The 72,089-nt window shown below is 40.5% G+C and overlaps 3 protein-coding genes across 6 annotated transcripts; 1 reads left to right on the top strand and 2 right to left on the bottom strand.

Moving 5' to 3' along the window:
* Positions 1-10,921: 10,921 nt before the first annotated feature.
* kcna10a (potassium voltage-gated channel, shaker-related subfamily, member 10a) lies at positions 10,922-13,865 on the bottom strand. Its single transcript, XM_053644317.1, has one exon. The coding sequence runs from the start codon at positions 13,835-13,837 to the stop codon at positions 12,125-12,127; it is 1,713 nt and encodes a 570-aa protein (XP_053500292.1). The 5' UTR covers positions 13,838-13,865; the 3' UTR covers positions 10,922-12,124.
* Positions 13,866-30,829: 16,964 nt separating this feature from the next.
* On the top strand, positions 30,830-39,552 carry kcna2b (potassium voltage-gated channel, shaker-related subfamily, member 2b). Of its 4 annotated transcripts, XM_053643975.1 has the most exons (4): positions 30,830-32,154; positions 32,426-32,580; positions 32,982-33,188; positions 37,589-39,552. In XM_053643975.1, exon 4 carries the CDS (start codon positions 37,678-37,680, stop codon positions 39,160-39,162), a length of 1,485 nt encoding a protein of 494 aa, XP_053499950.1. In that variant the 5' UTR covers positions 30,830-32,154; positions 32,426-32,580; positions 32,982-33,188; positions 37,589-37,677; the 3' UTR covers positions 39,163-39,552. The 4 variants fall into 4 exon arrangements, 3 of the variants coding, with proteins under 3 accessions (XP_053499950.1, XP_053499951.1, XP_053499949.1); XM_053643976.1 differs by lacking the exon at positions 32,426-32,580; XR_008387970.1 differs by lacking the exons at positions 32,982-33,188; positions 37,589-39,552 and adding an exon at positions 32,770-32,887 and having other exon boundaries at positions 30,830-32,580.
* A 24,908-nt stretch (positions 39,553-64,460) lies between these two features.
* On the bottom strand, positions 64,461-66,447 carry LOC128619722 (potassium voltage-gated channel subfamily A member 3). Its single transcript, XM_053644088.1, has one exon. The coding sequence runs from the start codon at positions 66,345-66,347 to the stop codon at positions 64,791-64,793; it is 1,557 nt and encodes a 518-aa protein (XP_053500063.1). The 5' UTR covers positions 66,348-66,447; the 3' UTR covers positions 64,461-64,790.
* Positions 66,448-72,089: the final 5,642 nt, after the last annotated feature.

The raw sequence follows: 72,089 nt of genomic DNA, 5'->3' as shown, positions 1-72,089 counted from the left end.
CCTGGGAGCCAATTTTTTCCAATTAATCCAGTTGGAGAACATCCTGGTTGCATTCTCAAGAAAAATGGAAATATACCAACCCAAATGAATGGATTTGAAGTCTAGCAAGAAGGCACAAGAACATCAAGTTATGTATATGTGTGTATATTTAGAAGTACTTAAGACCATGCGTTTGCGGGAACCCTAGTGGTAGAAAAGTGTAATTGCGCATTAAAGGATTATGAGGCGCTCCCATTCCACTTATTGTCCATCATGTCTGCATAACTGACAGTAATAACTGACTGTGCTGCTCACAGCATGGTGTAGACAGGTGACACAGATAAAATGTAGAGTAAAATCTTATAAAAGACACATCTACATATGGACTGGGATGATGCCTTGCTCAAAGAATCAGCATTCGATGAGTTTTAAAGTCCAACCGGGGAAACCCCTCAATTCTTATTAAGGGTTGTAACCGAATATGAATACACCATACCTGTTTAAACAGACAATGTGTTCTGAACAGATTTTTTAGTGGAGTGCTTCAGTAACCTTGCCTAAACACAGCCTTACTGGCCTGCAAAATAAAATCATATCCGTACCATATTTCTATACAAAGTAGCCTGAAACTCACAAAGGAAATAGGCTTCTATTTATAGAGTCACTGCTCTATATAGTCCAAGCTGGTCATGTGATCATATCTCTACTATGTTCATTGTGCATTTTTACAACCTTTAAAAAATGTAACTTCCACTTCAAATCTCAATCCAGATACAGATAGATAGATTTCGAGCACTAAACAGATACAGATAGAGATACTGATACATGTAATGTGGTGTGTTACACCACTGACTATGATCAACCCACCAACATGTCTTCCTGGAGATTGATAAATATTACCGGAGTGTTTACTGAAACCTGTTCAACCTGTTTGGCACCAAACTGTGCCAAAATGTAGGATTTCCACTGTAACCTATGGCTCTGGATTATGTCATGACGCTAATACCATCCAAATGCCTTAGGAGCCTTACGAAGGATGTTTTTCATTATTACCACTGACCAATGCCCTGACATCTTGGAGATTAATCTGATTATTTTGTCTAGAAGGCTACAAGTGGGTTGTGATCAAACCTGAGAAGTTGAATTTCTTTCCTAGTAATAATGGACATTTTGTTTTCATTTCAGAAATTAGATATTAGTATTATTTGTATGTAAATCGGACGTTGATCCGAAAGATCGCTTTGATTTCATGCTCATTCAGCCTTTCTTCTTTCGTCATTTTTCCTTCCGTTTGGTAGATTTCTGAAAACCCCGGACGAGATTATTCAGAGCAGGTCTGATCGTTCGGACCCCCCCGAGTCTCCTGATAGCCCCGCCTCTCCTGCTTACAAAGAGGGAACGCTGGAAGTGTCGCCCTCCTCAACCCCAGACCCTTCCAGTCCTGAATCTCTCCACATACTCAGTGTGACCCCACTGCCATGATCACTGAAATACCCCAATCTTTATCACAAAATATCTCCATCTCCAACAAAATATCTCCATCTATACGTTCAATTCCCAAACCACACCTGAAGTTTGACGTGTGAAATGAAATGAACTGTGAAACTATACCCTTTGTTCTCTTGGAAATATGCAATTCATACATTATCATCTTTTGGTTCAGGTTACATTTTAATTCTGTTTTCTTTATTAATGTAATTACTGTAATTATGAACACTTCTTACATGGAATAATTATTAATAATAAAGGTGCGGAAATATTCGAAATAATTTATATTTGATTGTACAGTAAAAAAAAAAAGACTTGCAGAAATAAAAAATTTCTAAAATACATGGATTAGTATCCGATTTTGAGATAAAAAAAAAAAACAACAACAACCAACACTTGCTGTATTTGCATACAGCACTATATATTTTATTAGATTATAGCAGCCAGGGTAAGACACATTTTCAAATCAAGGCACTTGTTTGTGACCACTGGAACGAGCGGATCAGTAATGTGATGGAGTCTCAGACTACTGAGAAACAAACTAAATAACACCTGTGGTATAAACTCGGAAAGGCTATGAACATGAACTCTTGTATTCACTGTTAAGCGTGGGGAAATAAAAATGAACTAGTGTATATTGTAAAGGGGTGGAGAGTAAAAGAGAGTGGGAGGAGAGTAGTCTGAATTGGGTTCTGGAAATCAGCTCCAGCTCACACATTGAACTCTGTTGCCAGCCATGAGCATTTCCAAGCCAGTGATGTCATATCCATCAGGAGAACTACTTTACAGAACTGACTGACTTCTTTTATGAAGACACACCACTCAAGCCCAATGTTTCTGTGTACTCACTCACCTGGATCAGGTGATGCCCTGCAAGGACAGTGATTGGCTCCTGTCTCAGACCTTCCCCAAGGTTCTAGAGAGAGTGAATAACACTCAGTTTGTGACCTCTGCAGTGAGCTTCCTCCTACCCATGTTGAGAAGTCTCAACAGGAGCTTAAATCCCAGCACAGAAGATCTAGCACACTCAGTCATGGTTAGTTTCACCTTTACCAAATAAACACTGACAGAACATCAATGACAAATTTGACAATTTCAATAATTCCGCAGCTTTGTGAAGGCCATATGATGGTCACATATTTGTTAGTAGTTTGGCAAATCCAATAAAATCTTTCAAATCTGCAGTTGTGGGTGTGGTTTATGATAATGAGTTGGCTGCATGTGTATTTTCCTCCTGTGTCTGACCTGGGAGCCAATTTTTTCCAATTAATCCAGTTGGAGAACATCCTGGTTGCATTCTCAAGAAAAATGGAAATATACCAACCCAAATGAATGGATTTGAAGTCTAGCAAGAAGGCACAAGAACATCAAGTTATGTATATGTGTGTATATTTAGAAGTACTTAAGACCATGCGTTTGCGGGAACCCTAGTGGTAGAAAAGTGTAATTGCGCATTAAAGGATTATGAGGCGCTCCCATTCCACTTATTGTCCATCATGTCTGCATAACTGACAGTAATAACTGACTGTGCTGCTCACAGCATGGTGTAGACAGGTGACACAGATAAAATGTAGAGTAAAATCTTATAAAAGACACATCTACATATGGACTGGGATGATGCCTTGCTCAAAGAATCAGCATTCGATGAGTTTTAAAGTCCAACCGGGGAAACCCCTCAATTCTTATTAAGGGTTGTAACCGAATATGAATACACCATACCTGTTTAAACAGACAATGTGTTCTGAACAGATTTTTTAGTGGAGTGCTTCAGTAACCTTGCCTAAACACTGCCTTACTGGCCTCCAAAATAAAATCATATCCGTACCATATTTCTATACAAAGTAGCCTGAAACTCACAAAGGAAATAGGCTTCTATTTATAGAGTCACTGCTCTATATAGTCCAAGCTGGTCATGTGATCATATCTCTACTATGTTCATTGTGCATTTTTACAACCTTTAAAAAATGTAACTTCCACTTCAAATCTCAATCCAGATACAGATAGATAGATTTCGAGCACTAAACAGATACAGATAGAGATACTGATACATGTAATGTGGTGTGTTACACCACTGACTATGATCAACCCACCAATATGTCTTCCTGGAGATTGTTAAACATTACTGGAGCGTTTACTGAAACCTGTTCAACCTGTTTGGCACCAAACTGTGCCAAAATGTAGGATTTCCACTGTAACCTATGGCTCTGGATTATGTCATGACGCTAATACCATCCAAATGCCTTAGGAGCCTTACGAAGGATGTTTTTCATTATTACCACTGACCAATGCCCTGACATCTTGGAGATTAATCTGATTATTTTGTCTAGAAGTCTACAAGTGGGTTGTGATCAAATCTTTAAGCCGGACAACGCTAATAAACAGAGAAACAATTAAAAATAAACTTGCAGTATAAACTGAGTTGCTACAGTCATGTCCAAGAACCAAGAATTCAGTGGTATTCAGTGTTGTTCTTGTGGAAATAAAAATGAACTAGTGTATATTGTAAAGGGGTGGAGGGTAAAAGAGAGTGGGAGGAGAGTAGTCTGAATTGGGTTCTGGAAATCAGCTCCAGCTCACACATTGAACTCTGTTGCCAGCCATGAGCATTTCCAAGCCAGTGATGTCATATCCATCAGGAGAACTACTTTACAGAACTGACTGACTTCTTTTATGAAGACACACCACTCCAGCCCAATGTTTCTGTGTGCTCATTCACCTGGATCAGGTGATGTCCTGCAAGGACAGTAATTGGCTCCTGTCTCAGACCTTCCCCAAGGTTCTAGAGAGAGTGAATAACACTCAGTTTGTGACCTCTGCAGTGAGCTTCCTCCTACCCATGCTGAGAAGTCTCAACAGGAGCTTAAATCCCAGCACAGAAGATCTATCACACTCAGTCATGGTTAGTTTCACCTTTACCAAATAAACATGAATCACAAATTTGACAATTTCAATATGTCATAAAGAGTTCTATGAAGCCCATATGATGGTCACATTTATTATTAGTTTAGAAAATTCAGATAATCTTTATAAATCTGCTTTAGTGGGTGTGGCTTATGACAATGAATTGGCTGTGTGTGTATTTTTCCCCTGTCTCTGACCAGAGAGCCAAACTCTCTCCAGAACAATATAAAGACACCAAACCTAAATGATATGATTTGAAGTTTTGCCAGAATAACTTCTCTACTCATATCAACCCACAAATGTATATTGGTATGTATTTAGTATGGTTATTATTTAAGTCTGATTTCGAACTTGAGCAAATTCATCCAAAACACGCTCTGTAAAAAATCACTACACAACTTTATCCCAATGTTCATATTGTGCAATGTCTTAAGAGCAGACAACAGTGCTTTTAAACATTTATGCTGCATGTCAGGAGCTACTTGACTGCTTGTGACTTACCCTTGCCGCAGACAACGCAAGGACCAAAAGGCCGTACAGCCATGTCTATTGTTTCAGCATCACGTTACTTTAGCACAGTGTCCTCTGGAACAGTCAAGCTAGTGGCTGCTGTGTGCGTGAATCAGAGACGACGGTGTTTATGCTCTGTGTGTGTGCACATACAGCAATGAAATACACCTGGTACATTTCCTATACACACTCTCACTTCACCACTGAGATCATTGACACATGGATTACATTTCCCAGTCAGGACCGTCCAGTGACAGCACTGGCTCATAACGCAAAGTAGGAAATCATGGATGTTCCAATCATTTTAATCCTCTTTACCAGTTTACATTTGACATTTAAATATGGGTGTCAAAGTCATTTTAGGTAACTGGCCACATTACTTTTAGTCAATGTCACGTGGGCCAGACCAGAAAATCTGTTTGGTAGACCCATAATAACAACTCCTCTTCATTTTTGGCATTTATATCAATGGTGCACACAAATGGATCGAAAATAAGAAAACATATGAACAGATGAACGTTTCTACATTCTATAGTGTTCAACCAGGTACTGACACGGACTTAATTGGGCCTATATGTCAAAATTTCTAGCTTGTGTTAATTACCATTAGCACATTTTTTCAGTAGTTGAGTTTCCTGCTCATTCTTCTCCTGTAGTAGAACAAAAGTAACTATTTGTTTTCTGTTTTGCACTACGCTATTGTCACACTGATTGTTTTGCACTAAGACATGTATTTACACACGTGTATACATTCTTCTTGTTTTGTATTATACTGTATATTGTATTATTTTGTATCATGTGTGGCGACACGTCAATTCAAATACACCCATCAAGACGATTTTAATTTAGGATCCTTGATTAACGGTGTGTATTTGTATACGTAATAAATACACACTTGAAACCCTCTGTAGAACTCACCACATGGAGGCAGGCCAAGCCCACAAATATTCACACTGTATATTTAGTATGTGATCGAAATCCACATATTTGTGGTCCAGACCCTGTGCAGATATAGTTTCTCAGGGCCACATTCTCATGTCTTGGAAATGTATAAAAGACATAATTTATGGAACGAGATAAGCATCTGTTTCTGACAAGTTTGTATTTCCAATAGTAATAAAATATGATAATAATGATAATAATAATAACAATAAGGAGAAGAAGAAGAAGAAGAAGAACGACAGTTTCACCTAACACTGTATATTTTTTATATTCGGATAAACCAGACTTAATTAACGAATAAAATATGTGCACCCTTTAAACTAGGGCTTCCCTTTTTGCAGCCTCCTTTTAAAGGGACCCCTTTAATTCTAAAATAAATTTCATGCACGCTCTCAGAACAGAATTATTTTTATCAACATAATCATTTGACTATTTGAATATTACACTCATTATTCAAATGTGAATATTAATATCCTGGCTATTTATTGGAATATGTTTTTATTCCTGGCTTTCCCATGATAGAACACATTGGGTTCAAGTTGACATTATGTATAGGCTACTTGTTTTGGAGTTTGAATTGATGTTGGATTAAACCCATTGAATTCAAGTTACTATGGGCTAATAACTATAAGAACTCAATGATAAAGATGATCACTTTTATAATGGTGGATTGTGATTTCAATGATGATGATCACTTGAACAAAAAACAAAAACAAAAGTGAGAGTGGAAAAGAAGGAGATGGGGAGCTGGATTTCATATCCGGATTTAACTTTAGCGACACCCAATGTTCAAACCAGGAACAATATTAAAAAAAAAAAAAAAAAGTACTGCTGAACAAACTTGATATATATTTATACTTATAATATATCATAGGATTTGATTAATAGCCCTATAGCAATGTTGATAGTAAAATAATTTAAATAATCATACCTTTAAATACTGATTTATTTTTGCAATCCTTTATAATCATGGTAGCCTGTGGAAAGCTACTGAAATTGGGCTGATTACAATGCCAGAAGTTTGTTGTTGTTTTTTACATAACGTAATATATTTATCATAAAAAAAACACGTCCTAAATTGGTGTATAAACCTACATTTACATTTACATTTATTCACTTAGCAGACGCTTTTATCCAAAGCGACTTACAAATGAGAAAAATACAAGCAAAGCGATATATCAAGCAGAGAACAATACAAGTAGTGCTATCGTACAAGATCTGTTAATTGAGTTCCAGAAGAAGCAAAGTAGAGGTGTAAGTGCAATTTTATTATTATTATTATTATTATTATTATTATTATGAGTTGGTTAGGTGTTAGGTGAGTCTTTAGCTGCTTTTTGAAGATGGTGAGAGATTCTGCGGTCCGGATTGAGGTTGGAAGTGCATTCCACCACTGAGGAACAGTTAGCGTGAAGGTTCTGGAAAGGGACCTTGAGCCACGCTGAGTAGGAACTGCTAAGTGTCGGTCGTTGATCGATCGCAGATTGCGAGAGGGAACGTAAGCCTTCAGGAGAGAGTTGAGGTAGGAGGGTGCCGTTCCTGACAAGGTCTTGTAGGTGAGCATCAAGGCCTTGAATTTGATGCGGGCGGCTACAGGAAGCCAGTGAAGGGAGATGAAGAGGTTTGTGACATGGGTCACACCCTAAACCTGCTTTATTTTCCTACCTCAAAACATTTTTAACATTCAAATTTTACACATCGTTTTTAGATCAATTTTTTTTTTCACATGTAGGGTATAATTTTCAAACGTGAGCGTGTATTATTCATACATTATGTTCACAATTTCTGGCCATCCATCATGAAATGCACCTTCACTTTTTATTTATTTATTTATTTATTTATTTACATTACTACATATTACTCACATAATCCAACATGGAAAAAAAAACCCATAGTCACTGATTTTTTCCCCCCCTAAGTGATAATTACCAAAACATTCTTCAAGTTGACAGCAAGAGGCAGCCATGTTGGCTCTAGCAGGCTCAGAGGCTCAGAATATCAGTATTTTCTAACCACAATTTCATATATGATCCACTTCAGTTTTTGAGCACTTGATACAATTCCCCACCTCTTAGCTGGTTTATATATTTATGGAAGCTATCAAAACAGCCTAAAACCAATTCTATACCTTTATTCTTATCAAAAATGGCACCTTCTATGAAGCACCGCTGAGTTCACCTGCCATTTCAAATACCAAACCAATTAGCTAACTGCTAGTAAGCTAGTTAACACTAGGTTTCAGGCTGTCAGTACCAGAGTTTCCATTTGCGGTCAAGATGTACGGATATGTAACGAAACAATCAAACATTAGGCATGTAAGTTTGGGTGCAAAAGCTTTCTGGGTACTATGCTATACTCAAATTGTGAACACGTAAGTACGCTTTGTAATTATCATCCTACTTGGTACTTAGCCTCGCTTCCAACATTTTTATAATTAAAAAAAACAAACGATTTTTTCCAGTTCTGACCAAAAGCGATAACATTGAACCACTTTGACAATCTGATAAGAGGAGATGTCTGCCACAGAAGAACTTAATCTGCCCGGTGAAACTCAATCTTAACTTACAAAGTCCACCGCTGAGGACAGATTCGTCCTAAACTACCTTAAGTGACCGTGAGACAGTAAAAAATGGGGCTTATCAAAAAGATCCTGTGTCTTTCGGCTTCTTCGAGAAGGGCGTATAGCCTAGGAAGCACCATGTTACCTTCAGGTCACCCAGGTGAATAATTCAGAGTTAAACTCAACTCCTGTGGGTTAATTATTAAGAAAGTGGGTTAAGACTAACTTTTAGATTTGAACAATTCTGTTCAGGGAAGAAGAGTTGATTCTATAATTCGGAGAGCACCACTGAACATTTCTGATACAAGTGCGATTCTTATGTATTTGTGTTTGTATTTATGGAAAGTAATGTGGAATGTGGAATGTAAAGTGTGTTGTGGTATCTGGAACCAAGACGTTAGCAGCACAAGCTTTAAGTTGTGAAAGTTGTGAGCTGGAACCTCCATGGACCGGACTTGTTTGTCCAGAACATCCCACAGACGCTCGATCGGATTGAGATCTGAGGAATTTGAAGGCCGAGTCAACACCTTTGTCATGTTCCTGGAACCGTTCCTGAACAATTTTTGCAGTGTTTCAGGACGCATTATCCTGCTGAAAGAGGCCACTGACATTAGGGAATACCGTTACCATGAAGAGGTGTACTTGGTCTGCAACAACCTTTAGGTAGATGGTACATGCTAAAGTAACATCCACATGAATGCCAGGACCCAATGTTTCCCAGCAGTTAAAAAATTGTTGTTGTTGTTTTTTTTTTAAACGTATTTGCTATTTAACAAAGAAAAGCATGTAATTGTCTATTTAACATTTTTTTGAATGGCGTCTCCAGGGTCAACGCTTCATGACAGTCAGAGATAAAGTTGTAACTTTACGTTTCCCACCACAGGAAAGGAGAGTGGATGTTGTGCTTTACCAGATCTCAACAACCAGCTGCACTTTTATGAGAAAGTAAAGGAACAACAAAAGTGATAACAGGTACTAACTTGTTTCACAGACATTCCACTTCTTTAGACATAACAGTTAAAAAGTATGACTTACTGTAAAAAAAAAAAAAAAAAAAATGCTGTCATGTACGTGGAATAAAACTTCTGGGTGTGCTGTTACTGGAAAATAATCAACTTTGCATCGGCAACAGTAACTCCACTTCCGAATATACACTATATATTTAAAATGTCTTGCTTAACATACAGCCCAGGGGGGCATGGAAGGTTTTTGTTGAACTATTAAAGTTGCATGAATTGCAATCTATTTTTAACAAGGACACTTCAATGGAAAGTTCCGTATCTATGTGAATCTTTGAGTGTTATTTTTGGTGGAGGAATTGCGCAGAAGAGGCTGGATCTCTCTCAGCGGCATCAATAATGCATAGGGGTTTCACGGTGCACATGCTGTAGCCGGTGTAACAGCAGGACGTGCTTGATTTCAATCAAGTTCTAACAGTTGGAAGCCAGAAATACTGTCGTAGAGCGTATATTTCGGGTCAGTTCGTTCCGATTTTGAAATATTATTAAATATACCTACTGGTACGGAAGTGAGTCAAAATATCTTCCACTTTCAGTCTTTAACCTGATTCATTTCATGCTCCAGTAAATGCAAACGAGCACTTTACAGGTCATCAACATATGCATGTGTGTACGAAGAAAATCTGGTGGAAAGTTTTAGTTCGGTTTGGCTTACGCAAACTTTTACATACAAAAAGATTGATAAATGAATTCTAAGCTAAAAAAAGAAACTGAGCAAAATGCAGCCTGTGGGCAATAAAACCTCGTGAAAATGAGATTGTTGTCTGAGATGAGTTAGGACAGTTTAGAATACTGAAATGCTGAGGAATAGTTTTCTTAGAGTCAGTGTTGAAATTTTTTTATTTTTTTACAATGTTTAAATGGCACCCCAATGGTAGAATCACCTATAAAATCCAAAGACAGTATGAGGCAAGCAGTAAAACAGTGAATACACCATTAGCCTTGCCTTTCCAAGCCCAATGTGTCGATGTGTGTCAAGAGTGTATCAGCATGTCTCTGAGGGCAAGCCAGAGCATTTTATATGGACAGCTAGAAAGAATGGATTGATGGAGTAGGCGAGGTTCTGATGGAGGGGAAAAAGACTGGATGCTCATATTACAAAGAAAGATGAGACCGTTCTTATTGGTAATGTGTCTTATATAACACACATACACATTCAGAGAAAGAGAGAGGGAGTTTCCTGAGGGGGTTCTCCAAAGCGCTACAGGATCACTCTTACACTGACATCAGACCTGCCTGGATCACAGTTACTGAATGACACCAGCATTACAGACAAGCAAGGAAATGAAAGCATGCAATTAAGTGCAGCATCTTTGATTTTCACGTCACTCACAGGTTCGATATCTTTCTAGAGGTCGTTTTAAAACGTACAAGGAGTGCCAGAGAGCCATCAAGTGGGGAAGTTCCATCAGCTGCTACGTACAGATGGAGAAGTTGGCTACATACTGTAAAACCCATTCTAAACACGGACAATCAAATGTAAGAGTTTAAAAACACAAAGAATTTTATTGCACTTATAAACAACTTCATTGTCTGTCATACTGTAGAAATGCATCGTGGGTAAGTTGTCTTCCTGATGTATACAATGAGTATACAGTTCATGCTGATAAACGTCGTGAACCAGCCCTTAAGATGGCGGCCAGTGGAATTCAGCAAGACGAAAATAAAGGGAAGTCAATGAATACATTTACTTTTTTTCCCAGATATATTTACATATTTATATATTTTTTGTACTGTTTCAATGACAAACTAACATAAAGATTTTTCATTTTACTGTCTTAGAAAATTACCATACGTTGGTATATAAGTGCTATTTAAAATATCCTCGGTATAGTATGATTCGAAGGCTGAGTCGGCCTTACAAGGTTGAACTCATACAAATCCAATCTGATTTTTCCAGGACTGTATGGACACAAAAATCTGACCTTTGCAAATCAGACCTGAGCCACTTTCATATGTGGTCCTTGGTTGGATACATATCAGACCACATATGTGACCATGCAACGTAAATGAAATGATATGTCATATCGTATGTAATGCGACTTTTTTCTAACGCAAAGGCGCATATCACTGTCATCACCATCTTCTAGTGTCGGCAGCGCACTAATATAGCCATAGAGGACAGCTACGACAGTGACAATAGTATGTGGAAGGATGGGGAAATTGGTGGTTTACTTGAGATTTGGGGGACAGGTGCATTCAAATTAAAGACAGGTATGAGTCAGTTGTGGTTACAAATGTGAGTCATCAATATAGACAGACCCAATCTGAGTATAAAATCTGTATTGTGCAAAAAAAAAAAAAAAAAAAAAAAGATTGTAATGTGAACTTAGCCCAAAAGACTTGAATGTGTTGAAGTGCTGAGTCACTGATGTAGTACAATGGCAAGTAAATTCCAGATATTAATAAATCTATCAGGTTTGTTTCACAGTGCTTAAATTGTATTTGCTTTCTAACAAGTATATAATTATATATACTTATACTTTGTTGCACTGTGACTAATTATATATGGTATGTTGTTAGGAATCGCAGATAGTGGCTTCATGAGGTAGCATCTATATGGGATTATGAGATGTTTTGGTGTGTGAGCCTAAAATCTGCCATTACTGGAAGAGCATTCATTAAGTCCCGCCACAGATTATTTCAAATACATTCAACGTCTTTCAGAGAGCAGTCAAAAATAATACTAACTGAAATGTTCTAGCATAAAAGTCAACATAGTGTTTTAGTATTTTGTTTTTCTACCTTCAGAGTCTTCATTGATCTTATTCAGAGACGAGTTGCTGTCATGGTTTGTGACGCTCCCTAATTTTTGAGAATCTTCAGATATCGGTTTCTTTTCCTCCTGCTCCGTTTCCCGGTGGTAGAAATAGTTGAAGTTGGACACGATGACAGGCACGGGCAACGCAATGGTCAAAACCCCGGCAATGGCACATAAAGTGCCGACTATTTTCCCTCCCAACGTAATGGGACACATGTCTCCATATCCCACTGTGGTCATGGTGACAACGGCCCACCAGAATCCATCAGGGATGCTACTGAAATGTGTGTTGGGGTCATCCACCTCAACGAAGTAGATGGCACTGGAGAAGAGTATAACTCCGATGAAGAGAAAGAAAATAAGTAAGCCCAGCTCCCTCATGCTGGCATTGAGTGTCTGACCCAAAATCTGAAGACCTTTGGAGTGACGTGATAGCTTAAAGATCCTGAAGACTCTCACTAACCTGATTATTCGAAGAATAGCCAGGGACATGCTCTGTCCTCCGGTATTAGTATTGGTCACGGTTGCTAGTTCAGTTATGACAGTGATAAAATATGGGATGATCGAGATGAGGTCAATAACATTCATGATGTTGTTAAAGAACTTGCGTTTGCTTGGGCAAACCAGGAAGCGGACAGCAATCTCAAAGACAAACCAGATGATGCAGGCTGTCTCAATGATGAAGAAAGGGTCAGTGACAGTGGTGCTAATGGTTTTGGAACTGGCACTTGATGAAGAGATTGAGGGAAATCCAGCACCCTTTGTACGATTGATTGGAAGACCCATGGCTTGAAAGACCTCAAAGTCATCACGAAACTCGGGAAGGGTCTCCATGCAAAAGGTGATGATGGAGACAATAATGACAATAAGTGAGACCAGAGCAACTCCACGAGCTGCATTGGAGCTCTCAGGATACTCAAAGAGCAACCAGAATTGTCTGTAGATCTCATTGGATGGTAGAGGAACCTCCGGTTCTTTGATAAATCCTTCTTCTACGCGGAACTGCTCCATGACATCACTTCCCAGCTCATAAAAAATGATCTCATTTGCAAAAACATCAAAGGGAACATTTGCAGGTCTGCGGATCTTCCCGCCTGACTGGTAATAGTACAGAATTCCATCAAAGCTCAGACGATTACGATCAAAGAAATATTCATTTCTCGTTGGATCAAAGTAGTCCATTCTTTTCAAGGGATCTCCCAGCAAAGTATCAGGAAACTGGTCCAAGGTCTTGAGTCGTGTTTCAAAACGAAGACCAGCAATGTTGATAATGACTTTCTGCTCACCATCCTCGATGTCTTTCTTGTCCACAAATAGATCCTCACAGCATTCTTTGGCCAGTTTGTTGAATATGCTATCGCCCTGAGAGCCTTCCATGTTTAGTAACATTTTCCAGTTGGATATCAGGCTAGCACAGCTAGGACTCCCTCTTGTTGTTGGGGATGGTATGGAGGGGGACTGTGGCTCCCCAATAATCTGACTTTTCTCTTGGTAGGAAGGGATATTTGCGGTACACATGACATGGTTGACATTGAAGCCCAGCCCCGTTTCTGGTAGATCTACAGTCAAAGCTGCTTTGTCATTGGAGTAATCTGGGTCATCTACATTACTTTTCATGTTTTCTAACTTCTCAAAGTCAACTAATGCCACCTCCATCCTCTCAGCTTGGACAGTCATCTGTGAACTTGAAGATAGAGATCAGACCTCCGAGGGAGCTAAATTACAGCTCAAATTCCTAACTGGTACTTCACCATTGGGCTTCACAGTGACACTCATCACATTCAGGGAACTTTGAGGTATTAAGTCCTGCAAAATTAAAGAAAAGAGGAGTTTTAGTGTTTATGTGGGTATAAAAACTCAATAAGTGTGTCTTGGCACATAAGATATACCTATGATATTGTTAGTTAGAAATGATTCTCTGTAAAGTACAAGCACAGAAGTCTGTGAAGCCTGTCAACTCAAACCTAAGTTGGATATTATCACGTTAGCAGTCTAGGCAGACTGACAAGTTTGCTAAGTAAGTTGTCCTTCCCCTGGTGTTGCCATGTGACACTGAGAGATATCCATCCAGACCGAACAAAGTTAAAGAATCATGATCCAAGTCCTATAGAAACAGAAGCTGTAAAGGAAAAGGGAGGGGCAGAAAGAGAAAGAGAGATGGAATAAAAAGTTAGGCAAGAGAGAAAAAAACAGAGAAAAGCTCACCACTTGGGTTAGCGATAGTCACTTGAATAACATTTTGTGTGCAAGCATACTGAGACCTTCCAACAAAGTAGTCAAGTTGTGAGGTTTGCTGCAGTATTTGCAATAATTTGCAATGCTTTGATGGGGCCATATTTCCCTGGAATATTCCTGCCTTCTTTACAGGTTGGAGATGAATTAGGAGATGAATGCCATACTCACACCACTATGAGCAGCACAGACTTCCTGAGGTGGCTCTACTTAATGCCTTGGAGGATGAGCTGCTCCTTATATACTGTAGTGGAATGGCATGGGAGGAGCTAGGATTCCAACCTAGCTATAGAACATGGTGAAGATGTCCACCAATGGCCCAGCCTTTGTTTAGACAACAGACCACCCCTTTTCTTTTCTTCCTGATAGACAGTTGATCTGAGGCCTGAGGTTTAAACTCTACTATAGGGTTCATATCAAGCACAGCAAGGAGCATCCTATAGACTCGCCTTCATGGAACATTCACATTGGGTGATATAACTCAGATTCATCTTGCCTTTAATGCATGCAATGTAAGCTTGGCAGTTCTCTGTTTGCTGAAGTGATCACTAGCAAAAGGTTTTCAGAGATGCCCTTCAGAAAGGATATTAATATGAGCCACCCAGATAGATGCCATCCACAGTACTGTGGTGCATACATCTTTAGCATAGATGGAGACTTTCCACTGTCTAGCAATCCGTGCAAATCCGTGTATTTTGGAAATAAGCCAGTGCACCAGATCCAGCCGAGGGGGCTCAGATCATTTGTGCAACAGCTTTTACCTAAGGTCATACAAGAGGCATCAGCTAGGAGCTTTTGCTTTTAAGAATGCTCCCTGGACTGCTGGATCACAGTTCTCAGTTGGCAAATTGTTCAGAGGCACCAAAACCACAGGCACAGCTGACGTGGCTGCTGGTGCCAAATCTCTCTATGCTTTTGGGACAGGATATCTGCTTAGGGAAGGAGCGTTTTACAAAAAAGTACACTCGCTAATGTTGAAGACGTGAGAGGACAAGAGAGTCAGCCATCCCTTGCACTATACCTGTGGCCTGAGTTATAAAACAAGAAGAAGAAAGATAAAGATGACTGTATAACAGAATATATTGCAAATATTGTGTCATATGTCACTATGTGACTGTTGGAAGGTCTTCATATGCCTGAGCACATGCAAAAGAAAGCTTCTTAATGTTACACACTGCAAGAGAGCTAAATATTAACTTTAAATTAAGAGGAGGGAGAATCTGAGGTAAGGATGAAAAGTCAAATTAAAGAGAACTGTTAGAGAGGGCAAGGATGAAGCAAAAGAACCTGTAACCCCAAACTCACCTCCCAATGACCCTGTGGTCCCAGTTACACTTCCCAACCTTTGTTTATTACCAGATGTACCCCCTGGTTGTCCAGACTATCCTCCCAATTATCTCAACTTTGGCTTCCAATAGTCCTGTGATCCTAGCCTCACTTCCCAGTTGCCCAGGGCTTCCAATATCCTCTCAATGGCCCTTTTTTCTCAACCTTCTGCCCTGCTGTCTCAGCATTGCCTAACCAATGTTCCTCTTGCCTCCCAATTGCCCAGTGTTTCCAGCATCTCCTTTCAGTTGTTCTTGAGCCCCATTCTAGCAGCACCCTCCCAATGTCTCTGAAGTCCCAGTCAATGTTCTTGTGGCCTCAATCTTTCCTCCCAAAGTCTCTATTCCTCAAGACTCAACTTCCAGTCACCCTGGTATACCTGCGTAATGTGTCGAAATGCCAGTGCTGCAGCAATCCCGCAAGCCTCCAACAATACACCTCTATCACAGTCACTGCTCCTGTTCTCACCCCCCCCCCAACTCCCCCACCCCCATCCCTGCTCCTGCCCTTTGCTCTGTGCTGTGTCCATCTTGGCCCCTGACCCTATCTGATTCAGATCACACACCCCAGTGTCACTCATGACCCAATCTCTGTCAATCTCTTGTTGTGGGTGTTTTCGAGTCCTGTCACTTTCTGTTGATCACAGTCTAACTGCATTACTAAGCCGTGTTACCGTGATCCTTGTTTTCATGTACCTTGTCCTAGTTTCTGGTTTACAGTTTCGATGAGTGTGGTTTTCTAGTCTAGCTTGGTTTTGCCTGATTTTACAGAGCACTGTGAATTCAGCTTCTGTTTATGCACAGATGTAAGCAGTTGTAAATGCACTGTAAACTATACAGAAATTACTTTAGGGATGAGGTTGGTGTAAGATGTCACTCATTCAGAGAGACATTCTTATACAGAAAAGATATGATACTATGTGCCAGTTCTTAGTCTTATATATTTTAACAAATAGGTAAATTCATATCTACAAATGAAAATGTTACAGTTACATGTAAATCAAACCCTATCCTTAACCTCATTAGATAAAAGTAAAAATTTTTGCCTCTTTTTGTTTTATTTTAAATAAAAGCCACCTTTTGTAATTTTCTCACTGGGGACCATCTAAATGTCCCCACAAAGTCAAAACAGATATTCCTTTCCTTGTAAAACAGATATTTCTATCCTTGTGGGGACATCTGCTCTCTCTCTCTTTCTCTCTCTCTCTCTCTCTCACACACACACGCACACACACACACACACACACACACACACACACACACATTATTCAGATTAAATAACATCATGCTAGAATTGCTCACAGATAGACATCGTAACACACACACACACACACACACACACACACACACACACACACACACACACACACACACACACACACACTCATTTATGCTCTCCTAGCTCCTCATGCACATTCCTAGCTCACCTGGATGAAGGTCTACAGGTGTGTGCCAGTGTTTAGTGTGTGATGAGTCGCTGTTTCTGACCTCGTCTCCATTTGGTCTCAGAGTGGCTTTAATCTATTAAAGCCAGTATTAAGTAACCTTATTCTGGGGTGAAACTAGAGATGACGTATAGTGTAGAGCATGTGCGTGCGCATGCGCGCACACACACACACACACACACAAACCACTGCCCCAACTGTAACCACTCATCACTAAGTTTATCCAATACTATTTCAAGCCTCTTAATTTAAAAAGACTAACTCTAACCCTGATATTTAACCCCTACCTTCTATTTGAACCCTTTATCCTTAATTTCAACCCCTAGTATCTCATCCTAATTCTAAAGCCTAACCACTAACTCTATCTCACCTTTATTTAAAACATCAAACTCCGAACATCAGACATGAATGCTAACACTTAGCCCTAATTTACTTCTTAATGTAGCAACAAAAATGGAAAGAGTGAACGTATTTATAACCCTCTTATAAGTGTACTAACTAGCTAACTAGTAATAGAGATTTACTTCACCTAAAAATATTTAGCATCATAGCAGGTATTTCCAAAAGCTAGCTACAAGTAGCAATACTACTAGCTTAACTAAATTTTTGTAGAATGTTATAACTGTTATATCTTATTATATTCAGTTATTATATTCAGTTATATTTTTTTTTTTTTTGGCATACTCTGTACAAACCTTGTGAATTTTATTTTGTACAATAAAGTAGCCGCACAATAATGAAAATGTCACAGCTGATTCTCCTTACTTTGTCAAACTAGCGTCAGTGTAGTTAGCTAGGTTTTCTTAGCTTGGCTACTTTAAATCATGAGGAGCCTGAAGCCTGACAAGTTACAGCTGCAAAGTAGCACCGTTTTTAAACTGTGCAATGTTGTCTGTAAAAGAACTTAAGGGTTAACGGATGGATGGACGTCTAGGGTTTGTTGTCCTGAAGCAGAGCTGAAATATTAGATCTGAAATCAGTGATAAGGTAAAGCTAAGCATCATGGTCCATCACCCAACACCAGCACTGATCAGATCAGTTACACTCCACTAAAGAAACCTCAGAGTGGAAACATTTACTTACATGCCTGAGAAACACTGAGACAGGACACGCGTTATCTAAAGAGCACAATACACAGTGGAAGGTGGAAAGTGTTCGGGAACACGCTATAGATTTAGAGGTGCTTTTAAATCCAGATTAAAATGCACTCATCTAATTAATCTGGTCATCATTTTTTGGTCTTCTGTATTGTTTGGCATCATTTCCATACATTATATTTAACTTGTTACTTACTTACTGTACGGCGCTTTTTTTTTTTTCATGTATCACAAAGACTTTTAAATTTATATATGAACAGCACGGCTTTATTTGATTTTATTCTATTTTATTTATTTAATTATTTCAGTGAACGTGGCATAATCTCAGGTGTCACTTTCAGTGAAGGAGGTTTAGCCTCTTAAATCTATCAGTCCCTGTGAAGGAGGTGTGGTCTCTGTTCCTGTCAGTCCCAATGAAGGAGGTGTGGCCTCTGTGTCTGTCAGTCCCAATGAAGTAGGTGTGGTCTCTGCACCTGTCAGTCCCAGTGAAGGAGGTGTGGTCTCTGCATCTGTTAGTCCCAGTGAAGGAGGTGTGGTCTCTGCATCTGTTAGTCCCAGTGAAGGAGGTGTGGTCTTTGTTCCTGTCGATCCCTGTGTACGTGGTGTGGCCTCTGCAGTCCCAGTGAAGGAGGTGTGGCCTCTGCATCTGTCAGTCCCAGTGAAGGAGGTGTGGCCTCTGCTTCTGTCAGTCCAAGTGAAGGAGGTGTGGCCTCTGCACCTGTCAGTCGAAGTGAAGGCATGGCCTCTGCATCTGTCAGTCCTATTGAAAGAGGTGTGGTCTCTGCAACTGTCAGTCCCAATGAAGGAGGTGTGGCCTCTGCATCTGTCAGTCCCAGTGAAGGAGGTATGGTCTCTGCACCTGTCAGTCCCAGTGAAAGAGGTGTGGCCTCTTCACCTGTCAGTCCTAATGAAAGAGGTGTGGCCTCTTCACATGTCAGTCCTAGTGAAGGAGGTGTGGCCTCTCCATCTGTCAGTCCGTGTGTGTGTGTTTATGTGTGTGTGAGTGTGTGTGTCTTGTGTTTCAGAGCAGTTCCAGCTCCTTCTAGTTCCAGTGTGTGTTTTTCAGGGGTGAATGGCAGGCGAGGCTATTAAGAACGGATCAGTGACATAATTTATCACATATCACTTTCTCCCTCTATACACACACACACACACACACACACACACACACACACACACAATTAAATGCGTCCGAACTCTTAATGAGGTGGCCAGCACAGCACGGCAGGTGAAATTCAGGTGAACGACCTTCACTTCTGTCAGATACACCATTAAGCACACAGTGGATGTATTCTGACCCCCTGCAGACAAACCGTGATTACGAACACCGCACTAATCAGAGCACAGCAGACGTTCCAAGCAATACAATCTGTTAATGTGCATCACACACGTGTGGGACAGGTGACAGCTGTTGCTGACTTTATAGTGAAGTATCCTTGATGGATAAATGCTAAAGGTGGCACTAATCAGGCATTCCTACCTATCTTCATTATTATATTCAGTGTTTCTAATTCTTTTGTTTTGATTTTTATTATTATTTAAGGTTGTAACACATTTCAGTTATTTTTAATATATAGTGTTTAAACCTGTGGCATGTAAATAGCATATTAAGATCATTAAAGAATTTTTGCTTAAAGACAGGCATAACTTTATAATTCATGTTTTAGTCAACAGTTTTTGAACACTCTATATATATATATATTTTTTAATCTAGCCAAAGAATAGGTACAAAAGTGAATAGATAATTGTTTAAGGAACTGCAAAATGTTAGTAATTACTTTATTTTCCTGGAATGATCTAGGTACATAATAATAATAATAATAATAATAATAATAATAATAATAATAATAACTTTAGGTACACCATTTTTATGTTTTACAGTTAATACTAGCACTGTCTGTGAGCATTTTATCAAAAGGTTTAAAGGATTTACCTTTCAGTACACTCACTTGTAATAAAGCACTCATTTAGAGTTACATTAGGATCTGAGTGTGAGTAGTTAATATGTTTGTTTGTTTTTTTGCACTTACAACAGTGCCCTCCACTAATACTGGCACCCTTGGTAAATGTGAGCAAAGAAGCGTGTGAAAATTTGTCTTTATTGTTTAACCTTTTGATCTTTCGTTAAAAAAAAAATCCACAAAACTTCTCTGCTTTCATGGATATCAAACGATTGCAAACACAACACAGGTGGTGTGGAAGTCATGTGGAAGTCTGTGTACTAGGCGTAGCATTTTGCAGTAAACATATAGTATAGACAGTGGAGGAAATGGCCGAGATACACTGGGAGGATTCTAACTGGGGAGTTTGTTTTGTTGGTGTTGTTGTTTGGGGAGGGGCAAGCGAGCCGCTCAATAGGGATAAATTCACACACTTAAAATCTGCGTCCTGTGTTGATATGTTTCTGTAAAGCGGCTTTGAGACAGTGTTCGTTGTTAAAAGCGCTATACAGATAAAATTGAATTGATTTGAATAGAATTAGTTGGGGTGCACTTTCAGATGACCGGAGTGTAAATATGATTAAAATAAAAACATATAAATACCTCTATAATATATAATAACATTACATTTATTTCATGTCTCCTCCGAACAATATGCTTTCTTGAGTATCAAGACAGACACGTGAACCGTGAACGGTCAATGACCAACGTTCATGAATTATAACCATGTAGGCTATCATAACTGTGGATCTAGTACTTATATCACTTATATTATGAATTAGAGCGCTCAAAACAGATTAAACCTGGATCATTTCAGGTATGTCCATGCGGTTTCTACTCTCGCATGTGTTACAGTAACTGTTTCTGATAGAGAAGCGATCCCATTGGCTGCAGCCTGTAGGTATTGTCATGGAATCTTCTTCAGCAAAAATAAAACCTCAAGGTTTTCGATGGAAAAAGAGACTTTTATTACCATAGCAACAAGAGCCGTCGGGTTTGCAAAGCCTTGGCACGATCATAGCTCTCGTATAAATACCATCTTAAAACAACGGCCTCATGGAGTCGGGTTTTTCCATGTTTTCTTCCAATCACACCTGCTACAATTATTTCATTATTTTCCTCCCTTATCGTCTAACTGTGGCGCGAGCCCAGTCCGTTTATTCATATTATTTTTTAGACAGTATCTTCATACTGATTAGCATTGCACTTCTAAACATAAGTCTTAACAATACACTCTTGGAAGTTACAGACACCAAGCTGGTGAGAAAATTGTCCAGCCCAAGGCTAACAGGTGCAAGCTAGAGAAGACGAGGACACACTGAGAAATAGCAGATAACGAGCGCCGGGAAGACAAAGATACAATTAAGAGTGGGAACCGTGTGCTCGGAGATTTCCCACAGAGTCACGTCAGCTTGTCCTGGTTTCGTTGGTTAATATACATGATACTCTCTTATATCTTATACGTCGGTTATACATGATTGGATTCTACTTTGATGAAAATATTCCATGTATTATCACAACATAATCGTAGGCTCGGTATGTTTAAATGCTGGTTTAACATGAAGTCACTCTCTCTCTCTCTCTCTCTCTCTCTCTCTCTCTCTCTCTCTCTCTGTTCATGATTGAAATGCATTTCGAAGCCACTGAGGGATTTCTTATCACTTTGATTATTTTGAACTTTTTGATTGGACCTGATGGATTACCTAATAATCATATTTAATTCAAAGAATTCTTTTTTTAGGCTAGTATTATGGACAATCACGAAGGTCGATATTGTGCAACCTCATGCATAATATCCCTGTGGATATGTGCAGAACTCGCTTTGGTAGGCTTTCGAGTGAATAAAAGATAGAAGTCCTCTTCATTTCCCAAAAAAAAAAAAAATGTAGCCAATTTAATTTGGAACTCCATCACCCCCTGAAATTCACTCAGTCCCACCCCCGTGGTAGAATCTGTCTACCCAAGTGTGTGTGTGTGTGTGAAAGAGAGAGAGAGAGAGAGAGAGAGAGAGAGGAGAGAGAAAGAAAGAGAGTAGGTGTAAGGCCGCAGATGTCACAGGATGAGTCCCACTGTGTGTGTGTGTGTGTGTGTGTGTGTGAGTGTGTGACTTGGCTTTGGAGTGTCTGATGGGGCAGCGCTCCCTTAACATAGGGCATACCAGCTTGGCACATAAACAGCACGCACACACACACACACACACACACACACACACACACACACACACACTGAGAGTTCAGCTACAGGTTCAGTACCAAAACAGTATTTCTTTTCCATTACAATTCACAATCTCACAATTTTGTCAACATCCATTTTCCACACAGTCACTGCTGCTGTAATTTAAGATGAAGCATTGAAACACACACACACACACACACACACACACACACACACACACAGTTATTATTTACTGACAAACAAACTACAAACGTTCTTCCTGCTATTAAACAATCAACATCCCTCAATGTACAGTGACATGTTTAACAAAGAACTGTTGTCTCAATCATTTTAACTCTAAACATATTTTTCCTTTTTTGTTTTTTTGTTTTTTTAAAATGAAGCCATATCGTTTATAACTCAATAGTTCTGCTCGTAATTTCTTTTTAACTGATACATATTGCATTACGGGTCCATTAGAGCACATTAAGCAAAGACTGCATTGTGGCTGAACACAGATATCTGTCAACATAGTGAACCCTGACTGTAATATGAGTGTATCTGTGTCTGTGTAGATGCTGGTTTTGTATGATGTCACTGCCCTGAATTAACATTTCGAAGGACTTTGTCTTTTCTATTAGCTAACTGTATTTCTTTCATAAACAAACGATGAATTTATTAACAATAGTTTACTATTTATATATACGTTCAGCATAGTACACAGAGTTTCCGGACAACGGGACATTTTAGATCGCTGTGTAAGCAAAGGGCTTCTAGAGAGTTCGGAATAACTTGTTATACATTATTTTATTCATCTCATCTTTTTTTATTAACGATAACCATAGATGTAAACACATATCCCAAATGAAAAGCAATCAATTTAGTATTTCGAACAAATAACTGAAGGAAATGAATAAATGATATACTTTTATATATTTACTTTACACATATCACTGTAGCATATTATTTATATATTGTGTAAACTTGTTTTTAATTAATCAGTCATGGAAAAGCACACATCAACATAATAACTCCATTGCAATATTTTATTAGGGTTTTATGATGTCATTAAGTTTTGTTTTTTATTCTTCTTTTTAATTTCGTTATTAATTTGTTTTGGTGGCGCCACCTACAGGACACTTTAATCGTTGCATCACACCATTAATACAGTTAAACAAAACTTGAAGACTACAACAACAACTACTAGTACTACTATTAGTACTACTACTACTACTACTATTACTATTACTACCATTACTACTATTACTATTACTACTGCTATTACTACTACTACTACTACTACTATTATTACCATTACTAGTATTACTAATACTACTATTACTACTATTACTACTACTATTACTACCATTACTACCACTACTATTACTACCATTACTACTACTACTATTACTACCATTACTTCTATTACTATTACTATTACTACTACCACTACTACTACTACTACTACTATTACTACTACTACTAATACTACTGCTACTACTACTACTACCATTACTACTATTACTACTACTACTACTATACTACCATTACTACTATTACTACTATTACAACTACTATTACCACTACTACTACTACTACTTCTAGTACTACTACTACTGCTACTATTACTACTAACTATGAAGTGTAAATTCCCTGTGTCAGAAAACAGTCCTCTGACTGTTACCAGGCATTGACACTGGAGACTCCTTCCATAAATGATAAACATCTCTTCACAGAAAACATCACCATATCAGCAATTAAACACTTTTTTTTTTTTAAACCACCATACAAAATGTTCACCATACAAAAAACTGTGAATTAGTCATTACTATACAGTAGAAACAATAACATGCGGAGCACATGTATATCAGCAGCCACTTTGCAGCCAGAACTACAGCTGCTGTTATAGAAACTTAATCAGCACCTTTTGACCAATCAGAATTGAGCATTGTGGTATACGCCCCATACATTTTGTGATTAATCTGATACATGATGATGTCATTTAAAGAGCACCAGCTGAGGACAGGCACGCATGCATGTAGGCAGGCACACACACACACATACACACACACACACACACACACACACACACAGCCAAACAATACATCTACACAACAACGTTTACACAGAGAATAAATCACTTTACTGCGATTAAGTGGCTTTAAACACAGTTAAGGCAAATACACAGTATTTTTGTAAATGATGCATGTTTGAATATGGCAGAGTGGATCCTCATCTACATGATACAGAACTCTGTGTGTGTGTGGGTGTGTGTGGGTGGGTGTATGGGTGGGTGTGGGTGGTTTTGGGGTCTTTGCGAGTGTTTGTGTGTCAGCTCAATACATTCCCAGAACCTTACTGCATTCCAGCATTCCAGTAGCCGGGATACAGGAGTCTTAAAATATCTCTCCACATGAATATTTCACTCACCACTCTGTCGTCTGAGCTCCATTTTGCTTTCACACCAAGAGGCATGCCAGAGCGAAACAGTCGCTGTGTTTCATTTGCATTTTCTCACTATGATAGCAGTCTGATTCTGATAGGACATATGGCTTTCAGATCTTCCAAGTTGGAATTGTTCATTACAATCAATTCATACCATAATATAGGTCCAGTTTGATGGATTTATTCGGCCATTTTGTTGCAAAGCTTATGCACAAACGTACACATATTAAAGCTGTGTGATGGCTTAGACGTGCAGTATTTTTTTTTCTTCTCTCAAGTGCAAAACTAAAGAAGCAAGCTTCACAAATCAAACATGTCCTGGCAGATCAGCTGGATTTGTTTTCCGTGATGACGGTGAGGTTCTCCGGCTCGGCCTTTTCCATTTTCATTTCTCTGTAACCTGAGCTACATTTCTCCACTGAGCTCAACACTTATTCCATTCTGATGGGCTGGAATCGGTCATTACTAATTTAATATGCGTTACTCTGAGCACTCTGTGTTTGATTCGTTCATCTTCTCATCTCTCGGCTCTTAAACACATGGGTGTTGTTTTCAGGCTTGGGGAGTAACGGAATACATGTAACGGCGTTACGTAATCAGGATACAAAAAAACTGTAATCCGTTACAGTTACGTCAAAAAACAAAGTAATCAGATTACAGGTACATGTAGTAAAAAATGGGAATACTATCAGGATTACAATTTGTTTCATTTAAAACCAAAGAAATGAATCTTTTGGCGTAACATGAGATAGAAAGCTATAGTTGACTATAGTTCTGGTTCGCTCTCGCCAGTCGTGACTCACATGAGCAACCTCCTGGTGCAGTTAATTTGTTAGAAATGAACACACGTTGTTCTCTGAAATGCTTTTGTTAGGGTGACCGTACGTCCTCTTTTTCCCAGACACGTCCTCTTTTTCGGACCTTAAAAAAGGTTGGGATTTCTAAATTTGAGAAAATGTCCTCAGCTTTAGTTTCATTATGATGTGCTTATGGTCTAATACTGCATCATGTGTGCGCATGTTTGCATTGCTTTAACCCCTCTCTGTAATTCCCGCCTTCTCAAACACCGATTGGTCGATTATAAAAGGCTCGCAGCAACTATTGGCCAAATTCCTGAATCTGAACCATTAACCTACTCTCAGCGAACGCGTGAAGGTGAAGCGCTGTTGTGTAAACATTAAACACGCGTTAAACGGTTGCTTGACAATAGCAGCAGATGCCAGCTGTCCTGAGTCGAGACAATGCCAATGGCCATATAAGGTAATTTTTAATCTGATGTTGTCACATCGCTTCGTATTACACGGCCATTCAAATGTGTAAATGATGGCAGGAGGTTCCCTCGTAGCATCTGATGTTTTAATTTTATTCCATGGACATGTAGGAAAAAATGTAAAACATTGGCAGAGTGAAAATAATTGTATTTATATATACTTATGCGATGCTAATTCAGTGTATTAAAGTCTGCATTCATAGTAACACTTTTTCAACGCTATTAAGACCCCCCCCCCCCCCCCACCCAACTTTTGTGATGCAACGTTACCAGCATCAGGGTCCGTGATCTTTTAGTTATTAATTTATTTATTTTATTAAAGCAAATCCAAACATTGAACATGTTTTTAAGCTCTAAAATAAGCTCTAAATAAAAGTATTCTAGATCGTATCGCTTTTCTCTGGACTTTATTTACATATCTGACCTTGAAGTCATCCAAAAATACTCAGATTACATTACTTTCATATTGTTTTACTTGGATTATGTTTCTGATGACATTTTTTTATGAAGTAATTTGTAACTGTAACTGAATATAGTTTTAAAGTAACCTTCCCAACCCTGGGTGTTTTGAAGCGTTAGCAGTCGAGGACTCTTCACACTAGTGCGCACACTGCGCTCAGGGAAAGCCTAATTCATTCGCCATACACTCTTAGACAAGAAATTAGTCTTCACGGGGCGTTCATTTTCTGAAAAGTGTTCTTCCAATAAATGGGTTCTACTCTTTTTTGGAACCTGTTTCTGATAGGGAAACGCTACTGTTATAGGGTTCTAGATAGAACCTTTCAAGGGTTCTGAATTTTATAAAACGTTACATAAATAATACTGTAATAGGCTTTCTATGATTGAAAAAAAAATGACAACATACAAATAAATGGGTGAAAGATAAAAAAAAATAAAAAAAAAATAAAAAAAGAATTAAGGAAAGATGTGCAGTTCCAAAGATTTTTTTTTTTTTTTTTGTAGGAAAATGGTTCATCACAGGTTCTTTAAGGGTTCGTTGGATAATAAATGGTTGGTACCTACCAAATAGGGTTATAATGAAAGTTCTACCCTTTTTTGGAAAAGTTTTCCCCATCAGAAACAATCTGTCCAATCCTTTTTTGAAACCCTTTCTTATGGTAAACATTCGACTGTAGGATTATACCTAGAACCTTTTAAGGGTTCTACATTCTGTACTGAGTGTGTACTGAGTGTACTGTTCAGTACCGTCCCCGTGATCCATTGAATTATTTAGAATTCAATCCTGATAAAAACATAGATAGATAAAAGTCCATAGATAAATAAATACATACATACATACATACATACATAAAAAAAGAAGAAAACAAACAAAAAAAAGGTTGAATTAATGGATTGATGACAAACCAAGGTTCAGAGTGTGAGTACAAACAAAGTTGTTGATTGGTCAGCAACTGGCAGTTAGAATTGAAATTTCCCCAAATTCCATCATTTCAATGAGAACGTTTTACACTTTAATCTAAAATTGTTCAAAAACACTAAAGTTTATAAAAAGCCAAAAATTCCCCATTCGTTCTCCACCAATTGAACTGAGTGTGTTAAACACTCTGACTGAATGATTGAGTGGGTTAATAAAAATGAAGAAAAAAACAAAGGTCGTACTGTCTGTATGCTCATCTACCCTCCACTGTTGTCTCAGTCCCAAACACCGGTGGTAGTTGGGCTCTGGAACTTCCTACCGTTTAACTCTCTCCAATTTCTGGCACTAACTCGGCTACACCCACAACTCTGTCCTCTGCCAATGCTTTCTCTCACACTTCTTAGATTATTGCACCCTATCAACCACTCCAGAGCTTGAGTCCTTTTCCCGTCTTCCTCTGGAATTAGTCACCAACACTTTCATCTCTTCACTTTCCACATCCATGGACCTCCTCTGCCCTCTATCTTCTAAATGTAGGACATCTTCTCACCCTGTTCCTTGGCTGTCTGAGATGTTGCACAGCACCTGGAGAGAATTAAGAGCAGCTGAGAGAAAGTGGAGGAAATCCGAACTTGATACTGACCTCCTCTCAAACTGCTCTTTCCTGTTGAAACCCTACCTCAACTTCAACACTATGGATTCAGGATTCCCCTCTTTCTCTGACACATTCCCCTGCTCTTTCTCTTCTCTCCTCTACAATATCATGAAGAGATTCCGCAGATTATCATGTCCTGAATGCCAGCCACCTGCCCGCTGGATCTCATGCTCCAGACCATCTAATAAGCTAGGGTTATACTCATCCCGAAGAAACCCACCCTAGATACCTCAGACATCAGCACCTACTGACTTGTATCACTTGTGTTTGCTTTCTAAAAAAAAAAGAACCTTGAACCCACTGTCTACAATCAACTGTCCCTCTTTCTCACCCAGAACAACCTCCAGGATACTCCACAGAAACTGTTCATGTGGTCATCGCTGAAATGCTTCATGCTGCTAGATCAGCCAAACAGACATCAGTCCTCATTCTCCTTGACCTTTTGACATTCGACACAGTCAACCAGAAGACCCTCTAGTCCATCCTCATGAGTCTTTGAATTCATGACACATTATGGCAATGGTTTGCTTCCTACCTGGAGGGATGGTAATGGAGACTCTCCACTGGTGTCCCACAAGGCTCAGTACTGGGTCCTCTTCTGTTCTCCCTCTATACTCTATCTCTTGGTGAATTGAGGTCATATCCTCACATGGGTTTTCATACCACTGTTATGCTGATGACACTCAACTCATCATCTCCTTTCCTCCCACAGACACTCATGTTTTTGCTCAGATCTCGGCATGTCTGGCAGACATGTCATCATGGATCAACTGTACATAGCTGTACATACCTGGAGATGCATACCCATGTCAAGATCTTGCAATCTCCCTGAACAAGTCTCAGATCTCACTATCTATCATTGCACACAGCATGGACAACCAAATGTCCTTCTCCCGTCATATCACTCTCACAACTCACTCGTGCTGGTTTCTCCTTTACAATATTGGGAAGATTTGTCCATTTCTATCCACAGAAGCCACTCAGGTGCTTGTTCAGTCCCTTGTGATTTCGAGACCGGACTACTGCACCTTGCTCCTGGCAGGTCTGCCTCTGCGCACCATCCGAACCCTGCATCTAATCCAGAACGCAGCTACACGACTTGTATTCAACCTCCCAAAGTTCTCCCATGCATCCCCATGCCTCCACTGCCTTTCTGTTGTATTACTTTAAAAACACTGAAGTTTGCCTAAAAGCCAAAAATGGACCAGCGCCCACCTACATTGAAGCACTTATCACACCCCGCACTGCATCACACTCCCTCTGATCCTTTAGCACTGCTCGGTTGGACCCACCAGCTCTCAGGGTACAAGGAAGACATGCATCAAGGCTCTGTTCTGGCCCCTAGGTCTTAGTATGAACCTCCCCTAAATGTCTTCAAATGATGACCTATTTCTTCACCATTAGCTCAGCAGTTTATTATAAAGAGAGACTATGTGTTTAACTATGCGGTGGTACACTTAGTCCCTGACCTAGTGAACCAGTATGAGGACTAGTGAACCAGTATATGTTTATTGAGACTTCAAAGCACTAATGTAAGTCACTTCTGTAAGGACGTCTGCCAAATGCCATAAATATAAATGTTAAACACTCTGGGGAAGAGAAAGGAGAAGTGTGAGGAATAAAGTGAGTGAGTGAATTAGCAGTTTCTGTTCTGGATATCGCCTGACACTCCCAGCACGCTGACTCTGCCTCTGGCTACGTCTCAATCCACAGGCTGTGTTTTCATCCTTCGATGAGACTCCATGTCCATACAGCCCCTCCATGTCCTGTGTAACAAAGTCAGAAAGTCAAAGCACCTTCAGCATGTACAGGGCTGAACTCGAGCTGATGTGTGTCCTACATCTGTCCTTCACAGAAACAGGAAGGGAGAAAGAAGGGGTTGAAATCCCATTCTAAATCAATGAGCTGCATTTGTGAGAGAGAGAGAGAGAGAGAGAGAGAGAGAGAGAGATACAGGGAGGAGTACTTTGGAAGACTAATAAAAATATCACAGTGAGATTGGACAGTAAGGCTGCTTTGACTGACAAAAAGAAACACACACACATACACACACACCCACACACACACACACACATACATACAAAGCCCTGATCAGCAGCATTAAATCAGCCAGATTCACTAATGCAGTAATAGTCAACCTCTATGTGTGTGTGTGTGTGTGTGTATGTGTGTGTGTGTGTGCATGTGTGTGTGTGTGTATGTGTGTGTATGTGTGTGTGTGTGTGTGTGTGTGTGTGTGTGCGCATGCATGCACCCATCATAATGGACTACTTGCCTCATGAATAATTAGCAGTGCACCATGGCCAGACTTTTACTGTGTTTGTGTCTGTAACATTAGGGTGTGTAGCTGAGGAACTCCTAATGCTTCCACCATTAAAGGAATAATAGTGTGTGTGTGTGTGTGTGTGTGTGTGTGTGTGTGAATAGTTCCATATATTTAAAGTTCACACGTATGTTCTGAAGTAAAATGAAGCATTCCTTAGCAAATGTGCTATGCGAATAAAACCACAATCACACAATAAAAGCATTTATACCTCAGCACTGTTGAGAATCTTGAATCTGATTGGCCAGAAGTTTAACTTTCATTCATCACACTCATTCACAAGGTTTTTTTTATGGTAACACTCCACATTAAAAAATGTTTTGCTATCTAACAAATAAAAGCATAAAATCGTTGATGTGGTGAAGTTTTTTTGTTTGTTTGTTTGTTTGTTTGGAGATGTTTATTTACCGTCATTTACCGTCAGTGCCTTGGAACTGTCACTAAGTTCTCCACCTCTTCAGGACAGCATTGGGATTTCTCACTAACATGAAAGCTGCATATTTGTTTGTTTTTTTGTCTTATTAAATTCAAGAGATAAGAAAGAGACGTCAGGCTACATCACACCACGGCGTCGTTGATTATTATATGTATCCGTGAGCCTTGGGTACCCATGACCCTGTCACCGGTTCACGGGTTGTCCTTCCTTGGACCACTTTTGGTAGGTACTAACCACTGCATAACGGGAACACCCCACAAGACCTGCCGTTTTTTTGGAGACGCTCTGACCCAGTTGGCTAACCATAACAGTTTGGCCCTTGTAAAAGTCTCTCAGATCCTTACACTTGCCCATTTTTCCTACTTCCAACACATCAACTTTGAGAAGTATTGGCACCCTATCTGGCCGGCTCTCGAAAGTATTGGCACCCCGCACGGCCAGCTCTCAAAAAAGAACTGGCGCCCTTGACGGTCGGCTCTAAAAAGTATTGGCGCACTACACGGCCAGCTCTAACAGTGCTGGCGCCCTATTTGTCCGGCTCTCGAAAGTATTGGCGCCCTACGCGGGCGGCTCTCGAAAGTATTGGCGCCCCGTCCCGGTTTCGCCACGGCAAGCACCACTCACATTTTCTTCAGGAAATGTACCGGTTTAGTTAATTTTATTATTTTGATTGATTTGTTATTTTAATAATTTTATTGACTGTTGGAGGATTTTTAGAGGCAATGTTAATGTTTGTCATTTTAGATAAATAATAAAAAAAAAACACTATAATGAATTTTTGTATTCAGTAATAACTTTGATTGGCCAGATAGTGTATTAATAACCTTTTATTTATTTATTTTTTTTGCCTATTTAATACCTTTATATATATATATCTCACATCATATTAATATTGTAAACTGTGACCAAACCCATAAGCGATTCTGAATAAAAGCGCGCATTACTTCATAGACAGCACTCACAGATTGCGCGCTTTGATATGTTTATCCCAGGCAGCAGAGGCACGCTCCCGTGCATGCGCGCGCCGTGGATGCGGATGCGCGCAGAAGGAGCGCGCACTGCGCCTCCGTGAAATCCTTCCTTCCTGCGGGCGCGCGTGTGTGTATGAGACTGCGTGTGCAAGTGTGTGAGAGTGTGTGTCTATGTGTGTGTGCGAGCGCGTGCGGCATCGCCCATCTGCAGCATGGACACAGCACTGTAAAATGGCACGATTAGGAACCAAACGACGGAAAGTCGGAGTTTATTGAGCCTTAACACGCGATGCGCGTCGTTAAAATGAGCGGAAGGGATGCAAGTAAGAGCAAGAGACCTTATTCACACCGGATACATTGACACGGAGATTTTTTTTCCCCCCCAGTGCATGTGTTTTTCTGTATTGCCTGCTTGAATAATAATAATAATAATAATAATAATAATAATAATAATACTAAGCATACTAATAATAGTAATAATAATAATAATAATAAATGGTGCCTGCTCCAGCCTAGTGCATGGTGTGGTGTGGTTCTGTTGGAGATGATGCAGCATGATGCACTGCAGCTTCGCCTCTCACTTTCGGCTTTCAGGAGTGCACGAGCCCGGTATCTGAATGCATACCATTCTCAGAAGAAAAAAAAAAAACAACAACAGCTGAATTTGTACCAGTTTAGTAGGAAATACTGCTGGAGTGCCATTTCTTTAACACCCAAAATGCAACCTGAGGAAAATAGGGAATGGAAACGTATGTATTCAGACAATATATTCCATTTTGTTAGCATACCTGCTCTATTTTTTTTTTTGGGGGGGGGGGGGGGGGGGGGGCTTAGGAATTGGGATAAAATAGTCAAGTGTTTGCATGCAGGTTTTATATCTGTAAAATATGGGTCCAGTGTGATACCTGCTGATTCCACCGTCACTCTGTTCTTTGCAGGTGTCTAATGCAGTCAGGACAGTTCAAGCTCTCTCAAACACATACACACATACACACATACACATATATATAGACATATACACACACATTAGGAAAGTAGAGGTGTTGGGGTTGGGGCGGGCGGGGGGATGGGGGGGTGGTGGTGGTGGAGGTGATGGTTGACAGTCCAGACCAGACTGCTCATTTCAGCATCTTTCAATGCAATTATGCAGTCAGAGGCTCCGATGTTTGATCATCTGTAAACGATGGATACATAAAAAGGTCGATGACAGCGTCCCGTTTGCTCGGCGCCCTTCGTCTGGGTGGAGGATCAGGATCACTGCAGCACAGAGAAACGCCAAGCCGCACCGACATACGCAGAGGAACCTCCACTCGGAAGGACCTGCAAATGATCCCGCTGTGTGTTTTGAGGGTCAGAGGTAAGTTCTCGTATCATAGTTCTACATCGTGCCATAGTCGACATGCTTGAGATGTGTGTTTTTGATACAGTGATATAATCATGCAAACACTTCATGTTTTGACTTTTGCTTATGATGATTTTATCGTCAAATTCAAAAGGTTTACAGGTACACTTTCAGGAAAAAAAAAAAAAAAGAAGAAAGGGTACACCGTTCCTTGTTGCTAGGGGTGGCATACTCAAACGTCCTGTACACCTTTTCTACCTTTAGTATGTATGTATGTATTACCTGGAAAGGTGCAGAGAGTACCGTTAACTCATTATGTACCCTTTTAAAGGTGCACTACAGTGTCTCCACTGTACATTTCCAGGTGAAAGACACTTATTAAAGCATACAAAACATAAACATACCACCTCAAAGTGTAGAGTTTAGTACCGTTTTTATTTATTTGTTTGCAGAGAGTGTATTATCAGTGTTTAATTATTAGTATCATAGAATCGATGTGCTATTATACGATGTTATATACGATGACGCACTACATCCTTTAGATATTAACTTCTCTTGAGGTTTCCACCCCAGTGACACTTAATTGTTTGTATCCCACTTTAAGACTCTCTTCCCCCCCCCCCCCCCAAGTGTGTTATACATTTTTACATTATATAAAATTGATTGCATTTCATCAGCAGATTATTAGTAGACTAGATTGGATTAGATGAACTGAATGAGAAAAAAAGATAGCGCTAGGGGGAATTTAACCTCAGATTGAGAATGTTTACAGGTAATGGATTCGTATTATATTGGTAGTTTATCGGTAGTTAAGAAAGTCAGCTTGTTAGATTGTTGACATTTCTTGTAAAATTCTCGTGTTTATAGTCTAAGCTCAGGTTTTAAGGATCAAATGCTTGTCACTGGTGTGTTACTGTGAAGGGTACGGGTAGTTTGACGAGTTACACATAATTAAGGTGTGTATTTTGACCTTAATGCCTGCTGTGACACCCTTGAGGATACATATGTTTAAACCTTGTACCTGTATAGTACTTGTTTCTGACAGCGCGCATTCTGTAAATGTCAACATGACCTTTTGTTTCGGTGGATTCATCTTTAATAGTACTTTATTAGTAGGCTTATTAGACTTTATCCTACGATCGAAGCTGAATCGAAGAGCAAATCAGGCTGATCACACACACACACACACACACACACACACTTCACTGCATCTTCTCCCCTCACCTTGACTCGGAATAGAATGCACCCATGTATTCAGTGACACTCAAACCTCTGTTGCAGGCTGGGAGCGGTTCAAATCCAATTCGCCTGTAGGGCACTCAAAGAGCGATTAGGTTTACGGTGCATAATTGAACCCAGAAAGGAGTGATGCAGCTTTACCAAGAAGAATATTGATCTCGTGCGGAGATAAAAGCAAACACGCGAGCGTCCCAGCAGAGCTGTCGGTCCGATAGATCAGAGCGCATCCGTCAGAGCCGTGCGCGAGCTTTATAGGTCTAGTAAGTGTACACGTTTAGCGATCCAAGTATATGTCTAAAGTGCTCCTGGGGTCAGTCGAGTCAGTACAACACAGAACACAATTCGATACACGTAATACAATTCAAAATACGCACAAGACAGGGTAAATAAATACAAAATACGCACTAACTACCAGGGTCGGGAAGGTTTACTTTAAAAATGTATCGCGTTACAGTTACAAATGACTTCTTTAAGAAAATGTCATCGGTAACGTAATCCAAGTAACACAATATGAAAGTAATGTAATGTGATTATTTTTGGATTGCTTCGAGGTCAGATATGTAAGTAAAGTCCAGAGAAAAACGATACGATCTAGAATACTTTTATTTAGAGCTTATTTTAGAGCTTAAGAACATGTTCGGTGTTTGGATTGGTTGTTAATAAAAATAAATAAATAAATAAAAGATCACTGTCCCTGATGCGGGTAACATTACGTCACAAAAGCTAGGGGGCGGGGTGGGGGGTGGGGGCGTGTCTTAACAGCGTTCGAAACGGTGTTACTATGAATGCGCACTTTAACACACTGGAAAAAGACGCGCCGTTAGCGTCGCATAAATATGCGCTGTGTAAATAACACCGGTTTCACTCCGCCCACGTTTTTACACTGACAAAAGCGTTTCAGAGAACGTGTTCATTTCTATCAAAAATTTATTTGCGGCTGCACCAGGAGGCTGCTCACGTGGGAACCAGAACTATAATCCAGCAGCTTTCTGTATTGCGTTGTGTCAAAAGATTCATTTCTTTGGTTTTAAATGGAAAATATATATATATATATGTAATCCTGGTAGTATTCGCATTTTTACTAAATGAACCTGTAATCTGATTACTATGTTTTTTGACGTAACTGTAACGGATTACCGTTACCAGTTTTTTGTATCCTGATGACATGTACTCCGTGACTCCCCAAGCGTGCTGACTACATAGTACATTATAGTATATTACTATATAAAAACAATCTGCAGGAACTACACTGACACAATATATGAAAAAAGCCATTTTCCAATCAGTTCCAGCCCCCTGCGTGGGCGTCCGTTTTAGTCTGCGTTAATGCACTCTCCAGATAAAGGCAGCTGAAATATTTGTTCTGTGGTTACAATTAGCTAATGCAGTAAAACTGACTCTTATCAACCAGTGATCTTTCTCAAAAACGCTAACATTTGAGTTCAAGCGTTTTCTAGCAAACTAACCGTCAAATCATTTTTCCCACAAGCATGTGCTAAGTTCACCCGTAATCCTCCTCGGCATATTGATAGTCTGGCATTTTCTTCCTGTAATTATTGCTCACAACAAAACAGTGTTACGTGCTTGGCATTTCATTTTATTATTATTTTTTTTAAGCTTAATGATGATTGTAAAACGAACAGGAGAACAAACATTCATTTACGCCTTCATTCACGAAATGAAGTTGAAATATCGCCTGCGTCAGGCAGTGTAAAATCATGTAGGGATAATTATATTCTACATCCTACGGCCCAAGCCGGCACCGATTTGAGAGCCAAACAACAACGTAAACACAGTTTGCTAAAGCATGGCGTAAAGTAACAGCTGCGGGGGATTTTCTAATTGTTTTAACTGCAGCTCGGAGAACACGTTTTCCCATTTTGAACTAAATCGACACCGGGGATTGGAAACGATTACGGGACATGAAAAACCAAACCCCAAACATGAAACGGAAGGTTTTCATTAAACGTAAATGAAAACGAGGATGCTGAATCGTTTCGGAGTGAACCGAATCGTTATTTAAAAAAAAAAAAAAAGTGCTTAACTGATTAATAACGAGTTGTGGTGTTTCCAAATTGCCGTAGTGTGTGAATGTGTGTGTGATTGTGTCCTGTGATGGGTTGGCACACTGTCCACGGTGTCCCCCGCCTCATGCCCGGAGCTCCCTGGGATAGGCTCCAGGCTCCCTCGTGACCCTGTGTAGGATAAGCGGTACAGAAAATTCCTGTCCAGAGTTCGTCACTTCCTGCATACCTGGCTACAGGAAGATCTCATATTAGCCGGCTTTTCGAAGATTGTCCAATGCTTGTAAAAAAATATATCTATATTTTCCTACAATTCTCCAAGCAACAAATCACACTGCAAAGTAAAAGCATGCTCTAAAATATTTCGAAATAAATACACATTTCTGCTTAAATGTTGTGTTCGCTTTTACTTCTACTATACGTTTACTATTAAGCAGAATATGCTGTCATGTCATATGTAAAGAACGCGATGGAACCGTTCTTTTATCTCATTTTTTAGCTTTGTTAGCTTAGCAGTGTCGCTCCAGGGTAATGTATATTAAGGGCATTCAAGTAAAATGTATGAAGGTTGTGCTACATAAAATTCTTTGCTTACAAACATCTGGATAAAAGACTAACCTGACTGAAAGTCGACAGCACTTACCTGTTAACGCTTAAGCGTTAGTGATTAGTTAACGGCTGTATAACGTAATATAATGTGACAAAAATTAGTTTTAAATTACAAAGTTTGAGTTCAATTTTTGTTATATTTAAGTGTATTTGGCTTGAAGAAATTGATTGATCAACTTAAAAAATTTTGAGGTAATCAGTTTGCTCAAATTTTTTGAGTTAAATGAACTGATCCGGTTTTACAGTGTAGTGGACAAGCGAGTAGCAATTCAAGTTGAGGCACTAGAACCTTGAGAAAATAAAATCCCGAGTAGATATACTGAAAAGAGGGACGCAACAACGTGGCTGGTTAATGCACTAGATGAACAAATACAGTAAGTACCCGAATGTGAAAGGAAATTCTGAGAAAGGGCATTAGAGAACCTGACACAATGAAATAATACTTCTTCTATAAGAAAATGGAACCTAGAGAACCTGTAAAGTTGAAATAAAGACTTTGGGAAAACAAGTCTTCTAAGCATTGTTTTCGTCTGCTTGTTGTAGGTAATCCTGGATCCTCATCTGACGTGTGAGAAGGTCAAAGACGTAGCGCGCACTCTTCCCCTACCTGTCCTTCACCCACTCTTCGCATCATGACCGTCGCTACAAGTGACCACATAGATGAAGCTGCGGCTCATCCGGGTCAACCTCAGGACATGTACGACCCGGAACCAGACCATGAGTGCTGCGAGCGTGTGGTCATTAACATCTCAGGTCTACGATTTGAGACACAGCTTAAGACGCTCTCTCAGTTCCCTGATACTTTACTCGGGGACCCTAAAAAGAGGATGCGCTACTTTGATCCGCTAAGGAACGAGTACTTTTTTGACCGGAATCGACCCAGCTTCGATGCCATCCTGTACTATTATCAGTCCGGTGGACGGCTACGGCGGCCAGTTAACGTCACTTTGGATATTTTCTCCGAGGAGATTCGCTTCTACGAACTCGGCGAGGAAGCCATCGAGATTTTCAGGGAGGATGAAGGATTTATTAAAGAGGAAGAGAAACTACTGCCCGAGAACGAGTTTCAAAGGCAGGTGTGGTTGTTGTTTGAGTATCCGGAAAGTTCCGGTCCAGCCCGAATTATTGCCATCATTTCCGTCATGGTCATCTTGATTTCAATCGTCAGTTTCTGCCTAGAGACGCTACCTATTTTTCGCAACGAGGAGGAGCTGCGCAAAACCTACAACAGCGACTCCAACTCTACAGTGATCAGTACATCCAACTACTTTACCGACCCCTTTTTCATCCTGGAGACTCTCTGCATCATCTGGTTCTCCTTCGAGTTCCTTGTCCGCTTCTTTGCGTGTCCGAGTAAGGCAGGCTTCTTCGTGAACATCATGAACATCATTGACATTGTCGCTATCATTCCGTATTTCATAACGCTGGGGACTGAGTTGGCTGAAAGTCCAGAAGATGGTCAACAGGGTCAACAGGCGATGAGTTTAGCAATTCTCAGAGTGATCCGATTGGTGCGAGTCTTCAGGATCTTCAAGCTGTCACGCCACTCAAAAGGTCTTCAGATTCTGGGTCAGACTCTCAAGGCGAGCATGCGAGAACTGGGGCTTCTTATCTTCTTCCTCTTCATCGGAGTCATCCTCTTCTCCAGTGCCGTGTACTTTGCAGAAGCAGACGAACCAGATTCACAGTTTATCAGCATTCCGGATGCTTTTTGGTGGGCAGTAGTATCCATGACCACTGTAGGATATGGAGATATGGTTCCGACCACCATTGGGGGTAAAATCGTCGGATCGTTGTGTGCTATCGCTGGTGTCTTGACCATCGCTCTTCCAGTCCCTGTCATCGTGTCCAACTTTAACTACTTCTACCACAGAGAGACAGAGGGAGAGGAGCAGGCACAATACCTCAACGTGACCAGCGTCCCTAAGATTGACTCGACGGAGGATCTGAAAAAGAGCCGAAGCGTTTCCAGCATGAGTAAATCTGACTACATGGAGATCCAGGAGGCCGTGAACAACAGCAATGAGGATTTCCGTGGAGAGAACCTCAAAACCGGCAACTGCACGCATGCTAACACCAACTATGTCAACATCACCAAGATGCTCACCGATGTATAGCTGGATATTTCTTGCAAGTAGAGGACAGATTGAAAAGCTTTTTGGGAAGGGATATGCCATGTTTATCTCTGTTTCCATGGCTTTAGGATGCTGAAGATTAGAGAAGCGGCAATTGACGAGGCAAATGATCAACAGATCTTTTGGAGAATGTGAAAAAAATTCCACTTGTAGTGGATTTGAGATAAAAGTTGTGTGTGCTAACCATGTCATCACCATAACCTTAACTATTCACCAACTGCAGCAGGAATACCTATCACTTATTTATAATCGGGAGACCGTTCCCTCATCTCTGCTTGTAGCCAAATTCGTAGCCAAACCACTAGAAATGCTAGCAAAGGTACCGTAAGGGACCATCGCTAAACTGTCAACTCAAAGAGGACTTTCCTCTTCGCTATAAACAAAGAGCTATAATAAAGAAAAAAAAAAGAATGTGGATAACACAGTAGAAGTATACTGCCAGCCACTGCAGCATTCCACGTGTAATGTAATGTAACATTCCTCTCAGCGAGCTATGAAGGTGTACAGTCGATCACAAAAATCAAGATCCACTACCAAGAGCTGGTACTATTTCATCAGTTATTAAACTCTAACATGGTGATTTCTCAAGTGTCATGCTGAAAGCATATATAACCGTAATGACTGCGAGAATATATGGTGTTACTCATTAAGAGATGACAAGAAGTAACACTATTTATATCGATTAGCTGAGGAAATGTGGATTAGCGTTTGGTAACACTTGAAGAAATAAAATCACGTAGTGCGATCAGATTTTTCTACTCGACTGTACGTGTGTGGTCATGGAGTAAATGTGTCTCATTGCAATATTTATTCATGCCATTTTCTTGTATTATTTATTCACTAGACTTGTGCACTTCCTGCATTGGATTTCAACAATGTGACATGTAATGGAATTTCTTTTTTTTTTTTCCATTTTTTTTTTCTTTCTCTCTAGCAGGGATTGTAGCTAGGACCTGTAACATGGAATGCCGTTCTATGGGGTAGTGGATGTTCAGTTTTCGTGGTTTGGGAAATGACATGGTCCAAGACATCCAAAGGATATTTGACATTGCTGTTATATAGACGCTTATCCACCGAAGAACATGAAGGAGGGTGAGGTTGTGTTGTTCTTTACTGTTTTGCATTGTTGGATGGATATGAGGTTGACACTAATGTCAGGGGCTGTATTCACAAAGAATCTTCAAAGTTAAAAGTCGCTTCTAACTGGCAGATTTAGGGGAAACTCTAGGGGAGACTCAAATTTTTAGTGGTGTTTTCAAACTATAACGCCATGGACACACTATGGTATAGACTGCTACGTGGACTCTGAAAACCAATAGGCCATTCTATGTCATACACACTAGTCAGGGGGAGACAGTGGCTTAGCATGTTTGCCTAGCACCTCCACGGCTGGGGGTTCGAATCCCGTCTCCGCCCTGTGTGCGTGGAGTTTGCATGTTCTCCCAAGCCTTCGGGGGCTTCCTCCAGGTATTCAGGTTTTCTCCCCCAATTTAGAGACATGCATTGTAGGCTGATTGGCATTTCCAAATCGAAAATATGTGCCCTGAGCTCCCTGGGATAGGCTCCAGGCTCCCCTGCGACCCTGTGTAGGATAAGCAGTACAGAAATTGGATGGATGGACACACTAGCCACTATCTGTATCTATATGTTCAATGCTACGAATATTAGTATCTGTATTTAAATATAAAGCCAGAGTGGGCGTGGCCTAAAGGGAAAGATTTTTTGGTTTGATTAAATATGAACTCCACTATGTATATATACAGTGCCCTACACTAATATTCGTACCCTTGGTAAATATGAGCAAATAAGGTTGTGAAAAATTGTCTTTATTATTTAACTCCGTTCTCATGGATATCAAACAATTTCAAACAAATCACAGGTTTAAATCTGTTAAATATATGTGTACAACAATTATTGCCACCCCTATGAATTTATGTGAGAATTATATATTTGAAGTATATTCCCACTGATATTTTACATTTTTTTTAGTATACCTTGGTTACTAGGAACAGGAAATTGTTCAACCGTGACTTCCTGTTTCACAGGGGTATAAATATGAGGTAACACATAGGCCAAATTCCTTTAGTCATTCATCACAATGGGTAAGAGCAAGGAATATAGCTGTGACGTGTGGCAAAAGGTTATTGAGCTTCACAAAATGGGGCGTGGCTATAAGAAAATAGGACAAGCATTGAAAATGCCCATTTCCACCATCAGGGCAATAATTAAGAAGTTCCAGTCAACTGGAAATGTTATGAATCAACCTGGAATTGGACGTGTGTCTGTATTGGAGAATTGCAGAAGTTAGTTGTGTCTTGGGGCCAGAAAGTCTCCAAAACTACAATCCGAAGTCACCTACATCACCACAAGTTGTTTGGAAGAGTTTCAAGAAAAAAGCCTCTACTCTCATCCAAAAACAAACTCGAGCGTCTTCAGTTTGCCAGACACTACTGGAACTTCAAATGGGATCGGGTTCTATGGTCAGATGAAACCAAAATAGAGCTTTTTGGTAATAACCAGAGGTGGTTTTGGCACACTGAGAGGTAGCCATATGGAAAAGTACCTCATGCCCACGGTTAAATATGGTGGTGGATCTTTAATGTTTTAATGCTGTTTTTCTGCCAGAGGACCTGGACATTTTGTTAGGATACATGGCATCATGGACTCTATCAAATATGAACAGATATTAAATGGAAACCTGACTGCCTCTGCCAGAAAGCTTCAAATGGGCCGTGACTGGATCTTCCAGCAGGACAATGATCCAAAACATCATCAAAATCAACACAAAAATGGTTTACTGACCACAAAATCAAGGTCCTGCCATGACCATCGCAGTCCCCTGACCTGAACCCCATAGAAAACCTGTGGGGTGAACTGAAGAGGAGACTCCACCAGCGTGGACCTCGAAATTTGAAGGGTGTTGAGAGATTCTGTATGGAGGAACGGTCTCAGATCCCTCGCCATGTATTCTCCAACCTCATCAGGCGTTATAGGAGAAGACTCAGAGCTGTTATCTTGGCAAAGGGAGGTAGCACAAACTACTAAAAGGGTACCAATAATTGTTGCACACCTATATTTAACAAAGATATTTTTTTTTCATATAAACCTGTGTTTTGTTTGCAATTGTTTGATATCCTTGAGAGCAGAATATTTTTGTGAATTCTTTGAACCAAAGATCAAAAGGTTAAACAATAAAGGCAATGTTTTACAGCCTTCTTTGCTCATATTAACCAAGGGTGCCAAAATTACTGGAGGGCGCTGTATACACACATACTGTATATAAGCGGAAAAATATACATCATATGTAAGCATTTAGATGTTTGTTTTCATGTATGAAATGAATTTTTTTTTGCACTTGGATTTCGCACCAGCCAATCACTGCAACATGCCAGCATCATTCCTCATTCCTATCTTTAGTTTAGGAATTCCTTCATTTTAAAAAATGATCTCAGCAGTTGTGTTAAAACGTTTCAAGGGGCAACATTTAGTTAAGACATTTTATTGCCAATTACGAGAACTCCTAATGGCAAGATAAGATTCTTTGTGAATACAACCCCAGCTGTGCGATTTCACACCTCTAAATTGTTCCCTGAGCCACATGCCACTAGAAGCATGCGCAAAATGATCTGCTAGATATCCGCCGCACTGCTTCTCATATAAATCACGTATCGCTTGTTAGCTAAACGCATGTTGGTATAAATAGTACGAAAGACATTCTGTGAGGCTTCTGTATGGCCCATTTGCAATGTTCCCAGTCCAGTGGTTCCTAGTCAACAGGAATGTACCAACTCTGAAGTAGGAAGTATAATGGTTCTTGTGGTGGAAACACATCTATTGTCAGAGCCACAATATGACAGCAAAACTTTGACTGTTATTCTAATGATACCTCAGTATTAAGTACTGAGTACAAGATCATGGAAATGTTGTCTTCTTTTGCTAAGTGATGCTTAGCCCATAGCAAATTTGATCATATGACATCACTGCTAGTCTTTCCTTTTATTTCTTAGTGCTTAGCATACATTTTGACCACACCTAATAATAATAATAAGACGAAGAAGAAGAAGAAGAGGAATAGTTATCCCAGCTAACATGCTAGCAAGTTTGGCACACTTAGCTAGCTACATAATATTGACTAGCTCTTGCTTTAATATGGTTAGCTAAGCTAGTTAACATTAGATGAGTCAGCTAGGCCAACTGCTACATTTATGTGCATTATACGATCTTATATTTTATGCTGTAAAGCTAGAAGTTTAAAAAATTCAAAGAAAGGCTAGCACTGACATCACAGGTTTTTGAGGCTGAACTTAGCATAGGTCTGATATGGGGAGGTCCGGGCGTATAATAGTTTAAACCTTCTTTAATACAGGTCACTGAAGCGATAACTCACTGCCACTGCATGTGACCTGTATTTATTATTATTATTATTATTATTATTATTATTATTATTTTCCATATTCAAGTGATTTTCATTCTCTTCACGAAAATGTCAGATGCTGGTGTAACCTGTATGAAAACAAAATACAGACATGCTTACTCAAAACACCTTTTTATATAAGATAGGATATAATAGTGCATGCGTGATTAAAGACATTCCCTGTAGCATGCATGAGGTACGAAAATCTACTTAACTCACAAATATAGTAATAAGTATTCCTATCACTATCGGTATCTATGAATATTTTCTCTGTGAGATTAACAGTATGTGCAATATAGAAATAATCTGTGTCGTGAAATTTCTAATTATGTTGGGTTTTTTTTTTTTTGGTTTGTTTTGTTTTTTTTTTTTGTTTTTTATGTTTCTATGACATCATGTTTGTATGGGAGTGTTAGTGTACACTTTCAGGGTCTCACTGCAGGAAGGTTGTCTGTTTCTCTGTTAGACGCAGCACTATAATGTTTTTCTTAAAAGCCAGCCATGCAGAATATTTTCTCATGTAAAACAAAACAAAACAAAAAAACAAACAAACAAGCAAACAAAAAAAAAGTTCTCTGAATTTGAGCACAAAGTAGCACAAAGTAGCACAAAGTAGTTATATGCAATATTCGCTAGAAAACTGCCCCAATTCTTATGCCAGCTGTGCAATTCTCAAATTTCTCAATATTTCCTCGTAAACAATTTCATCATTCTCTGCTAACAAAAAATCCACACCTGTGTCTCAAATCGCATACTGTGACGTAATGCTTAAAATGAATCTAGAAAGTCAGTACACAGTACACCGACGTGCATTTGTACACGAGATTCATCGATTTAAATACTAATTGAAGAAATGGATCCATTTCTTACATTTATTCATTCAATTTTAATCATAATGTGTACATAAAAATGTACATGATGTAAACAGTAGTAGCCAGCTGCGTTAACTGCTCCCTGACGTTCAGCAGTGCTCGCTGTGCTACTCCTTACTGTTTTATTTATTCTTACTAAACTGCTTATTATTTTTATTTTATTGTCTGTTCAGACAGTTTGAACACCGTGACGAACTTTCTACCTCTGTTGTTAGCTATGCCAGATTCTTCCCAAGCATGGCTATCGACTTGACGACTCGAACGCTGCGGGTCGGATTCCTACTTGATATTTCCGACTTCTGATTGCGTTCTGAAGCGGTCTCAAGGACTTGGGCTTTAAACGCTCAGTGGAACATATGAATTGGATTAATTATAATAACTACAGCTAAAAAGAAAGTCACAATAATCTCACGGAGCTGCAGTCTATCCATCTTGATGGATGACCGCTATGAGCATAATCCCCGAACATAAACAGGCGCACTCTAACCAAGGAGAGGACATTTTACTCATTTGTGACTTGAACGTTTTGAAATGTTGCCTTGTGAAAGCGAACCGAGCCAAGCAGAAAATGCCGCAATTTAAGTCCCTGTTTCGGAAAAAAAAGGCCAGCTCTACAGGGCTGAAAACGCCTTCGTGAGGATGCGTCATCTAAAAACAGAAACATCTCCGTCACCTGCATGTCCTGGAAACTCTCCTTGTGACTCCTCTTTGTGTGTTAGCATTGAAAGTATGAAAAACAAACAGGACTCTGAACGAATTTTGTTTGCGCGTAGCAATAGCTTATATTTTAGGCTTAAATAAGCTCACCGCCAGCTTCCGAGGTGCCAACATTTTACAGTTTAGTTGTAGCATTTAAGAGTTTTCAAGGTAGCTAAGAACTATTTTTAGCTAAAGCAACAATCAGACCAAAAGCAAACCAAATTCACCGGGCGGAAAAGCTACTTCACCGAAGGGGAAAGGACGCAGTACATGAAAGTCGCTCATTTGCTTCGGATATCGGTTGCTTTTACTTTTACTGGATATCGTCTACGTATCAAGATAACCTCTGACGTGTGAATAACATCCTTCTGCCAACCAAAAGAAAACAAGTGTCCGAGGCAACGTTCAATTTAAGCTACAGACGTTGTTAATATGATAATATTACATACGAGCTTTTCAGTCAGGGCTGATCGAGGTGATAAACGCACGTCAAGCACTTGTATCGTAACATAGTGATTGAATTTGGGTCGTGGTCCGGATTTCCAACGTTCTCGTTCAACGTGAGTTGTAGCATTGCGCATATTCAATTAAACGATTCGAGTAAATCGCAAATCCTCAGGTGCCGTGACTGACTTTTGGTTTTCGTACATTTTTGTGAAAGTATGTACAGATTTGTACAGAAGTATGCAATTTGAGACACAACTAAGCCTACAGTTCCAAAACACTAATAGTTGCCGCTGTTTGAAATAACGACCGACTGCGAGGACAGGAACGAAAGACTTGTGCTGTGACACAATGACAACCTTCTTGTAAAGCATGTTCATTCAATTACAATTCTGAATGCTGTTTTTTTTTTTTGTTAAGGACTGATGAGGTTATCACCTGGTGGAACCTGTGGTTTCCATACTATATATACTAGTACTAGTGTTCTTATATAGTCCTCTCATCTCAATCTTTCCACTTCGACTCTTCCTCCTCTCCCGTTCTTCCGCTGTGCATTTTCCCGAATGTAGCTTCAGGGGTTAGCAGCTTTCGTGCGCAGCTTCACGTGACTGCATGCTGTCGATTTCTCTGTTTCGCTTCCGATTGTAACTCCAACAAGACCAAATGATGCTATCTCTAGAGATCTAGTCTCGAATGTCGTTCTCTCCGAGTCGAATAATAATAACACAAACGCGTACGATTAATGTGACGAGTCATACAGTTGATATTAATTCCAACTGCTTAAAGGAGTCTGTTATGAGTGTGTTGTAACGTATTTCCCATAACCGCCTCGCTTTACTGAATATATGTACCGCATATTCTATCTGATATACAGTTCTAACATTCATGATGATAGTTATAATACCCAGGAGATTTAGAGCGCTAGAGTTCGATACACAGCCAACGTGTTAAAAGGTTAAACGCATCGATCGTCATCTTCGATGCTAGCTTACACGTAATAAAATGCCTTTTGCTATTTAATAGCATTTCACTCTAGTCGTAGCTACTACTCAAAACCAAGATATACTCCAAGCACAAACAGCTGAGGATTAAAGCTAGATATTTAATTTAAAAAAAAAGCTCCGCCTCTTCTTGTAATGTACAGTACATGGATGAGTGATCAGATCAAGCCTTCATTTCTCAGCCAGTTATAAAATTAACGTCATAGTTTAGGTAAAATCAAAATAAAAATGTACACAAGGTCAATGAACCGAAATGTAATCGATCAAAGTGTTTGAAGTTTGCTTATTTTTTTATTTATTTAATTTTTTATTTTTTTTGCACTGGAGCTACGAGGCTCCAGGAACTACTACGCTGACAGTTTAGTATCATGTAAGCTGCATGGCTTGGGTACATTTCATTTTTGGTTGAACAGTTGCTTGAATTTCATGTACGGAGCTTATTTTTTTTGTAGGATTTAAAAAAAAAAAAAATAATAAAAAAAAAAAGAGAAGAAATGGAGGACTAATCTCCCGTCCTAAAACGTGTGCACTTTATAAAAACCACAGGATGAAACACTGAACTATGTATGAAAAAAAAAACTTCATCTGAGATGTATCTTATCCTTACGAATAATAATACGATAAGGATTAGTATTGATGATGATGATGATGATGATGGTGTCAATAATGATTATGATAATAATAATAATATAAATCATGATAAGATTAACCGACTGTTCTGTTTATTGTCTGTGGTTTGGATTTTAAAAAGCACAATATGCTTCTTTTTTTTTTTTCTAAACACTTGAATTGTTGGACCTTCCATCACTCACTCAAGTCACAATCAAGTCCCTGAAGTAACATGTATATACATGTATACACTACATGGCCAAAAGTTTGTGGACACCTGACCAACACACCCACATGTACTTGTTGAACATCCCGTTCCAGATTTAGTCCCCATTTGCTGTTATATTGTAATAACCTCCACTCATCTTCTGGGAAGGCTTTCCACTAGATTTGAATGATGCTCATTCAGACACAAGAGCGTCACTCGAGTTCTTCCACTCCAAACTTGGCAAACCATGTCTTCATGGAGCTCACTTTGCGCACAAGGGCATTGTCATGCTGGAACAGGTTGGGGAAGGTCCATATATAGGTGTGACGGTCAGGTGTCCATAAACTTTTGGCTATATAGTGTAGCTCAATTAAGACTTATGTTTCACTCAAGTTACTCGGGTAATACTCACGTAGCTCTAGTAACGCTTCAGTGACTCTCAAGTAACACTCCGTTAGCACAGTTGGCACGCGGGTAAAATTCAAGTCGTTAAAGTAACACTGAAGTAGCTAAGATGATTGTTGGATGAAGGACTGAGCTGACATCATTGCTCACCTGTTGTCCTTCCTTGAACCACATTTGGTAGGTACTGTACTAACCACCGCATACCGGAAATACCCGACAAGACCTCACATCACAATTTGGCCCTTGTCAAAAATCGCTCAGATTCTTACACTTGCCCATTTTTCCTGCTTCTAACACATCAACTTTGAGAAATGACTGTTCACTTGCTGCCTAATAAATATATCCCACCCCTTGACAGGTTCCATTGAAATGAGGTAATCAATGTTATTTACGTCACCTGTCAGTGGTTTTAATGTTATGGCTGATCGGTGTACGTATACACATGGAGTACAAGCTGTACGCGAAGCTCGATCTAAATTTATTTATTACCCTGACTGCTGGTACGCTAGCTAGTTAGCAAGCCGTTATGAAGCTGCACATATTTTGCATTCAAGCTGTTTTTATTGCACCCTGGCCACTCCCCCTCTCTTGACTGAACGACCTTGGCGGCCATTTTAAGGGCTGTTTTATTCCATGACCTTTGTTAGCACAAACGGTAAACGGTCTGCAATTTTTTAACCTTAGCGGTGTGTTAGTGTTAAATAGGCATGAGATTATCTTTAGGGCCGTGAGAAATTCGAAACCGAGGATTTCAGGAGCATGGGGTTGGCACAGTTTTCTTTCCAAAATGTCAGAAGAAACTGTTTCTAAATATAAACATGAACAGCAAAATCTGAAATACTGAAACAGGGTGTAGGTTGAGCTTTATTCCTCCGAATCCTCCATCAAATACTGCAGGAAGTAGACGAGGGCATCGGAAACGAGATCAACCACAATGTGACAAGCCGGAAAATCCTTCTGGAAAGACAGCATGATGTTTCATGCGTTGGAGGATCTGAGGCAAATGAGTCAGACATATCGGTATGAGGAAAACCCGGTGACATCATTTCCTCGCCAAGATCAGGATGACAGGTTTTGTCTCAGTTGGATGCTGGATGTGGTTTTCATCCACCTGTTTTTATGTGATAGTTATAGGGAGGATAAAGGGGGACGGGAGCAGGCTGTTTGGAATAAATTATTCTTTGGTGCATGTGTTCGAGTCTCGACACGATTTTGATGGATTCGTCGATGTCGATGATTACACTGGAACAAATGTGATCATGTCTGATTTAATCAAATGTGAGGATTGCACTTAATATGGACAGTTAGGCAGGTAGCTCACATCTGGGTTATTTTTTTTTTTTTGTCTTAAGCAATTTGTACAGGAATGATTTCCCGCGGGACGAAATAAAAAATAATAAAATACAACGTTTCCCAACCGAATGCAAGCCATACATTTGTATGTAGTTTGAAGTCTGATTAAAATCCTGCTCTTAGCAATGCTGCATCTGATACACTATAGGTTTATTAACTAATACAATCAGCACTCGGTAGTGCACTCTGGACCTTTTCGACCTGGATGCATGGGTGTATAGTTTTGAAAATCACGAGTGTGCATTATCGTCACGAGAGCACCTGACTTTTCCTGCATGCAAGACGAAATAGATACGAGTCACCTCCACACGCTAATATGCAACATTAGCACTTCTTTTCTGCACCTTCGTAAGCAATGAACATGTCAGCAGCATTACTGCTGTAGTTTGCAGCAATTGTTGCGTTTGTATGAACTGCAAGATCATCACTGATGTCAAACAGGACAAAGCGAATAAGGAAAGCGCTGCGGAAGCTTCTGGAATAAAAATCTATGGTGAAAAAACGAATAAAAAGGCTAAAGCAAAAGGCTAGAGAGAGAAAAAAAACTAAAGCAAAAAATAAAAAATAAAAAAGTCTGGAGAAAAAAATGCAAGGGGAAAGAAAGTCTAAGGACATGGGAGCTGAAACAAAATGACCAGAGGAAGAAAAACTAAGGCAACGATAGGAAAAGGCTAATGAGAAAAGCTAAATTAACAAAACTAAGGGGAAAAAATCAAAAGCTAAAAGCTAGGGGGAAAGCTGAAGCAAAAAGGCTAAGAGAAATGCTGAAACAAGAAGGCTAGGGCAAACGCTAAAGCTAAAAAAAAGAGAGAAAAGGCTAGGAAATAAATCTATAGCAAAAAGAAAAGAAAAAAGCAAAGAAAAGCAGGAGTGAGGCAAACGGCTAGAGAAACAAGGCAAGGGGAAGAAAGCTTAAAGACTATAGAAAGGCTAAAGCAAAAAAAATAAAAAGCTAGAAAAAAGAGAAACGTTTGAGGAAAAAGTTAAAGCAACAAAGCTAAGTTAAAAGCCCAAGGAAAAAAAAAGAAAGAGAGAGCGAGAGAGAGCGAGAGAGAGAAAACCTAAAGCAAACAGGCTAGGGCAAAACCTGAAGCAAAAAAAAAAAAAGCTAAAGAGAAAAGCTAAAACAAGTAGTCTAGGGGAAAATCTAAAGCAAAATGATAAGGTGGAAAAAAGCAAGTGGGTTTCAGAGAAAATCTGAAACGTGAAGGCTAGGGAAAAAGCTATTTAAAGCAAAAGAAAATGCTAAGGAGAAAAGCTGAAGTGAGAAGGCTAGGGCAAAAGCTAAAGTGAAAAGGCTAGCGCAAAAGCTAAAGTGAGAAGGCTAGCGCAAAAGCTAAAGTGAGAAGGCTAGGGCAAAAGCTAAAGTGAGAAGGTTAGGGCAAAAGCTAAAGTGAGAAGGCTAGGGCAAAAGCTAAAGTGAGAAGGCTAGGGCAAAAGCTAAAGTGAGAAGGCTAGGGCAAAAGCTAAAGTGAGAAGGCTAGGGCAAAAGCTAAAGCAAAAAGGAGAAGGCTAGGGCAAAAGCTAAAGCAAAACGGAGAAGGCTAGGGCAAAAGCTAAAGCAAAACGGAGAAGGCTAGGGCAAGAGAGCAAAACCTAAAACAAAACAATTAGTGGGAATAAAAACGAAAGCAATAACCAGCGAAAGAAAAAGTTAAATGAAAAAGCTAAAGCAAATGGGTTAAGAAAAATCTACAGCAAAATGTACAGGGAAAATGTTCTGGAGGGAAAAGTTGAAGCAAAAGGGCTAATGTGTTTTGTTTTTTGTTTTTATTTGAACCACTCGGATTTGTTGCAACAGTATGGGGTGTATTGATATTGCCCATTCATGTTGTGTGTGTGTGTGTGTGTGTGTGTGTGTGTGTGTGTGTGTGACCCACATCACTATCACTGCACTGTGTTCCCTTCTGAATTCTCATAAACCTGTTGAACCCCCCCCCCCCCCCCCCCAAAAAAAAAAACAGTCGAAACCATCAAGGAATTATAATGGATTCCTCTACAAATACCATTACAAACCAGCTAACCAGTCGAAACCATAACCAAATCAGCTAACCATTAAAACTATTACCATTACTGGTGCTTAATGGTATCCACATAACATGCCAACAAAAGAAGGGAATGAATTACCAGTAGAAACCCACAGGGACCATTAGTTTCCATCAAAACCAATACAATTCCCATTATAACCATTAAAACCATCACAAATTCTATGAGGGTTTCTATTGTTTTGTGTGTTTTTTCAGCAGGAAAACTTGTCACAGCCCCAAAGATACTGCAGTATACAAGCGTGTGTGTGTGTGTGTGTGTGTGTGTGTGGGTGTGGCTGTAACGCCACTCTCAGGTTTGTACTTAAAAAAACACTGCAGTGCCACCTGAAGGTGAAGGAAATTGGGTCACTGCAGCTGAGCTCAGCTCCGCTCCCAGACTTTTCACAAGGACACATAAGAGATCCATAATGTTTCACTGTGTACATCAGTGTCAAATTTATCAGACATTTGAAAAAACCCTCCGGTTGTTATTTGCATCGTGTAGCTTCACGTACAACATGTTTGGATTATACAGTATGGTCTTGATGTTTTTATTTCACCACGTATCAAACACTAATACATCATTTTCCTCAGCTTGTTTCTTGCTATTCAAGAATTTAACACTGACGTACAGTACAGCAGAGCCACAAAACTCCTTAGCGCCATAAAACTATCTGAATCTTGCTGTTTCCAGAAGCATAGTAAACCTAGATTTAAACATTAGCCTACTATGAAATTATTCACAAACTATTTTACAATCATGGGATTCATATTCAGACAGACAGACATTGTTTCCTGTCAGCTAATAACTCGTTAGCTGACGGCTAATAACCCAAATGGGATAGTTTGCTAAGAAAATCAGCATAAAACTAATGTACACATGCCAGAGAGCAAGTATGTTCTGAATTTGCCAACAGACTAGCGTCTGTGGTTTATCAATGGTGATACTTAAATTACATTTGATCAGCTAATCACAGATATGATGCGAGCTTGTTTGGCTAGCTATATAATACCAGATAGCTTCATGTTACCTAAGCTAACTAGTTAGCTAGCCCACCTTTACTCAGTGCGGTGTTGATAGCTGGCTGGCTCAGCTTAAATTAGATGAGTAAACTATTCTATTGTGTAATTAAATTTAGCATGATCTGCATAGTTGTGAAAAAGAAAGGGAAAAATCAGGACTATACCTACATCCAAGCATCCAAACTGTGGTAATCAATTCACATATTTAGTTTGACAACATAGCTAGCAACAAAGCTAGCTGTAGTCTAGACAGATTATTTAGTCAACACTAGATCTTTCTTTTTTAACGAGGATGGATTCTTCGCTCTGCTAAACGTAGATACGCCACCCGACGGCGCTATCCTTTACTAGCGCTATCCATTGATGTCACTGCTAATGTCAGAGTGCGATTAGAGGCCCGTTAGATATGACTTCTCACGCTATTATCGATACTGCTTTCAGCCACTCCTACAACACTGTACTGGAGTTCTACTACCGGTCTTGTTCAACCGTCGTATTCGTTCGTATTAGTGTTTGATAAACGATGGAATATAACGCAACAGTTCTCGGTCCAACCGTACAGACTCAAACACACACAGAAACATAGATGTGTTCACATCTATCCATTTTATACAGCCACGTCAATGATGACATCACATCCTGACAGCACGTGAGAAGGGATGGAATTAGCATAACTAGCATTCGCCCTCCTCCTGCAGCACACAAAGAGGGAGGAGGGCAAGAAGGGGCACTTTAGTGAGGCTTTACACTTATAGCAGCAGGAACAACACACACACACACACACATATACACACACACACACACACACACACACCTAAAGTAACAGTCTGAAATTGAGAGAATGAAAGAGAGAGTGGAATGACAGGATGAAGAAAGGCATGTGGTGAGGGCAGAAGTCTAGGGCAAAAGGCTACAGCAAGCATCCATGGACCAAAGTCTGGGATCAGCATCTAGGGCAAAAGTCTGAAGCAAACGTCCAACGGCAAAGGGCCAAGCCAAATGTCTAAAGGAAAAAGTCCAGGGCAAAGCTGTAGGGCACAAGCTGAGAGAACGGCTATGGCAAAAAACAATGGGTAGAGCTAGTACAAAAAAAAAAATCTAGGATAAATACCCAGGGGAAAAGCATAGGGCACAAGTCCTGGGCAAAAGGCTAGAACAAACACCAGGGGTAAAGGACTGGAACAAATATTTCAGCCAAAGGTCCAAGGTGAAACTATTTGGATTTGACTATTTGGATAAAGGCTATGTAAAGGTCTAGGGCAAAAGTCTAGAGCAAAAGTTTAGTACTGGCCAAACAAGGGCAAAAGATTATGGTAAAAGGTTAGGCCTTTTGTCTGAAGCAAAGGTCAAGGGCAAAAGTCTGAAGAAAAAGTCCAGAGCCTAGGGCAGATCTGAAGGCACCTCCTCCCTCCGTTTGGCAAATGAAGATGAATTGAAGTCTTCTTCCCTTTCCTGGCTGTTCCTTAGCACTGTAAATGAAATACAAACAGGTTTCACTAACAACAACAACGACAACAACAATAATAATAATAATAATAAAGTTTAACTTATGTAGCATTTATTATAAAGCCCAGGGTAATACAAGCTTTACCAAGCGACACACACACACACACCCCAAGTATACCTAATATAGGTCTTAATAATGCATAATATTGTCCTAGCACTTCAAAAGCAGATGGTATGGCATGCTTAATTAGCACTAATTAGTCATGACATGTGTAAAATGATTGATTAGCAGCGTGAGCTGATCATATGTCATCATTTTCCCAGAACCCACAGAAAGATACACACATCTTAGAAATGATTACACATATTTTAAACTGAAGCAAGCTGCTGGAAACATAAGCATTTGCCAGCAAGACTGCAACAAGAGTGCCAGAGTACGCTCTGTCAAAAACATGAATATAACCGTGCCAATCGTGGAAGGATTTTGCCAACCACAGCGCGCCTAACTGCACAGTATATAAAAATATTAGTCATGAGTGCCAAACTGTTCCAACATAATTGCTAATAACAAGGACAACAACAAGGTCAAAAATAACACTGACTAGAAATGCCAACGTTGGACAACATAGACAGTGGTGCCTCAATGGTTAAAGGCTCTGGGTTATGGATCAGAAGGTCAGGGGTTCACCAGCACTGCCAAGCTGCCACTGTTGGGCATTGGAGCAAGGCCCTTAACCCTCTCTGCTTCAGGGGTGCTGTATCCTGACTGACCCTGTGCTCTGACCCCTACTTCCTGACACACTGGGATATGCGAAGAAAAGAATTTCACTGTAATGTATAGGTTGCACATAGATGTTGGTAAACAACCTACAATGTACAACAGTGGCAATGTTTACCAACATTAACCTACCAACAGTGCCAACGTTTACCAAAAACAGTCCCACGTTTACCAACAGTGCCAACATTTACCAAAAACAGTGCCAACATTTACCAACAGTGCCAACGTTTACCAAAAACAGTGCCAAAATTTACCAACAGTGCCAACCTTTACCAAAAACAGTGCCAACATTTACCAACAGTGCCAACATTTACCAAAAACAGTGCCAACATTTACCAACAACAGTGTAAAAATGTACTAAGAGCAGTCCCACATTTACCAACAACAGTGCCAACATTTACCAAAAACAGTGCCAACATTTACCAACAACAGTGTAAAAATGTACTAAGAGCAGTCCCACATTTACCAACAACAGTGCCAACATTTACCAACAACAGTGCCAACATTTACCAAAAACAGTGCCAACATTTACCAACAACAGTGTAAAAATGTACTAAGAGCAGTCCCACATTTACCAACAACAGTGCCAACATTTACCAAAAACAGTGCCAACATTTACCAACAACAGTGCCAACATTTACCAACAACAGTGCCGACATTTACCAAAAACAGTGCCAACATTTACCAACAACAGTGCCAACATTTACCAACAACAGTGTAAAAATGTACTAAGAGCAGTCCCACATTTACCAACAACAGTGCCAACATTTACCAAAAAGAGTGCCAACATTTACCAACAACAGTGCCAACATTTACCAACAGTGCCAACGTTTACCAAAAACAGTGCCAACAACATTTTCTGCACTAGTTCTAAAAGTACCAACATCTGCAGCACAAACACTGCCAACAATGTTAACATCAGTGCCCATATTTACCACCACGGCAAAGAGTGGTGGTAACAGACATGGGACCCTCATCGAGTGTGCATTAGAAAACACTATTACAAAGAGGTCCTATAAGTCAAGCTGATTTTATTGGGCTGAATAAACACACTGGAGGTTTTAACGCATTCCCAAAAGATCACTGGGTCAAATAATGAGTAAGTGATGCAGTACAGAGATTAATAAGCTTCAGAAAGTGCCCCCGTGCCTTCTGGGAAGAGTGTTTTAAGGAGCAACAGAGTGTGTATGATGTGTGTATATCGGAGAAAGTCCTGTAGTATGAGTATGTTACTGGATAGACCATTAAGAGTCCAAAGACGAATCCGTCATGCAGAAACGCCTCGTAATGCTCAACACAACATGGCCTAGATTTCACAATAACATGCCATGCATTTTTCACATGTTTTCCTGTGGGACTGTTTATACCACGCTTACAGTATATCAAAATGTTTTCTCTTAAAAAATACTTCCAAAGAGCTTTAAAAGCACAAAGTTAGACGGGTACTGTTTTAAATATTAATTCAAAAGACAGATTATTATTTAACGAAGACAGACTGCGTTCCTCATGAGAAACCACAATCTATCGAAATCAAGAGTTCACACAATGATCATGTTCTGTCATATTTTGGTGCTGTTATATGATCTGTGTTATTTAGGCTTTTCCTCGTTTGCCGTTTCTTTTGTAAGATAAAGAATCGATAAAGGGAACTTGAGAGTCTGTTTTTGTCAGGCGCAGCCACAGAGTGGCGCCACAGATCGAGTCTCACAGCAAAGTCAGATCGAGGTGAGCCGAGGGAGAGGGAACAGAGCTGTTACAGCCAGCTGTTGAGCTCACAACGTCATCCCAGCACATAAGGATGTTTAATAATCACCTGAGTTTTATGATTATATTCATATTTTCGTTTTTTACTAACATCCGTTCCATTCCGGACATCCGGGTCCTTGTGTTTTAATCATGAATTCGTTTTTTCTGATGTATGTTCATCTGAGGTTCGGCCCATCAGTGACTCGGTATTGATGATACCGATATAAGAGCTCGATTACAGCTACTTTTAGAAAGATGTGAAGAATTTTCCATGAATAACCACCAGAGGCAATACAGTAAAATGCTCCCTTGCTTTAGAGGACTTTCTTCCTCAGTCACGTGACGATTTCTCCTCCGTCTGATGGAGACTGAGGTCATGTTGGGAATAAAAGTAACGCTGACAGAAAGTAAACTGAAGAAAGTCATTGTCCGTGAATCTGGGTGTCTGCTAATGCTAGCATGCGTATGGCGTCATGCGCCGTCGCCTAGAAGCGGCTTATAGTTCCGGTTAGTAAAAAAAAACCCGCTCGTGATATATTTGAGATGATATTACCTTTCTAAAATCCACACACTAGACGGTAGAGTACACAGTGCATAGTGCAAATGTATAGTACTTCATTTGGGACACAACTTTAGTATATACTCTCCGAAGCGTGTTTTCTGAATAGAAGTAATGTAATAAGTAAATCTCCCCCGTGCCGCGTGCAGACCGACTAATCGATAATGAGATTCATTCACAACGATTTTCATAATCGATTATTATCCATTTTATCGATTAGTTGTTGCAGCTCTCAATGTGTGTATTTGAAAGTTATCACCAAGTCTAAACTGACAGCTCGGATTAAATTAATTGGTAGTTGCTGTTACAGAGTTTTCATATCATATTACATCATATTATATAGGGTTTTCTCAATCATGATGAAACATTATCAATCATTAACAATCATGATTATTTTCATTTTCAACTTAAAACCCTGTTCACTATAGCGTCATGGCACTCACTGACTGGCTGACTCACTGACTGAATCACTCACTCACTCACTGACTGACTCACTCACTCACTCACTGACTCACTGACTCATTCACTCACTCACTCACTCACTCATTCACTCACTCACTCACTCAATCACTCACTCCCTCACTGACTGACTCACTCACTCACTCACTGACTCATTCACTCACTCACTGACTCACTCACTCACTCACTGACTCATTCACTCACTCACTCACTCAATCACTCACTCCCTCACTGACTGACTCACTCACTCACTGACTGACTCACTCACTCACTGACTCATTCACTCACTCACTGACTCACTCACTCACTGACTCATTCACTCACTCACTGACTCACTCACTCACCGACTCACTCACTCACTCACTGACTCATTCACTCACTCACTCACTCACTCAATCACTCTCACTCACTCACTGACTGACTCACTCACTCACTGACTCATTCACTCACTCACTCACTCACTGACTCACTCATTCACTCACTCACTCACTCACTCACTCCCTCACTGACTGACTCACTCACTCACTCACTGACTCATTTACTCACTCACTGACTCACTCACTCACTCACTGACTCATTCACTCACTCACTCACTCAATCACTCACTCCCTCACTGACTGACTCACTCACTCACTCACTGACTCATTCACTCACTCACTCACCGACTCACTCACTCACTCACTGACTCATTCACTCACTCACTCACTCCCTCACTCACTCACTGACTGACTCACTGACTCACTCACTCACTCACTCACTGACTCATTCATTCACTCACTCACTGACTCATTCATTCACTCACTCACTCACTGACTCACTCACTGACTCACTCACTCACTCACTGACTCATTCACTCACTCACTCACTCAGTGACTTACTCACTCACTCACTCACTCACTGACTCACTCACTCACTGACTCCCTCACTCACTCACTCACTGACTCACTCACTTTCAGGATGACGTTTAATATCTGGGATTTGTACAGCAAATGCAAACAAGCCAGTTGGAAAAATCTGACATATTTACATTACAGCAATGTGGCTTTCATTCATGCTTGTAAAAAATCATGATAACAAGTCACATCTCGTTAGTCACAATTAAAATAAATCATGTCAAAGATGTGAAAAATCTGGTTAGAATCAACACTTCAAGACGTTCACAATGATCTGGATGATAAAAACCTGATATATGATCCATATTAGCTTTAACTGTAGTTTGGGACGTAGGATACGGTTTAATGACCGTGTGATTTAGGACACAGCCCATGGAGACTGAATCTTCATTGCATATTGTGCAGGGCATTAAAAAGAAAGGGTATAAACACACTAAGTGTGAGGTAATAAAGATATAAAAGCACGAAGACAAGTGATTAAAGTCAGCTGTTCATCATTAGGTTTGAGCAGGAACAACCTGGACTAATACACACTACAGGAACATTCATACCTATTAGTCTATTAGAACACATGGGAAGTTTGAATCACTTCCTGCAGATGAATAGATTCAGAGTCGATTCAGGTTCTCAGTGCAGTCCAGTGCGTCGCTCAGACCCGGGACCCGAGACTCGTTACTGCATTCTCACCTGCATGAGTCAAGTCCCATTTATTTATATAGCACATAAAAGAACTGCATAAAGGAACACAGCGAACAGATTAATAACAGATTAACACACCTGCATTAACACACACTAACACACCTGCATTAACACACAATAATACACCTGCATTAACACACAATAATACACCTGCATTAACACACACTAACACACCTGCATTAACACACACTTATATACCTGCATTAACACACACTAACACACCTGCATTAACACACACTAACACACCTGCATTAACACACAATAATACACCTGCATTAACACACAATAATACACCTGCATTAACACACACTAACACACCTGCATTAACACACACTAACACACCTGCATTAACACACACTAACACACCTGCATTAACACACAATAATACACCTGCATTAACACACAATAATACACCTGCATTAACACACACTAACACACCTGCATTAACACACACTAACACACCTGCATTAACACACACACTAATACACCTGCGTTAACACACAATAATACACCTGTATTAACACACACTAACACACCTGCATTAACACACATACTAATACACCTGCGTTAACACACACTAACACACCTGCATTAACACACACTAACACACCTGCATTAACACACACCGATACACCTGCATTAACACAATAATACACCTGCATTAACACACACTAATACACCTGCATTAACACACACCGATACACCTGCATTAACACAATAATACACCTGCATTAACACACACTAATACACCTGCATTAACACACACCGATACACCTGCATTAACACACACTAATAAACCTGCATTAAAACACAAATACACCTGCATTAACACACACTAACACACCTGCATTAACACGCACTAACACACCTGCATTAACACGCACTAACACACCTGCATTAACACACACTAACACACCTGCATTAACACACAATAACACACCTGCATTAACACACACTAACACACCTGCATTAACACACAATAATACACCTGCATTAACACACACTAACACACCTGCATTAACACACACTAACACACCTGCATTAACACACACTAACACACCTGCATTAACACACAATAATACACCTGCATTAACACACACTAATACACCTGCATTAACACACACTAACACACCTGCATTAACACACACTAATATACCTGCATTAACACACACCGATACACCTGCATTAACACACACCGATACACCTGCATTAACACACACTAACACACCTGCATTAACACACACTAACACACCCGCATTAACACACACTAACACACCCGCATTAACACACAATAATATACCTGCATTAACACACACACTAATACACCTGCAGTAACACACACTAATACACCTGCATTAACACACAATAATATACCTGCAGTAACACACACTAATACACCTGCATTAACACACAATAATATACCTGCATTAACACACACCGATACACCTGCATTAACACACACTAACACACCTGCATTAACACACACTAACACACCCGCATTAACACACACTAACACACCCGCATTAACACACACTAACACACCCGCATTAACACACACTAACACACCTGCATTAACACACACTAACACACCCGCATTAACACACAATAACACACCTGCATTAACACACACTAATACACCTGCATTAACACACACTAATACACCTGCATTAACACACAATAACACACCTGCATTAACACACAATAATATACCTGCATTAACACACACTAATACACCTGCATTAACACACACCGATACACCTGCATTAACACACACTAACACACCTGCATTAACACACACTAACACACCCGCATTAACACACACTAACACACCCGCATTAACACACACTAACACACCCGCATTAACACACAATAATACACCTGCAGTAACACACACTAACACACCTGCATTAACACAATAATACACCTGCATTAACACACACTAACACACCTGCATTAACACACAATAATACACCTGCATTAACACACACTGACACACCTGCATTAACACACACTAACACACCTGCATTAACACACACTAATACACCTGCATTAACACACACTAATACACTTGCATTAACACACACTAATACACCTGCATTAACACACACTAACACACCTGCATTAACACACACTGACACACCTGCATTAACACACACTAATATACCTGCATTAACACACACTAATACACCTGCATTAACACACACTGACACACCTGCATTAACACACACTAATACACCTGCATTAACACACACTAATACACCTGCATTAACACACAATAACACACCTGCATTAACACACACTAACACACCTGCATTAACACACACTAACACACCTGCATTAACACACACTAACACACCTGCATTAACACACACTAACACACCCGCATTAACACACAATAACACACCTGCATTAACACACACTAATACACCTGCATTAACACACACTAATACACCTGCATTAACACACAATAACACACCTGCATTAACACACACTAACACACCTGCATTAACACACACTAACACACCCGCATTAACACACACTAACACATCTGCATTAACACACACACTAATACACCTGCATTAACACACAATAATACACCTGCATTAACACACAATAACACACCTGCATTAACAAACACCAGCACACCTGCATTAACACACAATAACACACCTGCATTAACACACACTAACACACCTGCATTAACACACACTGACACACCTGCATTAACACACACTAACACACCTGCATTAACACACACTAACAGAATGGAACTAAAACACTTGCAGTGACTATCTGTCTAAAAAGAAACAATAAATACATATAAATTCGCTTGAGGGATCAATAAAGTCTGTCTGTCTGTCTATCACTAATGCACCTGCACTAATATACACTAACACAAAATACATTAACAGTAACATCAGGCCTGTAATCAACAGGTTCAACAAATTCAATAATTAAAGTCATTTGAATGCAATAAAATAACCTTTAACATTAAGATTAAACAGTTTGCGTTACCTCACGGGCTGTGTGTTCTACCTCATTAACACAGTGTGTTACCCAGAAAAATCCTTCTCAAGTTTCATACTTCACTACGGATAAGTCGCTACATCCAAATGCAAACAAAATTAAGACGGCCGCTGAAACCAGATTCGGAGAAACTGTAATGTTCAGTGTAACGTATGCAAAGAAATGAACGTGAAACACAACAGCACAACATGCATGAAGGAGAAGCTGAAGCGGAAACTGTCACACCACAAGCGTGGAAGTAAGACGAGGAGGTAAATGGGCTCTCATGGGATCTCTAAACTCATTTCATTCAAATCACCAATCAAACAGGTTAATAACTATCCATCCATCCATTTTCCATACTGCTTATCGTACACAGGGAGAGCACGGCACAAGGCAAGGGACACCCTGGACGGGGTGTCAACTCATCGCAGGGCACAATCGCACGCTATGGACAATGTGGAAATGCCCAGTCTACAATGCGTGGACAATGCGAGGAAACCAGAGTACCCAGAGGAAACCCCTCGAAAGATGGGGAGAAAATGCAAACGCCACGCACACAGGGTGGAGGCGGGATTCGAACCCCTAAACCCGCCCACCTGGATATGTTTCACGGATGCCACTTTGAGAACCAGTGCACTAATGAACCTGCGTTAACACACGTAATGAACAGCAGGGTAAATAAAAGCCCTAGAACAGCCCAGGATCTGCGAGTCAAATAAAAATCATGCAACATCCAGTACATCCAGATGTTTGTGATGTAGCCACCTTCTCTAGCCATCTGAGAAATCTGACCTTAAGACGTCTTAAAAAAGACCCGCATACAGTGGTGCTTGAAAGTTTGTGAACCCTTTTGAATTTTTTTTTCTTTTTCATTTCAGCATAAGTATCAGATTTTCATACAAGCAAAGGCTCACATACTTTTGGCACTCACAGATGTGTAATATTTATGTCTCATTTGTTTAATTAGGTTCTCTTTGTCTACTTTTAGGACTTGTATGAAAATCTGATGATGTTTTAGGTCGTATTCATGCAGAAATATAGAAAATGCACAAACTTTCAAGCACCACGGTATGTCTATGATGGTCCGGTGTCCACATACTTTTGGCCATATAGTGTATTAGGCTCATAGCACCAGTGGAAAATGACAAAATCGAGCTTTAGACAGCAGAATGACGGGCATTTCCGAGCTGAAAAGGGCAGAGCTTTAAGTTATATTTGATCAGCCAATCACAAGCTTGACTAAACGTCCGCATCATCTGCGTCTGTATTTATATTACTCTATTTGTATTTGTCTTATTTTGACAGATAGATAGATAGATAGACAGACAGATAGACAGACAGACAGAAAGATAGATAGATAGATAGATAGATAGACAGACATATAGATAGATAGATAGATAGATAGACAGACAGACAGATAGATAGATAGATAGATAGATAGATAGATAGATAGACAGACAGACAGACAGATAGATAGACAGACAGACATATAGATAGATAGATAGATAGATAGATAGACAGACATATAGATAGATAGATAGATAGATATATAGATAGACAGACATATAGATAGATAGATAGATAGATATATAGATAGATAGACAGACATATAGATAGATAGATAGATAGATATATAGATAGACAGACATATAGATAGATAGATAGATAGATAGATAGACAGACAGACATATAGATAGATAGATAGACATATAGAGAGATAGATAGACAGATATATAGATAGATAGACATATAGATAGATAGATAGATAGATAGATAGATAGATAGATGTAACTTCCCATAGTTACTACTATAATAGTATTAGGAGAACATTAGGAACATTAGGAGACTAATGTTAGGGAACTGTTTTCTTGTGTATATAAACCAGTATTTTCACACAGAGAAGTGAGTCACGTCAGTGATTGGATGATCGAACTGAAGCTCTGCCCTTACTGAAACAGGAGTGTGTGTCATTGGACAAAATGAGCACAACTTGAGTAACCCTCATCCACCCACCTGAGCGTTCACACTCCACGGGGCGGAAGGCGTGTGTCAGCATTCATTCATAACTCCGCTCTGCCTTCGCACGATGAGATGAAGCGTCTGGTCTTTAGAACACCAGAAACATTCCTCCTCTGTAAGACGTCCTCGTTTCCTGCGCTTCATCCCGGAGTGTGTGGAACGCCTGTTGCGTGTTTGTTTACTCCACTGTGCATCCTGGCTCGTTTATTCATTCATGGCACAGCCATCTGGAGTCTCGCCCTTGAAACCGATCAGGATGCCATGGCAACAGCAGCGGGTTACCAGGGAAACCGGCGTCACTATGGAGACCTCATCTTTCCAGGAGTGAGCAGGATGCTGTCTCTATCCCTCCCTCTTTATCGTTTATCCCTTTCCCTTGCCCTTCGGTACTCAAAATTAGGTGTGTGTACGTGTGTGTGTGTATGTGTGCGCGTGTGTGTCAATCACGCACACTTGCATAACAGTGTTCATTATTGCACTGATATGAAATACTGATGACACACAAGACAGGAAAATAACCCAAAGTATTCAAGTCCATTATTATAATGAGATTTTAGGATTATGATGATAAACTCCAGACTGAGTCTCTCTCTCTCTCTCTCTCTCTCTCTCTCTCTCTCTCTCTAGCTCTATCTATTTCTCTGGGGAGTGTTTACGCAGAGAAACTGATTAAAACTGGAAGCACACTAGCTTACGTCACTTCTGTTTAATACTAATCATTAAGTGGAAGGTAATTAGCGTTTGTCCTTTTAGCGTCTCCTATCGAGTTAACACTGAGAGCACACGGTACTATGGATGAGCGGATGGACACATGGGGGCTTTGACGTCTCTCCTCACCTGTCAAGCGTAAAATGGAGGTCACCGTCATGTCTAACCTTCACACACGACTCGAGGAAGGATAATTATTGTCATTGGAGTCCGTTAAACTGTTTCGATTCAAATGAGTCTTAAACGTCCGTGAAGATCTTTTTGATATGGACGCAGTTCTGGTTGTTCTGAGACGGGAAGTTGGGCTGGGTGAAGGCTCCTTCTTCGATCACCATGTACTCGGACCGGCTGAGCGAGGACGAGGATGAGCAGCGCGTCTTCTTCAGCTCCTCGGACGAGGACGAGAGTGGCTGGCAGCTCGCGACGTGTAGGTACTGCGCCTGCTCTTCTCCTTCCGTCTCCCGGTGGTAGAAGTAATTGAAGTTTGAGACGATGACCGGGACAGGAAGAGCGATGGTCAAGACGCCCGCGATGGCACACAACGACCCGACGATTTTACCCCCGATCGTCACAGGGTGCATGTCTCCATATCCCACCGTCGTCATGGTCACCACGGCCCACCAGAAGGCATCCGGGATGCTGTTGAAGCCCGAGTCTGGGTCGTCCGCTTCTGCGAAATAGACGGCGCTGGAGAACAGGATGACCCCGATGAAGAGAAAGAAGATGAGCAAGCCCAGTTCCCGCATGCTCGCCTTGAGCGTCTGTCCCAGAATCTGAAGGCCCTTGGAGTGGCGTGAGAGTTTGAAGATCCTGAAGACGCGCACCAGACGGATCACTCGGAGAATGGCTAAACTCATGGCCTGCTGACCGTTCCCCTGGCGCTCCGCGAGTTCCGTCCCTAACGTTATGAAGTACGGAATGATCGCCACGATGTCAATGATATTCATGATGTTCTTGGAGAACGTCGCTTTGCTCGGGCACGCAAAGAATCTCACCAGGAGCTCAAACGAGAACCAGATGATGCAAAGCGTCTCCACGACGAAGAAAGGGTCCGAGAACGGGCTCGGAAGAACCGTCGTGGTGGAGTTCATCATGGTGGAGGTGAGTGCTGGCTCTCGGTTGTCGTCCTCTCTGAACTCGGGGAGCGTCTCCAAACAGAAGATGACGATGGAGATCAAAATGACCAGCACCGAGACGATGGCGATGGCGCGCGCCGGACCTGAACTTTCAGGATATTCAAACAACAGCCACAGCTGCCTCTGGAACTCGCGTGTCGGTAAAGGACGCTCTTCTTCTTTAATAAACCCTTCATCCTCCCGGAATTTCTCCATGGCCTCCTCGCCGAGCTCGTAGAAGCGGATCTCCTCGGAGAAAATGTCGATGGGAACGTTCACGGGTCTCCGGATGCGCCCGCCGGATTGATAGTAATACAGAATGGCGTCAAAACTCGGTCGGTTGCGGTCGAAGAAGTACTCGTTCCTGAGCGGGTCGAAGTAGCGCATGCGCTTTTTCGGGTCGCCGAGTAAAGTTTGCGGAAACTGCGCGAGCGTCTTGAGCTGCGTCTCGAAGCGCAGACCGGAGATGTTGATCACCACGCGCTCGCAGCAATCGTGCTGGGTCTCGTAGCGCTCGAGCGCGGGCTCCTCCAGGTTGCTCTCGCCGCACGCCACCACCGTCATGGTGTCCTCGCGCTCCGTGTCGGTGTAGCCGCGGTTCACCTGGGTGCCGTCGCCCCGGTGCTTGGACGAGGAAGGCGGAGGAGAGCGGAGGAGACTCAGGTGGTCATCCATACACATGCACGCGCGCGCTGGATGAGGAGAGGAGAAGAGATGAGACGAGACCCCTTCTCTCTCTCTCTCTCTCTCTCTCTCCCTCTCTCCCCTCTGTCTCCTTCTTTCTTTCCGCCTTTTCTTCACGCTTTTTTTTTCTTCCCCTCCTCTCCGTGCCTTTATATCACATTAGACTCGCCTCCATCCGCCCTTTCGCTCCACACGAGCCCATGTTGCGTCCAATCAGAAAGCAGACAGACGTCAAAACGCTTAGTCTCCGTGCCTTGACGGTCTGTTATGAATCGCTTTACTGATTTGACTCACTTCAGCGATTCGAACCTGTTGAGTTTTCACTTGGTTTGATTCCTCTTGTTGCATTTGATTCACCACTCAGAGGGGGCAGCCAGAATGAGTGCACATAATAAGATTCAATTCCATCCCCTGTGCTCACATTCATGCTTTAATACTGACACTCCCTGCATATAAATGCTGCTTGTCCACGTCCCCAAATTCCTTTGTACCCTTGTCTACCTGTTCCGCTCCACTAGGTTGAATCCTCTTGGCCATGGCTCCATTATGTTAAGCTTAGGTAAGTATGTTATGAAGGTACAGGGCTAAGCCCCTCTGTCTTTCAAAGATAAACACAGCAATATGATTATATCAGTATATTAATACAATAGATTATATGCTGTTAAAAATGTCTTATGACATTTTGGAGGTTTGTGGGACCAAGTGCACACACCATCAAAAATAGCTGTAAGAATACTACGCAAAACGGTATGAGGAAGCAAAGCGTCTTCGGCCTGTCGATTCACGCAGATTCAGTTCATTGATTAGTTTTGTTTCTTTTGAATTTCAGCCCCCAGTGATGTCACATTTTAATACCCTGTGTCTAAAGGCTGCTCGCACTCCCGCACGTGTTCATGTCACCTTGATTGAGTTCCCTTGCCTGAACACCACCAACATTATAGAGTCCGAGTCTGTCTGATTATTGGAACATACCCATCCATCCATCCATCCATTTTCTGTACCACTTATTCTACACAGAGTCATGAGGGAGACTGGAGGCTATCCCAGGGAACTCGGGGCAAAAGGTGGGAGGACGACGCAGGGGACAACCTAGACAGGATTGCAGGACACAGTCGCACACCCATTCCTACATTACGGACAATTTGGAAATGCAAATCAGCCAAAAAAGCATGTCTTTTGAACTCAGAGAGGAAAACGGAATACCCGGAGGAAACCCCCCAAAGCATTGAGGGAACAATGCGTCAAACGTGCTAACCACTAAGCCACCGTGCCCCCGACATACCAATTCCACCTCCTCTATTTTCAATATAATACCATAATAACCCATCAGTGCCCTCTTAGTAACCGAGCTGACACTCGGAAGTTATGCAAAACATTCACATCCTGCGTGATGTCATGCCACATTATTGATGGAAGTAGGTCTGATTCAGCATTGAACATTCCTATCAGTTTCCTTTCCAAAAGGTTGGGATTTCACCACATTTCTATTTTCTTCATCTCATTTCTACTTTTCTGGACGATTAATAGAACACTCGGGTCCATAATGATAAAAAAAAAATCAACATACCAATCTTAAGTGTGTGATATGAGTCTGGAGAGCTGTTGCGTGAGGTGTATAAAGAGTGTCGTGTGTGTACAGTGGATATTAAAAGTCTACACACCCCTGTTAAAATGGCAGGTTTTTCCATCCATCCATCCATCTTCTATACCGCTTATCCTTCTTCAGGGAAACGGGGAACCTTGAGCCTATCCCAGGAAGCATCGGGCACAAGGCGGAGTACACCCTGGACGGGGTGCCAATCCATCGCAGGGCACAATCACATACACACTCACACACCCATTCATACACTACGGACACTTTAGACACGCCTACCATGCACGTCTTTGGATTGGGGGAGGAAACCAGAGTACCCGGAGGAAACCCCCGCAGCACAAGGAGAACATGCAAACTCCACACACACAGGGCCACAGTGGGAATCGAACCCCCGACCCAGGAGGTGTGAGGCGAACGTGCTAACCACTAAGCCCCATTCAAACTCTTGTTAAATACTAATTAGTATACACCTGCCATTAATTAAAGTGACTTGATACCCCAAATAAAATACAGCTGTTCCTATAGGATTTTCCTGACATCCAACTGGGAAAGCCATGGGCCACAAAGAGCTTACAAAGCAGGTATGGGACCTCATTGTTGAAAAATATCGATCAGGAGAGGGTTACAAAAAAATTCCAAGGCATTGGATATACCAAGTGGAGTAAATACGGCACAACTAAGAATGGCATTACTAAGAACAGGACGTCCCTCTAAAATTGATGAGAAGACCAGGAGAAAACTGGACAGGGAGGCTGCCAAGAGGCCTACAGCAACATTAAAAGAACTGCAGCAATTTCTGGCAAGTACTGGTTGCTCCTTACATATGACAACAATCTCCTGAATTCTTCATATCTCTGGGCTATGTGGTAGGGTGACAAGACAGAAGTCTTTTTTAACCAAAAGATAAATGAAAAATACATCCAATCTCCCAAAACCATGTGGAATAATGTCTTATGGTCTGATGAGACCAAAGTTGAACTTTTTGGTCATAATACTAAAAGATATGTTTGGCACACACACAAAAAAAAAACAAACCCACAGCACATCACCAAAAGAACACCGTCCCCATGGGGAAGCATGGTGCTGATAGCATCATAATGTGGTGCTTTTTTTTCTTCATCTGGAACTGGGGCTTTAATCAGGGTAGAGGGAATAATGAATAGCTCCAAATACCAGTCAATTATGGCATAAAACCTTAAGGTTTTTGCTGAAACAATATAAGTTGAAGAGGAATTTCAGCACAACAACAACCCAAAGCAAACCTCCAGATCAACAATGGAACGGCTTCACCAAAACAAGTTCAAGGTTTTGGAATGACCCAGGCAAAGTCCGATCAAAAATCTGTGTGGTGACCTGAAGAGTGTCGAAATGTCAATCTGACATTTTTTACATTATAAAATCCTGCCATTTTAACAGGGGTGTGTAGACTTTTTATATCCACTTTGTGTGTGTGTGTGTGTGTGTGTGTGTGTGTGTGTGTGTGTGTGTGCGTGTGTGTGTGTGCGTGTATGTAGCTGTCCATCATGCTGAAGTGAATTTTATTTTATCTGAAAACACATGCTTCTTTTTTTATAAGAATAAAAAGAAGAGGAAGAAAAGAATAATAATAATGATAACATTTATTATTATTATTATTATTATTATTATTATTATTATTACACATTTAATTTATATCAGATGTTTTATTCAGCAAAGGCTCCTAATGAGTTAAAAAACCATTACACTGGACTCAGATGTAGAAGTGAATGAGGTGGACGGTCAGCTGCCAGAGACACACACTTAGAACACACACGGTCTGAGGAGCAGCAGCAGACACCATCTCATTTACATAACCAAACCAGTGGGATAATCTTTTACTCATGTTGTGTAAAGGCTGGGTGCAGATTATGCCACTCAGCTTCATAACCAATTTGAGAGAAACATCAGTGACCGGTGTCATTTATGAGAAATGTTACAAGCCTTTAAAAGAAAAGCGAGCATTCAAGAATATAGTTGATTAAAATATGTCACTTGTAACCAGTCAAATTAAAAAAGTGATTAATTATTATTAACTCAAACACCCAAATCTTAAACCTTAAGCCTAAACTCTATTTCCAAACCGCCTACACTGAACTGCCCAAGCCTAAACCTTAAACCTAAATTCCATTCCCTGAACCCTTAACCTCAGTGGGCACACCTTCTTCACTGGGACTGACAGACACAGAGGCCACGCCTTTTTCACTGGGACACACCCAGAGGCCACACCTTCTTCACTGGGACTGACAGACACAGAGGCCACGCCTTTTTCACTGGGACTGACACACAGAGGCCACACCTTCTTCACTGGGACTGACACACAAAGGCCACTCCTTCTTTACAAGGACTGATAGACACAGAGGCCACTCCTTCTTCACTGGGACTGACAGATACAGAGGCCACTCCTTCTTTACAAATACTGACAGACACAGAGGCCACTCCTTCTTCACTGGGACTGACACACAGAGGCCACTCCTTCTTCACAAAGACTGATAGACACAGAGGCCACACCTTCTTCACTGGGACTGACACACAGAGGCCACACCTTCTTCACTGGGACTGACACACAGAGGCCACACCTTCTTCACAAGGACTGATAGACACAGAGGCCACTCCTCCTTCACCGGAATTGACAAACATAAAGGCCACACCTTCTTCACTGGGACTAACATACATAGAGCTTACGTACACTTCTTTTACTGGAACTGATAGACACAGAGGCCACGCCTCCCTCACTGGGGCTGATAGACACAAAGGCCACACCTACTTCAGTGGGACTAACAGACACAGAAGCCACGCCTCCAGTGGTGGGACTAACACAGATGCCATGCCTCATTCACTAGCACTAACACACAGAGGCCAGAACATCTTCACACCCCTGTACCTTGTGTACATCCCTATATTAAACCATACGTCTGGTCATTTTACCCAGAATGCAAAGTACAAAATGTGTCTTATTGTTTGATTTAATTCTGGATGCTTTTATTATATGGCAGAAAATTCACACTTCTATTTCTCTGAAAAGGAGAGAAATAGAAGGGCATTCAGAGACTGTTACTCGTATAAACCGCAACGTTCTGAAATGTTCTGCTAGAAAACCGAGTTTCATAACGATCTAGGCTTTAAATGATTACGTTTTGAATCCGTTTATATTTGATTTCATGGCGTGCATCTCTATTAGCAGGATTGGGCCGATGCCGGACATCAGTAGGAGAGGTGACGGCACAAATTCCTTTTTGAATCATTTAAGGCAAGGTCTACTGTCAACCAATCTTTTCAAATTAAGATTCAAATTAACGTTTTAAAATGAAAGTCATTCGAATAAGATTCTAATAATAATCGGAAAAAATGACATTTAATCTTATAAAACCAGGTCTACCCTTTAATTCCTCCTCCTGCAGTAAACCGCCAGAAGTTCATTCTGTGTCATCGTGATATCCCCTGAAGCTTAGAGCTGGCTTTCAATCCGAAATGGGGAGAAAATGCATGATTCATGATTCAGAAATGCATTAAATTCAGAGCAGTCACATGCTCCATTATAAAAAAGGGTGTGCGCACGTACACAACCAGGTTCATGTACGTTTTCTTCTTTTCTTTTTCTTTCCACCCTATTTGTGTTGAATTTTGTTGACTGCTATATCACATTAAAGGTGGAAACCGATCTGACACGATTTAGCTTCGTTTCACAATAAAACTTGCCATTTTAACAGGGGTGTGTAGACTTTTTACATCCAGTGTAGACAACCATACAAAGGAGTGTTTACGAAACCGTTGAAAGACACTTTTCCTAAGAGCAGGGTAGTGTTTAAATATGATGGTAATGTTATGGGTTTAGTGTTAAGGTTATAGTAACGGTCTGCGCTTATATAGCGCTTTTATCCAAAGCGCTTTACACTGTGTCTCATTCACCCATACACACACACACACACACACACCAATGGCAGCAGAGCTGCTATGCAAGGTGTTAACTTGCCATCGGGAGCAACTCGGGGTTCAGTGTCTTGCCCAAGGACACTTCGGTATGTGGAGTCATGTGGGCCAGGAATCAAACCACCAACCCTACGATTTGTGGACAACCCGTTCTACCACATGATCCACAACCGCCCACTTAAGAAAAGGAGTTTAAGGAA

This window comes from Ictalurus furcatus, chromosome 15 (assembly GCF_023375685.1).
Source record: "Ictalurus furcatus strain D&B chromosome 15, Billie_1.0, whole genome shotgun sequence".
In the NCBI taxonomy this organism is placed as follows: domain Eukaryota; kingdom Metazoa; phylum Chordata; class Actinopteri; order Siluriformes; family Ictaluridae; genus Ictalurus; species Ictalurus furcatus.
The sequence above is the reverse complement of the archived record's forward strand: the minus strand, read 5'-3'. Positions and strand labels throughout refer to the sequence as shown.

What these genes read in the sequence shown, in the direction of transcription:
- kcna2b (XM_053643976.1), top strand. Translation starts at nt 37,678, where the DNA reads ATGACCGTCGCTACAAGTGACCACATAGATGAAGCTGCGGCTCATCCG.
- LOC128619722 (XM_053644088.1), bottom strand. Translation starts at nt 66,347, where the DNA reads ATGTGTATGGATGACCACCTGAGTCTCCTCCGCTCTCCTCCGCCTTCC.
- kcna10a (XM_053644317.1), bottom strand. Translation starts at nt 13,837, where the DNA reads ATGACTGTCCAAGCTGAGAGGATGGAGGTGGCATTAGTTGACTTTGAG.